General features: G+C 37.4%; 4 protein-coding genes across 7 annotated transcripts; 3 read left to right on the top strand and 1 right to left on the bottom strand.

Annotated features, from left to right (window-relative positions):
• The first annotated feature begins 28,327 nt into the window (after window positions 1-28,327).
• LOC114534417 lies at window positions 28,328-29,585 on the top strand. The gene has a single exon (XM_028555862.1). It carries the CDS (start codon window positions 28,592-28,594, stop codon window positions 29,360-29,362), a length of 771 nt encoding a protein of 256 aa, XP_028411663.1. The 5' UTR covers window positions 28,328-28,591; the 3' UTR covers window positions 29,363-29,585.
• A 12,238-nt stretch (window positions 29,586-41,823) lies between these two features.
• LOC114534407 lies at window positions 41,824-58,100 on the bottom strand. Of its 4 annotated transcripts, XM_028555845.1 has the most exons (4): window positions 58,013-58,100; window positions 56,926-57,062; window positions 55,744-56,264; window positions 41,824-42,882 (listed from the first exon to the last, which is right to left on the bottom strand). In XM_028555845.1, the coding sequence occupies exons 3-4, from the start codon at window positions 56,260-56,262 to the stop codon at window positions 42,217-42,219; spliced, it is 1,185 nt and encodes a 394-aa protein (XP_028411646.1). In that variant the 5' UTR covers window positions 56,263-56,264; window positions 56,926-57,062; window positions 58,013-58,100; the 3' UTR covers window positions 41,824-42,216. The 4 variants fall into 4 exon arrangements, 3 of the variants coding, with proteins under 3 accessions (XP_028411646.1, XP_028411647.1, XP_028411648.1); XM_028555846.1 differs by lacking the exon at window positions 56,926-57,062 and having other exon boundaries at window positions 58,013-58,090; XM_028555847.1 differs by lacking the exons at window positions 56,926-57,062; window positions 58,013-58,100 and having other exon boundaries at window positions 55,744-56,529.
• LOC114534408 lies at window positions 45,382-46,719 on the top strand. Its single transcript, XM_028555848.1, has 2 exons — window positions 45,382-45,959; window positions 46,252-46,719. Exons 1-2 carry the CDS (start codon window positions 45,525-45,527, stop codon window positions 46,609-46,611), a joined length of 795 nt encoding a protein of 264 aa, XP_028411649.1. The 5' UTR covers window positions 45,382-45,524; the 3' UTR covers window positions 46,612-46,719.
• On the top strand, window positions 46,840-49,234 carry LOC114534406. Its single transcript, XM_028555844.1, has 2 exons — window positions 46,840-47,722; window positions 48,173-49,234. The coding sequence occupies exons 1-2, from the start codon at window positions 46,913-46,915 to the stop codon at window positions 49,178-49,180; spliced, it is 1,818 nt and encodes a 605-aa protein (XP_028411645.1). The 5' UTR covers window positions 46,840-46,912; the 3' UTR covers window positions 49,181-49,234.
• Window positions 58,101-72,089: the final 13,989 nt, after the last annotated feature.

The raw sequence follows: 72,089 nt of genomic DNA, 5'->3' as shown, positions 1-72,089 counted from the left end.
AGTAAATTTTTTGGCATTAGACAGAGTGAATGAACATGGCATCAGAGGGAGTAAAAGAAATTTTGCATTGAGTTAATCTGGGGCCGATTGGACACAAATGAGTTAATCTGGGGCCGGTTGGAGGCAAATGAGTTAATCTGGGGCCGGTGGTTTGTACAGCGTTAAGCTTAAACGGTAGATAAGTTCTAAATGGAAAACAAAATTATCTATTATTAAAACTTATCCACCGTTTAAGCTAAACGCCTTTCGAACAACCGTGTGTAACAATGTGGTGTGAAACAACATATGTATATACTGTATGAATATTTAATATTTTCATAGGTTAAAAATGTTTATAAAGTATTAAACAGCAATTCTTTTGATGAATTTCGGTATATAATATTGTAGTTATATTTCATTAAATCAAATAGTAGTGTTATAATACATTCTGTGTATGCTTTGTGTCTAATTGATGCAGTACATTCATACCAATGAACTATTAGTAGCATTAATGTTTGCTGTCCACATGTGTAGACATTTGTGAAATATAGTTTAGTGTTTAATTGATACTTAACCTTTACATTCATTCTTTTACATATTGTAGGTATTACCAATACTTATTTAGGACTATGAGACCATATCTTCCAGAGCCTACCCTTGATAGGCAGTGTCCTCTTTGTACACAGTATTACAAATTTCTAATTGTGCAGACACAGTATTGCCGCCCAAGATGCTGAAAATCACGATGCCATTAATGATTTAGTAAGGAAAAGAAGACAGTGAGTCTTACTCATATGCTCATATGATACTCATATGCACGATTATTATTCAGAAAAATCATTTTACCAACATTAAGAACATTAAAGACCATTGAATTGATGGAGCAAAAACATCACATCATAAGAAGGTGGAAAGTTGGCAATGTTAAGTACAATACAGCTGTGCGATTTCTTGAAGAAGATAGAAAGAACCGCGGATTGTTATTACTTTAGTAATGCATGGGTTTAGTTTTTCATACATTTGCTATTTAGTTTAGGACAACTATATTTCGACAACCCTAATGATCCTCGAATAACCTTTGTTACTTGGTCAAGACTATTAAATTGTTGCCTGTAAAATATATCCCACATTTTGTTTCTTCAAACTTTACATCGCGTTGTGACGTAAGCAAAATCGTCATTGTTTCACATAGAGCTTGCGCTGCAGCCGTTACAGAGTGGATAAAGCTGCTTTGGACATTGCAGGCACTGTAGAGGTGTTATGAAACTTCTGATGTTGGGACGAAAGTTGTCTTTTTGTCGTCTTTCATACCATATCTAACGAAACTGCAATTTAACTGGTTATATATTGTTCATTTTCCTGTTCAGTTAATGGTTGCACGACTGTAACATTATCAACCCCTCAGCATTTCTTCATGTAAGATGCTAACTTGGTTGGCAAATTGATCAGAACAATGTTAAAGTTGCATGAATCATTGTTGGGGAACATGGTCAATATATCTGGAAACATCTTGGAGGCAAACAAACTCACAAGCGTATCTTGGTTGGAGTTGATTTCCATGCTTCTATAGTAATGCTTAATCTGCTTTATGAATGCATTGTTACAGCAAAAAACAGAGGGGAATTCCTTAAGTTGTTCCTCAATCTTTTCACCATTCCAGCCCTCTGAAATAACATGATCGACAATTTCTTTCAACAATCGATTTAGATTATCTTTCGACAGCGAATTTTCAAATGACAGTTTTTGTTGGGCACATGGCAATTTCTATTTCCTTTGGTCTTTTACGGCATTCTGGGCACAAAAATTCTTTCTTTCCACTTATCTCATGCAGGGAGTCCAGTAGTGTAGTCTCAAGTTCATCAATATTGGTCTTCATCAAATAATGCTATGGCCAATTCCACACTTTTTGCCCTACATTCATTGTCCTTTCCCATAAAAATAGCATTTACGCCATGCTTGGGGCGGATTGTATAAACTTTTTAACTACATTTTGCATAGTTAACTCAGACATGACACAGCCCTCTCCCTCCATTGGCTATTGGCAAACTGATTGACAACATGGCGGATAGTGATGTTCAAGATCGTTCTGATGTTTGTGTCAATAATCTCAAGTGTCTAGATTTTAACAATTTAAAGGAGTACATAGCGACCAAACGTGTTACCAATTATGGAAAAAGAGTAAAATGGCACAACAATTAAGACAAATTGCAAGAATTTATCAAATCTGTTTTTTAAAGCTCAATGAATTTACAGAGAAATTTATCAATGACCGACTGCATCCGATCTGCAGAATGAAATGATATGTATATCTATATCAATGTTAAGAATTGATCTCAAAGAAATTGAGATATTTCATTCATACCAAAATGGTTCAATTGGCATAAACAACAGCACTGAACTTAGCAAATCACCTGCCATTAGTCGCTGTCATCTGTATAACTACAATACACTGAAGCCAAATGACCAAATTTCTATGGAACAAAGCAACAGCAAAAATAATGAAAGACGATCATCAGGCAAGCCCTACGGTACTGAACACCAGTGGAAAAATCCAAAAAGTTGGGTTTTTTCGTAAGAGAGTGTTACACAAACACACCAAAATGTGGAGAAATTACTTAAATGTAGTCTCAGTCAAAACCAGCTCCCTATCTCTGCCTTAAGAGACTTTGGTTTGGCTGCTCGTCCCTGTGCGATACAGGAAATTCCTGTTAGAATTATTTGCTGCAATAATCTGAGAATCAGAAAAACAGTCCATGCTTATAATAACTTAATTCCACTACAGGCTAGTGAGAAATCAATTAAACAACATGGATGTCCTCACAATTTCCGAATTGTGATTAAATTTGTGATTAAACAGGGTGGGGCTATCTTACGCTGTGAAACTTGCTTTATGCTCCATCGCGATACAGCAAAGCAATTAACACCTGCACGAGCAGCAAAAAAGCTAGCTTAAGACTGCAAAAGTATTTGCACTGGAAAGTACATTGAACCTGCTCTTATGGCCGATCTTTTGTGGCGAAAGCTAAAAAGTCGAATTCTGCAGCATATGGTTTGCGCTTCAGATAGGCGAACCCATTTCAAGGCCTTGAGAATGGTAGTAGAAGTTAAGAAATTGAGGAAAATCCAATGTGATGTGGCGCAAACACTAATAAAGTGTGCATTTACAGCAGTGAAGTCTAAGTCGGCTGCCATCCATTATGAGAACCAGGTAGCGTTTGCATTTTCTGTGGGCGCTCAAGTTGGGAGCACCGGTCATCCCAGAAAGATGTTTTCTGACCTTCTCAAGTGCATGCTATCTGTAATCAACGAAAAAAAAGTAAGATAATGACTACCAGCCTACCAAGTACTGGCATGCCACCCCATTACTACATGACGTTGGACAAGGCAACAGTGAATAAAAGAACCAATCAAGCGATAATAATCTGCCCAATGGTTGAAGGAAAAAGGATACCGATTGCCGTAGCAGCACCAGAAGTTTACACGCCCGATGCTAACGGGGGAGTGTGACGGGAGGATCTTTAGAAGATTCTGGAATACAAGCGCTGAATCTTTTGAGAAGTAGCTATGGAGCACAGGTGCAAAGTTTTATGGTAGGTAAGTAGACTATTTACTGTACGATTTTCTGTTCATATATCTCACAAATAATATGTTTATTTTCTTAGGTGTGTCAGCAGATGTTTCAGGAGTTGATGTCTCAGGGAAAGCCAAAGGAAGCAAGATTTGTTGGCAAGGTAGTTTGGGATCCTTCTCACTGGTTTAATCTTGCTGTGAGTGATGTTAAAGAAGAAAAAATAGGGTCATCAAACGACTTTTTTGGTGTGTTCATTGGAAAGACCAACTTATTTGCCAATACACTAAACAGGGGGAAAGGTAATATAAAGAAATGATGAAGAACATATAGAAACAACAAAACCAATGTGGCAATTTGTTTTCTTACATTGTATAAAATGATCCTATATAATCTATTATCTCTTTGGAAGGAGAATTTTGGAGTCAACAGCCAAAGAACATGGAGTAAACGCCAATTTTGCATCCACTTATTCACAGACTCGTTTTGCGAGCTCAGCTTATGTCCAGTGGATAGGATTAGTTAAGTCTTACAAATTACTTGTTGCAGCTCTCGATAATGCTAATGATCAGATGAGCAACGAAAACAATCCACTACAGTATAAGGTTAAAGGCCAGGTGAGCCTGAAGTCTTTTTTAATACTTTTTTGCATACATTTGGACTGTGTATTACTTATTAACTTTTTTAACATAATTGCTGTGACTGTGTGTAACTTTTTCTAGTAATTTCTTCACAGGATTTCGTTACTGATCTTCCGCTGATGGTAGATGTGTTCGAACCCATTCCAAGACTGATGACAAATTTGAGATAATTATCAGTTCCTGTGTGAAAAACTGGCAAGTGGAGCCGAGAAGTTATCACATGGTTAAAAAAGGCTGCAAAACAGTGCACCCGAAATGGCAATTTTGACTTCTTCCCACTAATGACGGAACATGGACCGGTAAGGGTTAGAGAGAAGGTGTCATACGCATTTTACTTCCTGGGAATATGTTTTAAGTGAAATATATTAGGATCAGATCGCCAAATAGTTTTTTGTCTAGTTAAAATTTTGTTGAAGGTATAACTGCTTTACAATTTTTGTAGATGATAGTTGGCTTAGATCCAGAAGATGAAGATGAAAGTGCTCGCCAAAAGTTCAAAGATATTGAGCTATGTACTGGTTGGAAAATTGTTAAACAGAATGAGGTGGAGGAGAATAGGCCTGGTCAAAAATGCACAAGAAAATAAGTCATCGTTGACATGGAGGAGCAAACAGTGGATGAGTCCTTCTGTGATGTAAAAACATTTGCCAGTGACCTAGCTTGAGCTATAGAAGACCGCCTGGAAGCCACTGATTCTTTGTCATTGCAATGTTTGGATATTGACGAAATATTTAAACTTCTTTGCGGAAAACATTTGGCAGATGGTCAAATTACAAGAGGGAAATTTGGAAGAGTATGGGCTGGAAGAATTCCATGAATTTTTCAGGGAAGTTTGCAAATTAGAGCATATACAGATGCTAGAAGATGAGAGATTAGATGAAAGATTGCATGGCAGGGTTTTCAGATCGTTTAAAAGTGCATTACGTAAACTTGTATGGGATGAAGAACTAAAGGTTACTTTGATCAGCTGCTTTAATATTGTCAAAGAGAAGGATGTGGGAAATAACAAAGCTGTTATATCGTTGCATGGTGGTGGTTCTCTGTTGCAGATTGATTACGTCCCACCACCAGAGCATGTTTTTCACACCCACTGCGTATTCATAGTCCACTTAACAGGAAAAGAACCTATAAAGGTTCAGCTACAACAGGAAGAAGTAATTAGAGCTTTATACTGTAATGAAGTTCTCTATACTGATCCTGTGGTTGGACAAATTGCTATGACATCTTTAGATGTAGCATTAGCTATGGGAGGTCCAGAAGCTATCGCCGAAAGTTTTTATAGTGTTATGGACACACAACGGCAGTATGGTGGGCAGCATCATAGTACACTAGAAGACCGAACGCTACTTGACTGGGCAACTTCAAATGTGATCCAGTCAGAAGATATGATACAGCATGTGTTAGGCTCATCCGTAATGTACAATTAGTTAATTAATCTATGACGTAGTTTTGAACTGACAACTGACAGGTTGAAGTACTGTTGAGATATCATATATCATGGGAGTCTGTAGTATTATTGTTGTAGTTTTGAAGTCAGATATATACAGGGGAAAAGGGTGTATAATCACCAGTATTAATAAAGAGTTTCGGAGTACAACGTGTAGTTTTGGAGTATATACATATATCAGGACCTGTACCAACGAGGCTAACACATGCAGCTAAACTTTATCTAGATGGGAAAAAGGAAGAACACCTTACTCATCATAGAGTTGGACAACTTCAAAAGTCCAGCAATAACTCTTATAAGGGCAGCAAAGTATTGACTCGGTTTTCCAATGAGCAAGCGCGCTATCCGTTTCTTCAGTGAAGATATTGAGAAAGGATAACCAAGTAAAGACATCAGGAAGACAGGAAATAGTATAACTGTATAAGTACCTAACTTTAAGGTTACTATAGTCATGTGTCTCGTGTTAAAATGTAAAAATGCATACATATTATGGTTAATATTTTTAAGTGTTAGTGTTACTGGTAAACTCTGGCTGCAGACATTACCTTTTTGTAGTAACTAGTAACCCTATAAATATGTTAAAAAAATAGGTAGTTTTGATTTTTGCAGTGACGTCATCGACTGTTTGGCGACTCTCATATCGCCGCATTGGCTTACACAATTATTTTAACCCAAACTAAATTGGCGTACATTTTTACGGCCATAAATTGTGTCCGGTGTACAAAAAGTGAACTTTCCAAACTATGGTTGGTTAAATCTACAATGCCAAAAAAACAAATCAATGATAATCTGTGTAGTTTACTGTCCACCTGTCACTCCTGAACTGTCTTGAATATTTGCTCAAGCCAAATTATACCCCGGCTCTGATGTTGAATAAACAGATTTTGGTGCTCAATGATTTGAACTGCAACATGCTACAAAATAGCCAAGAACAGAGAGCGCTAACAAATTTTCTACAGAATTAAATCTTACACAGATCATTAAAACTCCAACTTGAATCACTTGGACTTCCCAAGGAAATAAAAGAACTCATGAAGTCTCTGGACCTACACCTCCAACGTTTTCAATTGACATGTGATGAAGGTTAATTGCTTTCGCAGATTCCATGCAAAAGCCCCAGAGCAACCTGTACCTCGTCTGCTCCCACATGATCGAACAGAAGGCAGTCGCCCATTCCAAACCATAGGAATAGACTTCGGGGGACCACTAAGGTACAAGAAAGGGAACAAGACCAAAGGGAAAGCGTACATCAAGCTGTACGCTTGCAATTTGACAAGGGCGATCTATGTCGAGTTATTGGCCAGCCTATGGACCGAAGAGTTCATAAGAAGTCTGAAAGGATTCATCGCCAGAAAAGGGAGACCAGAAAAAAGCTATTCAGACAACGGCAAAACCTTTGTCGCGGCAGCAAAGTGGTTGAACCTGGTGCAAAGGGACGAAAAGCTCCAAAACGTTTTTGCTATCAAGGAAATACGTTGGCAGTTTAACCTTAGTCGAGTGCCGTGGTGGGGTGGCCAGTTTGAACGCTTGATTGGGCTTGTCAAACAGGCACTACAGAAAACAATTGGCGGTGGATGTTTGCGATGGAATGAAATGCAGGAAGTACTTCTAGATGTAGAAGTCGCCCTAAACAGTTAACCACTGAGCTACGTCGAGGAAGACCATCAAATGCCAACCCTGACACCAAACGCTATGATGTTCGTTGGCTCTAAAACCTTGCCAGAGTTAGAGGCCCATCATTTCGAAAAACTTGATCTACGGAAAAGAGCAAGATTTTTATTGAGATGCAAAGATGCTGTTTGGCGACGATGGACATCAGAATACCTACGGGACTTACGGGAAGGACATAACCAGGCTCAAGGGACTAAAACGTTGAACCTGAAGATCGGGGACATCGTGATCATCAAATTGGACAAGAAGTATCGAGCGAAGTGGAAATTAGGAATTGTTGACGAACTTTTCAAGGGACACGACGATGTAGTGAGGGCAGTAAAACTTTGAGCTGGGAACAATTTCCTAGAAAGACCACCTACACATATGTACCCCTTGGAACTATCATGCGACCGAAAGCGAAGGTAACTAAACAATCACTGAACCCAGATGCTGCAATATTCAGACCCAAGAGAGATGCTGCAGTGGCAGCATGACAACACATTCAAGATCTCATAAACTCTCAGAGTTAGGCATGGTGGACATCCGTTGGTCAACCATAAAATCATATGGACAATTTGTCTTCTTTAATACATATATCTCGACTAGCGAGCTATATGGGGGGAGGGTGTCGAAGACTTGCAATTATTAGGATAGAACTACACTAGGAATATATAACCAAACGAATATATATAGCATATGTATAACAGAAAATATTTTAGTATAATCATAGAGTTAGTTAAAACCACCGAATATGTGCATGGTATAAACATAAATGCAGCGTAATAGTCTGGAGCTTTCAAACTGCGGCGTAAGCATAAACTTACGTCAATTAACAACCACAACATTAGGGCGCAGCGATAGCAGAACATGAATTTCATGATGAATTAACATAATTTGCGCGCGGATATTTTCATGCAACTGCAATGACTTCTCACTAATTTACTACAAATATAGCCGGTGTATGTTAGAGCTGTTAGAACTGAGCTGTTAGAATCGAGCATTAGAACCAAGAACCAATGAACCATTAAATGCCACAGCAGAAGAGAGAAGCTAAATCAACTTAAGGTGTAACACGATACAGAGCAACATATCTAATGTGAACGTGACCTGTGAACTTTTTATTAAATCTTTTAAAGTCAACGTGATTTGTGAGTTGTTGGGCGAGACAAAGAGGGAGGCAATTCCCCAACAAAGTAATTGCTGTGGAGCGAGCGAGCCTGAAGCGAGCGAGCATAGCAGCAGTCTAATTGGCGCAGTAGGCAGTGAAAAGCAAATTTTTAGGGTTGCGTTGCATTGTGGTTGTGTGCAGTGACGCAGTTGTATCAGGCCTGTTTGTATGCGGAGTTGTGCACAAATTAATCTCATGTTTCAGTGATATGGATTAAATACCAATATGGATTAAAAGTCAAACGTCTAAGTCTGGTAGTCGAAGAGGTACCAGATTTAACATACATTCTGTTCTTCATTCGCCTTTGTTTTCATTTATTATAAGGTTGACAGTTACTTGTCGTTTTGCCTGATTTCTACTGTAATTTGTTTTGCATCACAATATAAATATTCGCGCATTGATGTCTAGATTTTTCGTTTAGCATATCGTACGACGCGTAATATACAGTATTGACTATCAAATCGTATTTAAAGTATATTGTTGATTGTTTGGACTTATTTTGACTCAGTGTTGATAATCCAAGTTTATTTATTCATCTTTGTCATTGCGCCTTGTGTTTCATCGTCATAGTGTGCCTGGGCAGTCTGCCGTATTCGAATTTCATTTATTTGAACTATTAAACTGTTTGTATTCTCGGTTTCATTTGCACTACGGGTACTGTGCTTAATTCAGTGTGAGGTTTACTAGGGGTAAAAAAAGCTCAGGAAAAGCTGCAATTTAGTGTTTAAAATTAAAAATCCAAGTGTTATGTTTTACATATTCGTCATTGCGGCTCGTGTTTCGTTGTCGCTTGCCGCATGTAAATACAGTAAATGAGTAGCAATTCTTTGAAGGAACTGATTATATCTTCGATTTCATTTGCACCTCTGCGCTTGATAGTATTTCCTATTTTATCTTATTGTTAGACCAGTTTAGTTTGATAATCCAAGTTTATTTTTACATCTTTGTCATTGAGCCTCCTGTTTCATCATCATAGTAGGTCCGGGCAATCTGCCATATTTGAAAATACCGCAAACGAGTATAGCAATTCTTTGAACTAGTCGCGACGTGATCCTGTGACACATATTTCACAAATTTCAACGTTTTTGTAATATTTCTTTAACAATTGTACAGTTTTGCCAATCCTGTTCTTATATGATATTTGGTTCAATTTGTTTTTAATGCCCACAACAATCCCTACCTTGCAGGTAACCTAGTTTAAAATTTAAATGAGTACTGTGTATATGTCATCGACCATATAAATAATTAATAGCTTTTAAGTGACATACATATGATTGGCAAGGAATTAGGTATAAATTGTAGTATAAATATGAGACGGAGAGATGGGGAGAGTGTTGTGGTTGTATATGAGACGAGTACGGCAATAGGGTATAAATAAATAAAGTCTGGTTTAGTACCGCTGTTGTTTTTCAAATGTATATACTAAAACTGTATATATTTATATCAACTTGAGAGACCACAAGTTTATGATGAAATTTATATATTTAAAATACAGATTATTATTGTTCAATATGGTGAAAGACGGAAAGTAGTAGAGATTTCTGACTTCGAGACCCTTCAACAGCTGAATGAAAATGTGATTAGTCAATTTGGTCAATTAAAATGTCAAAAAATGTTTTTACAAAAATTTGAAAAAAGACTGGAACGAGTATATTGACATTGATGAGATTAAAGATATTGAAAACAAAAACAAGTTACGCCTGGTTATTATTAATAAGCCATTGGAAAAAAGAGAAGGCGAAAATACTGTTTAGGTATATTTTTAGTTTTGTATATGTCTTTTGCACATTATTTCACTTAGGGCCTGTTCATATGAGCCGGGCCAGCCCGCTTTAGCCGGGTAGCCCGCTTTTGCCGGGCCAAACTGTTTTCGCATTCATATGAGGCGGGCTGGCCCGGCGGAAATAGTGTAATTAATTTCCGTGCGTAATTGTGTTCTATTTCGCGGGAATATTTAAAATGTGTTGTTGATGTTTCAAAGGTGGAATTTTTTCACTAATTTTTCAAATGCAAATGGTTCTTTTGACTTGGAAAATACATGTCAAGTATCGGAACGATGCAATTATGGCTTTTTTTATGAGAAGGCGTTCTCTTATTTATCGTAAGTTAAAATATGTAAGGCAAAGAAGATTGTTCAGAAAGAAGAGAAGATTCTGGGTTCAGGCTGGAAGGATGGAAGAATGGTGGCAGAATATGATAGGTGGAACCGCTCCGGAGGAAGCGTGGAAAAAAATTTTTTCGACTTCCTAGAGAAGGGTTCATGGAATTGACAGAAGAGCTTCGTCCGTTTATTTCACCAAATTCTTTATCGCCAAATTATCGTGCATTGTCCACTGAGAAAAAACTGGCAGTGACTTTATATTATCTCAAAGATACTGGTTCCCTTGCAATGACGGCCAATACTTTCGGCATTGCAATAAATACAGCTTCTGTTGTCATCGAAGAAGTATGCAAGGCAATTTCTGAAAACCTTGGACCGAAATACATTTACATGCCTCGCAATTGTGACGAAATGAGAAAAAAAGTATCCGAATTCGAAGCCAAATTTGGAATGATTCAAGCCATGGGCTGCATAGATGGGACACATATACCCATTAAAAAGCCACACAAAAACTTGCAAGATTATTTTTGTTATAAGCAATTTTATTCATTAAATGTACAAGCCATTTGCGATTACAGAGGGCAATTCATGGACATAGAATGTGTATGGCCCGGAAGTGTGCACGACGCCAAGGTGTTTGCTAATTCCTCTGTTAATCATAGGCTGCAAGGTAACAAACTCCCAAGAACCTTTCAATCAGTAGTTCCTGGCTGCAACCTTGTACCAAACTACCTCATAGGGGACCCTGCATATCCTTTAACACCTTTTTGCATGAAAGAGTATGAAAGCTGCAAAAGCAATGAACAGGTTGTTTTCAACCAAATGCTAAGGTCAGCAAGAAACCCAGTTGAGTGCGCCTTTGGGCGTCTGAAGGCTCGTCTGAAGGCACAAATCCTAACAAGGACAATGGACTTATCACTGAACATAATACCTACTGTTGTTTATGCATGTTTTACACTGCATAATTTTTGTGAGAAGCACAACACATATGTTGACCCAGATCAGGTACAAACACAATATGATTTAATGCAAGCAAATGAGGAAGAACATAGGAACTTACCTGACCCAATTTTTTCTACCAACACTGATGAAGGTGACACTATTCGCAAAGTGTTGACATCCTATATCTATACCTGCCTTCCAGATCACTTAACATAGTGTGGTTGATCACTTGAGAAAATGGATATGTACAGTATGAAAACTGAGACAATGTTAATGGTGTCTGTTAATGTTTTTTGTTACAAAGTAGTAATTTGATATTTTATAAGTAAGATATAAAATATTATAACATTTGCATTTTGTTATAATTGTACAAACAATGCCAAACAACAACTCAACAATCAACAAGGCCATTATTGCATAATTATGCTGCACACGCAAATGGTGTATGAAACAGTTACATCATCATTAAGGAGAAAGTGTCAAATATGGATTTTCTCCAGAGAAGTGTCCACATGATGTGGACAACAACAATATGTGATGCTTCCCTAGGCTATAATAAAACTTTATAAATAACATAATTACGTTATCATGTTAATAGTCAACTTTAACAAAGTTTAAAACAAATAATAAATATCAAAAAATATGTCACAACTCATATCCAGCTTTTAGTCATTCAAAGAAACAAAATTGTTTTCATCCATATTATAATACCTTTGCCCTTGTGAACTTGTGGCTGCAGATCCTGACAAACCAAAAGGTTCACCTCCTGCATATGCAGCATTTGTTACATAATTAGGTAAAATGCCTTGGTGAAAAATGTTTTGGTTGACAGGAAGTTGTTGCTGCGGTAAACGGTTTGCTAAAGTAGCATGTGCAAGCATTTCTAATGATCGACTAAGTCCAGCTCCAGCCTCACTCACTGATTTGCACATGCACTCCATGGCTTTCAAAAAGCACTCATTAGATTCCTTCATTGCAGCTGTGAAATTATTATGAGCCTCTCTATCTTCTTTCGCTTCATTGATCAAAATTTTATCCCGCTCTGCGGCTGATAAGTTCTTCTCTAAATGTTTGCGTTTGTTATCCACAAGTATCGGGACGGAATTTTCTGTAGACTTTCGTTTTTGCGCTTGACTACCACTACACCCTACATCATCAAAATCCTCATCCTCACTCAATTCATCTTGCTGCCTGTTGTTTTGATTATTCAGCATTTCTGAGCTTGTTCCAAATGACAGTGGCTCAGTGTTGGCGGATGCACCCCATATAGTAATCAGCTTTTCGTAGAACTCGAAGACTATTTTACCACATCCACTGCGGGTGCCCTACACTACAGCTTTTGAGAAACTCTGTCGTATTTCTTTGACTTTCTCAACAATACGATTATATCCCTTGGCGATGCACGATTTCACACGAGCCCCCTCTTTATTCATGCGTGCCCTTTCTTCGTCGCTAATCTCCTCAAGCTCATCATCTAAGAGAGGCACCTTTTGGCTTACAGGTCAGAAGAAAGATTCATCTTCATCTGCGTATAACTTTGCCATTTCTTTCCTTAAATGTTTATATTGTGCCGATTTATCAGCATCAAAATCTAAAGATTTATATTCCATAACGGTTTTGTATGATGACAAACAATTGATTAAGTTTTCAATCATTTCTGGCGACCAGCGAAAATATTTCTTTCCTTCATGTTTAGCCGCCATTTTGGAATTAACTCGAGAACAATGAGCATGCGCAGTCTTAGCACTTCCAGCCCGGATGAGCCGGGCTGGCCCGCTTGATGTTTTCATATGAGCCCGTTAAAGGCGAGATCTCGCTTCGTTCAGGCGGGATCTCGCCAAAGCCGGGCTGGCCCGGTTCCATGTGAATGCAATTTTACAAATAAAGTAAAATAATACGCGAGGCGAGATCCCGCCACTGCCGAGCTAGCCCGGCTAAAGCGGGCTGGTCCGGCTCATATGAACAGGCCCTTAGGCATCAGGAGCACAAAACAATGTAATCTAAATTCAACTAGCATGTAACAAGTCAAGGAAGCATCTGGAAGGCAACTCTTATAAGGGGGTGTCAGATCAGTGCAATATCGGTCTTTACAAGCATAGCTAGAATGACACATAGGCCATAGCATTTTGGACTATTACACACACACCCTGTGGATGGGTTTTTCTGAGGCATCATAGATAGGAATAAAAATAATCAAAGTTTGATAATTTTATAATTTAGGAAAATGTTGCAAAAACATCAGACCAATTATCAAAAAAAGCAGGTACGTACTGCATGCACTGATGCACATGTCTTGTTTATTTTTCCTGTATAAATACTCAACTTTAATACACTCATTACTTGGATGTTTTGTAGAGACAGCAAATGTAAAAGAAGCACTTGGGAGAGGAAAAACTCTAGTTATTGAAGGAGGTCAAATAAGCATTGGACCTGAATTAAAAATATGTAGTTATACCACTATTGTACAACTTGTTCAAGCAATGAAGCAATAATCAGGTGGAATCAGCTCTTAGATGTTTACAATTTTGCTTTAATCACATATTTGTTAACCATGTATTGGCCCTTGAAGTCTTTAAACTTTGTATTTAATGCCATAAAGTTAAGATTGTATTCAATATGGTCTGTTTGGTTTTACAGATGCTTTTGATTTTTATTTTAAACTTCCACTAGCTTATGACTTAAGAAAAAACAAACTCCAAAAAACAACATCTTGTTTTTTCATCTTTTTTTATGACTTAATAGCAGTACATTTTTGGACCAGGAACTGGTCCCCACACGCGGCTAATCTTCTTGTTGTTGTTGTTGTTGTTGTTAGGGGGTGACGCTCTTTAAAAAAGCCTAAGGCTCCGTCAATTCGCATCAGATCGCAATAAAACTTCGCACAACTATTCTTAGCGATATTCCCCATCGATTGACGGAGTTATAATTTTGATTTTTTTATTTTAAAGAAATTTAGAAGCAACTCAAAATTGTAGCGTAGTAATGCGTATAGATTATATTCAATATTAGTATGCATAACTGAAGCAAGTTCGAATGGCTAAGGCTCCATCATTTCGCACCAGATCGTGATAAAACTTCACACAACTATCTTAAAGGTTATTCTCTATCGACTTACGGAGTTAAATTGTTTGTGCTTGTATTCTGCAGAAGATTTGCAAGCCATGTCAGATTGTAGCGGGAGGCAAATTTTGATATTATTAATATTCATATCCTATGAGTTCAAGCTAGAAGGTCGTGTATTTTCGTTGTTTTGTACACAATATATATTCATGACTATAGGACCATTGCGTTAAATGCGTTTCTCTCTAGGCCATTTCTTATTTTTTATTTATTTGTTTAGGGTTTGCCCAGCATACATATACATAAAAAACGACTATAATGACAGTGGCACGGTGCACGCAACGCTAGCTTCTCGCCAGCTACAGCGGCATAGATTAGGACATAGATGTGCAACTCGGCATATTTTAAATGTCTTTGAAAAGGCAGATGAAAACTGTAGAAAAGCGATAATTTTAACATAACCGCAAGATTGCCTAGGTTCATAGATATTTGAAATTTCATCCTGGAGAGAAAGATTGAATCTATACTTAACCAGTTCCTGGTCCAATAGTACGATCGTACTTGTTTAAGCAAAGTTTGGCATTGGTCACTATAAGCTAGCAATGTGGTATAGAAAAATGTCTGTATTTTTCCACAGGAATCAATTTTGAATGCATCAACATTCATTGGATAAAGCGAAAATATTTAGTAAAAATTAATGCTTCCATTTAACCAGCTATCAACATGCTGTAAATGATGCTGCAGGCAAAATAGCTCTTCAAGACCCTTGTATTCTTGCGCATAGAGGTACAGTGTAATCCACCTACTAATGAACTTTCAAAATCAAATATGATTGCATGAATTTGAGTAATTATAAGTGCTTATATTTAGTACTTACAATCCACCCCACTTAAAGAATGAGCATATTTCAGTCAGAGAAAGATATCAGTGATTACAGTCCGACATCAGTTGATGATGCAAGAGTAAAAAATTTCTGAAAGGACCCTCCTGTAGCACATTCATAAATACAGAAGGGGAACAATTGACAAAAATCTTTTTAGAAGAACAAAAGAGAAAATTGTCCCAGCATGATAAACTAAATAATTATTATGTTTCAAGAGTTGAAAGATTGACATTATATCAATTTGTGACAATTATGAGTTTTGTTTGCAACAATCAACATAAAAAACCTTGTGAAAAAGGATGCAAGGGACTAGCCAAGGTGGGCATGAAGATTTTAGAGGATGGTTTTATGTTGTTAAAAGATGCGTTTCTTCTTTCCAGCCCCAGCGTAACATACTCTGTGTTGCATGCTCGCAGAAAGCTGCTTCGTATACCATTGGCAGCTATCAGGGTCGGCGAGATACATGCTGGCACTTTCCAGTACTATTTAGTTGAGAAAGGAACCGTTAAATATACAACATTCCAAGGCTTTGCATGCAAGTTTTTACAGAATAGTAAAAAGGCCGCAGGGAACAATTTTTCGAAGGATGATTTCAAAAAACTATTACAAGTCGCTGAGACAGATTCTGAGCGAGGCTAAAAGGCTAAAATTTGTAGCAGTTAAGGCTGGTGGACTCTCTTCCACCCGCACAGAGCGTCTATATCGCTTCCGAATGAAAAACCATAGGCAAAGCAAAGTCTTTGAACTTCAAAGTTTGAAGCAATGGAACATGCTCAGATGATAAAAGAGTCCATAGAAAACATTGCTAAATTAATGACAAAGCTTTGCTGAACTCATTGGGTTTTGATGTCACAGAAAATGAGGTGTCGAGCAGCAGACCCATTGAAGAAAAGAAACTATTGGTGAGGTTGTTGAAGAACCTGACGGCAAACATTTTATAGCGCTTGACGATGTATCCAAGGAATACAACCTGCTTAAAGTCTTGAAAGATAATGATTGCAATTGGTACCAGTTTGTGATGGTTCTTAGAGATACACTGAATGACATGGTGGAAGAAAGGCTTAACCAGGTACTTCAGCGTTTTGGAGATATACTACCTTCATTGTCTTCGGAAGAACTTTCTAAACAAGAAAAGATAATCACAGAAAAATATCCTCAAGCATACAATGCAGTAAATAAAAAACACGAGAGAGAAAAGGATGCAGAAGAAGCGATTATAGTTAGCTCTGACTCTGACGATAGCGAGGCAGAGGTTTTAGCAACAGAAGCAACAGAAGGTGTGCCTTAAAGTCTAACAAGTGAAGGAGGTGCGATACTATTAAGAAAAAGGGCAGCAATATGGAGAAAAGCAAAGAGAACAAGTAAGGAAGAATTGCATCTCAAAGATATCTGAGAATGCATCGGAGCAAAAGGCTGTCCAGAATCATTTCCGAGTGCAAAGGCATTGGAGAAGAAATTGAGGAGTATGTTCGCAGTTGTGGCGTTGGAGCAGATGCCTGGCGACGTACCGGAGTCCTAACTTTTGATGGTAATTGCAAAGTTAAAAACAAGGCCACATTCAAAGGAATTAAAAAAATTTTTGGAAGATAAATACAAGCAAAGCTTCTCATACTGCTCAGTTGTTCAACTTTGCATTGCCCAAAATAAGCGACGAAGATCTGCAATGCGGTGTAAAGGTGTCGCCCGTTTTGTTTCAAAACGCGCTCGAAAAGGTTTTAATTTGCAGTACAATCCTGACAGTCATTGGAGTTTGGCACTGTATTCTGGCTTAAACATGGTTCAGCTAAAAGATGGCTCTAACATAATGAATCTTGAAAGAGACACAATGAACACTCATAGACTACACAAGACCTTGTCTATGAAAGGGAATGGGCCATTTACCACTCACACAGATTATGTCACCAAACATCTTTCAACACTCCAGACATCCTCATATAATTTTCCGGAAACTGAAACGACAGGGGAAATCTGTGCCACCACTTCAAGAAATAGCAGAGCTAGTTATCGCAATAGAGTTGAATTGCAGAATGGATGCCTAGCGTTAGCTTATGCCAATTTGTTTATACCGTTCACCCTAAATGGCAACTGCAGTGATGGTTCTGGACAAATAAACAGGGATATTCTTGAAAAAAAAGACTCGGCCATAGATGTGTATATCAACAGAGTTAATGGAGCACCATGTGCATCAACTAGCATTCACCTTTACAAAGGACCTAACAGCAAGACATACCAAGAAGAAAACGACCTTTTTAAAGTGTTCATAAAAGGAAACAAAGTAGCAAAGGAGCAACTCAGGAAAAAGAACACGGAATTTTTCAAATTTCAGAGAGTATGGACAATTCGTAATATGCATTTGGCAAAGAATAACCCAATAAAATATGTATTTGTTCTTTAGTGCTGTTATAAAACTGAATGTGTTCACCCAGTTTGCCTGAAAGGTCGTCCGAAGGAAGAGAGTACTTGGTTTGAAAATGGCCCACCTATTTCTTTTATCCCAATTCCCACACTAGACCCAAACTATCCTTTTGGGGGACAAAATTGCAAAGAGTACAAAGGCAAATGTTTTGGTCATTACATGAAATCAGGTGACCTCTGGGAATATATATGTTCTCTAAAGGAGGGGAAACACAGCAGCAGAACCTCCTTCTAATGTTATTCAAGAAAAACGAAAAGGAAAAACAAAATCAATGACAAACAAAAAGAAGACTGCAATAGAGATTAAAGAAAACAAGTCTAATGAAGATAGTGTTTGTAAGGACTGTCAAAAGCGTGAGCCACCTCAAGCCTATATGGAGGACATTGGGAATATTGAATGGATCCAGTGTGATTGTTGTAACTCATGGTATCACATTGTCTGCTTAGTCTTAGTTTTGCCATTGTCCGAAATGTGGATTTGTTATTGTTATTATGAATTATTATTGTTATTATGAAAAGTTGTGCTAAGGTGTCATAGTGTCATTTGTAACTTAACCCCTTGATATTACTTCATTAAAGGTTTTTTAAGGCTTTTTAATTACATATAGGCTATATTCAACAAGTCACTCTTTATTTTGCCTGACATGCTCCAGGAGCAATGTTTCATATATACTACAACATTACTGTTATAATTAGGAAGTTAGGTGTATACCACAGTGTATCTATCAACTGTTTGCCAAAAGACTGAAGACTTATAAAAAGTAACAACCAACTGCCCAAAGTTAAAAAATCATAACAGCTTAGAAGCTTAGAAGTTCATCAGACTGTGTTTTTTGTTACATATTATGCAATCAATTTGTGATCATTTATAAAATTTGCAAATAATTGCAGCAATAGTATTGTATAAATGTTGTAAAAACATCACATGTACAATGATCTGTTAAGAACTGTACAAAATCTCGAATAATTGACTGAAATCGTATCATGGCATATGCTATGCAAATTAATATGGCAACCTAAATATCATGTTTTTCATATTGATATTTTGTTCATGGACAAGCTTGAAGGACAATAAATGCCTAAACATTCGCACACACTATCAACGCCTAACCATTCAACTTCTTATCACAAGGTAATTCGTTAAAAAATGTCGAGACTCACCACATGGTCATAGACATAGGGTATAATCTATAGGCCGGCTATTGAATTCAACTACTTAATATCGGTCCTACTAATAAGTAATAACCGAGAACAAACGACAACAAGTTAAAAAATACTGACAGAAAGCTTATAAACATCGATAACGAGGTAATAGACGCTAATATTGCGTTTCTTCGACTTTATTTTTACAATAAAAGTAATAATTTTACCAAATACGAATTTCGGGCCCGTCTTGTTGGCGTTTTTATGCTTCCACATGCCATGACGAAAGCCAGTGCTTCCACACTGAAAATTTATATCTTTTAAAGTTGACAAATATGTTCTTTGAAGTTTTGCATGGTGTTATTAAATAAAGTTGTTAATTGTTTGTGGTTTACACCATGCAATTTATTAGATTTCTAAGCTTTCGGCCCGTGAGCTCGGGCCATCATCAGAGAAAAGTTTAATTACAAACAAACTATGTGCGCAAGCACATCACGCAACAAAGTCACGCAATTATAAACGGTTAAATTAAGAAAAGATAAAGGCACAGAGTACTACACAGAGGTGGGACCACTGAGCTATATAATAATTCCTGGAGGACCGGCTCCTGGCCAGAAAGTGAAGCAAAAAACATGGCGGATTTTGAGTTTTGCTGACGCCACATGGTCCCCTTTGCCCATGGTAATTACCACTGACATACCGCGATACAAAGTCAAAAACGTGTCCGGTTTTTATCCCACCCTCCTGGTTTTTATGAAAATATTTTTGGTTTTCGGTATTGTTTTCGGCATATATTTTCTCCGCATTTCATCTAAAAAGTCTCTTTTTCACTGTTCAACAAGTTGAATGGAGAAGTGTTTTCTTGCTCTACTTATGTTGCTGTGAATGGCCTAATTCACCTATCGGGATATTAAATTTTACTTCAGGTAAGCCAGTTTTCATAACATTTTCGTTTTTCGCCTTTGGTATAGACAACTACCAAAGCGTCTGTTGCAGTAATTCCTTTGAAATTAATGTTAAAAACGGCATATATGCTTCCGCTTTTTTGATCAATGGTACATGACTTAGTTACGCTATGAAAAACTATATTTTATGAAAAAAGATGAATAACTGACCTTTTGAGTTTTGGTTATGTTGTTTTTTTTAATAGAACTCTTATAGGATTTGAAAATGTCAGGCACTGGAGCTTTCACTCATATTTAATGCCAATTCATGAGTATTTTCATTCAAACAATTAAGATAAATCAATATTCAATCCTCCCAGTGAATCTACTAACTAGTCTCTCTATTGATCGTTAGTCTATTTTAGATGAATTTAAAACATTAAACATGATGACTGTGTGAGTGCTGATACAAAATATTTCACAGTTAGATTTCAACAGTGGTTGTTAAAAGTCTAGTATGTTATCTTGTTTGCCTTGTCAAATGCCATGTCAATAATCATGGCTTAATAGACTTCTTGGCATCTTGCACCTTGTTGATCAAGCTACAAGCTTGATTCAAGCTTGTTAATTTGCAATGATTTCTACTCCTCTCTGGTTCTGTTCTCTGGGTGTACTCTATTGAGTACAGTTAAACTTGGTCTGATCTCTCTTTTTTAGGATAAAGATGTTATGGAATTTGGAAATAACTTTTTGCAAATTATTGGAACATTAAACTGTTAATTTTACCATGTTGACTTTGTTAGTTACAGTTACAATAGTTATTTAAATGGAAAATAAATGTATACAGTCATGCATTGACTGAGCAATTTGTTTTCAATTTGCAGCAACTTTTATAATTTTCTGGATCTTGAAGTATGATCTTGAAGTACTATTACTAATCAGCATCTTGCACGAGGTTTGGCCTTTGTTTCCTTGAGTTATGCATGGGCTGATATGCATAAGCATGATGTTCTAAAGAAAACATCACATAACCACATATTTTCTGCCGGTAACCTTTAGTCGCCGATTGATATCCGAAAGATAATCGAAATTTCCGACAAGACTCGAAAAATATTCAAGTATTTTAAAAATTTTACACAGAAAACATTTATGAATAATGAAAATAAATAAATAAAATAACCTGTCAGCTAATCGTATAAAAATCTTTGTCCACAATTTTTTTTACGTTTTAATAATTATTATTTCTGGTATTGGCAAAACAGCGTCAACGACTTGTATATAACTGAAATAAACGCCTTATTGCAAGCCTTTGTAGCTGAAAAAAAAATCGAAAAATACAAAACAACAAGGTTTCACGGCAAAAACAAAAATATTCATACAAAATCAGGGGGGAAATACTGTTGTTTAGATAAACCAGGGGGGAGCAACTCTCGTAGCGGGCTCATATTTGAGCCTGGTCAGTGGTAATTACCATGGGCAAAGGGGACCATGTGGCGTCAGCAAAGCTTCTACTCATGCGCAGAAGGGCGAAGTCCGCCATGTTTTTTGCTTCACTTTTTGAGAAAAAAACATTAGGAGCCGGTCCTCCAGGAATTATTATATAGCTCAGTGGGTGGGACTCGCGGCAAATCTTGTCCCCCTGCTTTTAATGCGCATGCGCTGGGCTCTGGCAAGTGTTTTTGCACTTTTTAATAAGGAAAATTCGATTTTTTAGCAGAAAAAATGCAATTTTAAAGCCATGGGTCTTTTGCTCTTCGTTTTTTTGACAAATCTTATTTATCCATCCGACATTGCTCCTTTTGGATTAAAAATGACTGCGATAATACGAATTAAAACGGGAAATACAACTACGAGGAGTGCGATTTTCACACGAAGCTTCTAGAACTGCCAGGTAAAAATTGAAGGTTTGGTATTTCATGTAATAAATGTATAGGTCTATATGACTACAGTAGGAGGCAAAAGTTTGAGTCCAATGACTGTATTTCATTGTTTTAGCAGCATATATTAATATTCTACAGAAAACCTTACCGATAAGTGAACTACAAAAAAGTAAATGAGTAAACAGAAAAATACATGCTGTACAACAACTATGAGATGTTATGATATTCATTTTACGTATGTTAATCTGCAAAAATGCATTACATATCAATGCTTAGTATCCCTCTTTTTTCCTCTTAAAATGACGTTTATTCTTGCTGGCATAGACTCCATAGGCTTTTTAATGTCGCACGTCCAATACCTTGCCAGCATTCGTTGACCAGCTGCCTCAAGTCATCCTGGCTGGCGGGTCTATGCCTCGCTCTTTTCCAGTTAAAACGGTCCTACAAGTGCTCCTTAGGTTTTAGATCTGGAATTTGAGGTGACAAGCCATGAGAACGAGATCACCAAAACGAGTTTGCTTCTAAAAGATTTGTGGCACATAGAAGATGTGCATGTGCTTAGGGGATTGTCATGTAGTTAGACGCGCGATCATCTTTGTACCAGATGAAATTCCATGTCCTTGAAGAATTGGATGATACTTTTCTTTAATTAGGATCCTATTATATCTTTCAATATTGCCAAATCGAGCATGACCGAAGCAGATAAAAGTGTGCTTGAGTAGGATTAGTTTCTTCGAACCTCTCCAAGGTTAGTTGGATACCACCTTTTTAAATTCTCCCTTTTTCTGCGATCATACGAGGAAAGAATCCTTCAATACTTAATGCAACTATTTGTCCTTGTGCACCATCACTTTGCCCTTTTTCCCAGCCATCTTGGGCAGTGTAAAGGAATAAGAACTTTATTTTGTTATAATTTAGATCATTAGGACCAAAACAGTGTGCAATTAATATGGTTTAAAGTACTGAAAGACTAGCACGCATGTCTTAACTCGAATACACTGCCAGGATTTAATACTGGAATTCTATAACGACTGGACTCAAACTTTTGCCTCCTACTGTATATTTCGCCAACATACAGTCATACTTTTTTCTAGATGGCAAAACAATCTCTCAAAGTTAACTTTGAGCAGATGACATATCAAGACATTGAGTTCTACTGTTCAACAGTTCAAGATAGCAAGTTAGATGGCTATTAAAAAATGTTTTACAACGTATACGCAGTTTACTGATATTTGTGAACCCTATGTTGTTTCCTATGCGTATTATTATTTCACTTTGGACTCTTCGGACCCTCTTGGGCCGGTACCAATGGAAATTCTAGAATTGAATTATCTAGCAGCAGCAGCAGCAAGGTTAGACAATGGTTCTAGAATTATAGCTTGCATATCAGTATAAGAAATTTATGTTATTCATATATAGGTAAGCTTTTATAACACCCACCAAATTATTTAGGCTTGGTCTAAATTCATTCATGTAATTAATCTCAACAAAAAGCCTGGTTCTTGAATCTATCCATGCAATGCACATTCTATAACATTAAAACTCCATGTAAAAGGGAAGGTTAGGACACATTCATCATCATATTATAGTTTCAGAGCACAAAATATTTATATTTTTCATTAAATATTCACATCTAAAAATTGGAAAATAGCTTTCAATCTTCTCATAGAAACCACACAGAATTGCATAATTAATTTTAGATTAGATTGGAAATTGATTTGCATGTCCTTCATGAATATTACAATCATGTATGAACCGAAATTAATATCTGTTAGCATTTACCATTTGTGTGTGAAGTTGGATTTATACTCATGTAAAAAGTATTGTATAATCATATAGGTAAAAGTTTTATTTGCTTATTCTAAATCCTTTGAATTCAAGTTCAAGCTAAGATTCGAATAAAAAACATGTAGTTTTTGCTAGTTTTATGGCAAAATAAATTATTTTCAAAGAAATTTTTTCGTGTGTTTTGAATTGTAGAAATAACACATCAATCATGCTTGTTTTCAGATCAGCTCAGATGTTTTCTGGATGGAAAAATAACTGCCTAATTTATAATCGGCGACGATGTTGGCAATCAACTTGATATTTATAAAGAAAATCATTCGCGCTTGTATTTCTTACTTCTTTAACCTAACGCATATATTTTTTACAAAAAAACAACCATTTACCGTTTGTTTTTAAAATTTAGGCGCAAAAATGCAGATCGATAGAGCCAGCTTTTAAATATATACATTTTTTGTCTTTCGAACGCCTTTTTCCCTTACTTTAGAGTCAAAATACACTTGCCAGAGCAATTTGCGTGGCGCGTGGAATTGCGTAAGCAGGGGGACAGCAACATCAAAGGATTCCGCCGCGAGTTCCATAACTGTATGTCATTAAACTGTTATAAAGGTTCTATCAGTATGGTTCTACTCTAATAGAAAACTAAGCATGCGAAAACTAGAACAAACAAGACCATGGTCTCCCTTCCTGTGGAATAGTTTTATGTTTGAATATTCCAATTGATTCCCTAGTTATACGAGGAAATAGTTCACAGGGGCTAGAAGGGATACGTCTTCCCAATTAAATTTGTGGTCGTTTTCCCATGAGAGTTTAGCTATAGCTGATCTTTCCAAATTTTTTCTTGAACAACAACTCGAATGTTCCTTTTTGAAACCGGACGTAATTTTAAAGTCAGACAAAAAGAACATTCCAGTTGTTGTTCAATTCTTCCGCCCAATTAGATAAAACGAATAACCCTGGAGTATATTTTGATCAAACGGGTACATCACCAACTTCGAATCCCGTAGTATCAGTTGATCACACGGGTACCATACATACAGCAAATCCCGTTGTGTCAGATGACCAAGCAAAAGAGGCTCAGAGACGGTGATTGACGTAGAAACCTATACACAAGGAACGAAGCGTGCTCGTTCAATTGTGGTTGCCGAGGGTACCACTGACACAATTACTCTGGACATAGATTCGACTGAGAATGATATACTATCACCAAATTCTCATTGGGAAGCCAGTGAAGAACTTGCTACCTTTCTGGCAACAACAACAAGCAAAGCTTTGAGCAAATTTGACCAAAGAAGTCTGGTCAAGGCATTCCCACGACCTGATGTTAATGCCATTTACACACCATCCATGGACGAATAGCTCAAACCATTAGCCCAGGGTATCACGATACCAGACAAACCATTAAGAAAGATGCAGGACCATATTTTGGATGTTTTTGGTCCTTTGTCCACAATCTACGACAATCTTCTAGCTATATGGACGAGTCCTGTAGTAGTGAGGGGGTAATTGAGTTGGACAAGGAAAGTATCCAAGGCTTTCTAAACTGCATTAAACATGCAATGCTTCGAACAAGTGATGCTTTCGCTCTCATCTCTGTGAGTCGCAGAGAGCTGGTCCTGAAGAAGATGAAGCATTTAATCGCCCTCTTGCCCTGGAGACCTTTCTCTTAGAGGCTACCGAGATCTAAGTTTGAGAGCTGTTAAAATTCCCAGGCCTCCTGACCTCCTCTATTCAAGCTTTATTCCCTGGCCCTCTCCACTACAGACATCTTCAGAGGAATCTTAGGAATCGCCACCAAAAAGTAACTGTTCTTTGGCAAAACCTCGTATCCACTCTCTGTATTTTCTGGCGTGCCGCAGTAATTTTCCCTTTCGTAAACGGTCGTTGCCAACATGAACATCATATCCCCTTGTTTCCCTAAGTATCCACTCCAAAGACACAGTCACAATTTTTCGAAGAAATGGCGGCAGAAAAGAAATCAATAAAAAAGCCAAGTGGCTGGAATATTTTCTATCAAGAAGTTGCGGTTAGCCATAGATAGTTGATTTTATTCCTACATTGTAGATCAATGTAAAGTTATGCGTCAGCCAGCGAAATCATGCATAAATGATAAGGTCATTTAAATAACAAACGAACATACTTGGTATTAATATTATTAGCATATGGAGTGAGAGTATAAACCACCACAGTACCACACTCACTTTATAGTCTTCAATTGGTCTGTTAGAAAGACTTTGGGTACATAACCAAGTCGTTTCTAGCAATGATGTTGTCCTTAACTTTGGACTACTATCAAATATGATACTTTAGCAATTAATGTAAGAAATATGTAGTTTCATAAAAATATACCTATATGTTTTACAACAGCCAGGTATTATGGACAAGCTCAGCGAGGACTCTGATATTGGAAAGGTTTGCACAGTAGCCTCAAAGATCTGGAGAGAGATTGGGAGTGAGAGAAGAAAAGTAAGTGATGAAAAGGTTTTCGCTTGCAAAACCAAGACAACGTTTCAGATATTTAATAATATTAACCCAATATATACTGCTTTTATATACACTGCTTAAATACTGACAGAGATTTCTCCACTTAAATATTTCACCTAATTCTGGTGGGTTTTTCTTTAAGTATGGCAGTTACCAAAGGATAAAAAAATCCAATGTATATAAAATGTACCTCAATCACACATTAATCACACAATATTATTTTATCATTTAAAGGATTGGACTCATTGGAGGCTGGAAGCCCAGAAGAAACGTGAGGATTTAGATATGGGCTCATTGGAGGAAAAACAAAACTGTCCTAATTGCAGCTATCCTTATTGTGAAGACTGTGGTCAGTCATTCCAAAACCTGCATTTACTTAACAGCCATATAAGTTTGGTGCATACACAAGCATACAAGTGTGATGATTGTGACAAGTGTTTTGCTAACAAGCGCAATCTAAAGAGGCATCAAGTAGTGCATGCAGGTATAAAGGTGGAGTGTGAAATATGTCACTCAGGATTCAGCGCAAAAGGCAGCATGCAAAGACACAAGAAACAGCAACATCACTGGCACTGACTGCACAGTAGTTGTACTTGTATTTACATTTTTAATTTATATTCCCATTCCAACATTTTTTTTCTTAACCAGGACATGCAATTAAGTCTTCAGGCAATTGCAAATGTTATTAGTTAAAACAATAAACATTTATCTAGGGTCAGTTGTATTAAAATCCTTGTATTAAACTAAATTTTTACCTATCCATTTTGCAGTTAAATTCAGCAGTGTTCTGCAGAGTTCTGTTATTTTTAACATAGCAGGCTTGTGTCTGAAAGCATAGGCATACAAGTTTGGGGAACAAATATTTAAATCTTGAAGTTGATCAATGATAAGTTGGAAAGTTTGCACTCATGACTTCTCTAAAACTTCAAACTAACTATGATTAGATTACCCACTATTTAACTCTAGCAAATTTTCTATGCAACCAGCTCCAGGTGGTTTGCATTTTAAGACAAAGTTCTGAGCAGGTCAGTTGAATGTTTTGACTGTGTTAATTTGTCTTTGACTTCATAACATGTGAACCAGATTTTCTGGCCACATTAACAGTTTTTCCTGACAGATTCTGCAAACTTGTGATCTCGTTTTGCTTTCTTGGGTGGCAATGTAAGTGTTGAAATATGTACTAGCTGGTCGACCTTTTTTAGTAACTGCTTGATGGCTCCCATTTGAATGTCTCTTCTTTCTATTTGGTTGGACTCTAATCTTTTTACCATTCTTCCCCTTTCTGAGCTCAACTGAACCAAAGTTAAAAAGAGCTGATGTCAAATTGCCATGCATTGAACAGGCAAGCTTCTTTACTCTGTGTGCAAACTGCAACAGACCCCTTTCTAGATTTTTATTCTTTGAACTTTTTAACTTAGCACAGATCAAATTGCGTGCTTCTGTGACAGCTTCTGTTGCATTGTCATATTGGTCTTCTGTAGTTTCACAAGCATTGCCTGGACAAGCATTGGTTTCACAATTTTGTGGTTCTGGAATGTTGCAATCTGTTATGGATGATGTAATTCGGTAGATTTGATTATTCTTATCCAGTAACCATCTCCATGCTTGTTGGAGAATATGGAAAATACAAAGCAATAAATTTGCAGATGGCCACACAGCTTTCAGGGAATTTCTCTCTTCTTGACAATTGTCTGTTAGTATAATGTTTGGGCCAACTATTGGGCCATTGCCATGGAATGCATAGCGTGGAAGACAGTTCTTTAGCATAGTGAACCCTTTATTTAAGGTGCTCTCCTTCTCATCACTTGTTATAAGAAGGCCACATGGCAGTGCCCCTGCAATACTATGAGTAGGTACACATCAAAAACACTTTTAAATTGTGTGCTTCGGTGTTAGAGGTAGCATCAATGAAAATAAGTTCTGCTGCTTGTTCGATATCTTTGTGGACACGTTTCATAAGCGGGGTGACAACTGTAACCATAAGCGGAATGTCATCACCAGCATAGAGTTGGTAATTTATTGTTGCCTCTGGGTTAGCTTGTGTGTATTCAGAAACCTTTTCTGCAAGCTTAGTGAACATACCTTCCTCATAACCTCCGAACTTTTCCTTTGTGAACTTGCTATATAAATGATTAAAATCCTGTCTTCTAGGTGTAATTGAACGATCTGCTTTCTTTTTGTGGAATGTCAGTTGTTAATGAACATTAATACACACGTACTCAAGAGAAGTTCAAGGCCATATTTAATTGGACACACACGCAGCAACCATTCCATTTCATGAACTAAAGCCCTGGGCAAACTAGGAAACATTGTTTCGGAAACATTTATGTTTCGCAATGTTTCCTCATATGTTTCCCTGTTTGCCCACCCTGGGAAACATTGTTGCGGAAGCAAAATTTGCTTCCGAGGAAGCAAAAATGTTTCCTATCAAATTCAGAAACATTTCATGCTTCCCAAGTGTGATTTTTGTTGCGGAAACATTGTTTCCATGTTTGCCCATATGTTTCCGCACTTTTTACCAATTAGAGCATGCGCATAACACAAAAAATGGCTGAAAAATGGCTGAAAGTACAATAGCAGTTGTTGTAGACGAACAAAGCAATAAAAAAAGGGTTAAAAGCGAACGAGTGTGGAAAGACACCGAAACAGAGAAACTGATAAGTTTGTACGAAGCAAGAAACTGTCTATGGGATGTTGGTAATGCAAATTACTCGAACAGAGACGAAAAAGAAAAGGCTTATGCTGAAATTGACAACGAGTTAAAGGAATTTGGCATCGACAGAGAAGAATACAAGTACAAATGGAAGATAATAAGAGGCCAGTTCATGAGAGAAAAAGAAGCTGAAAGGAAAAGGAAATCTGGACAAGGAGCAGACGAAGTTTATGTTTCAAAATGGAAGTGGTTTCAATCCCTGAAATTTTTGGATTCAGTTAAAGAAAATATCAGCCCTACAAAAGGTTTCGATTCCATGCAGAAAGAAGATGGCTCCAAACCACTGCCAAAGAAACAGAAACAAAAGCTAAAGGAAGACAACGAAGTAAAGAAAATGGTTCTGTTAGACAAGGCTGTCAGTTACCTAGGTGCAGAACAGAAACAACTCTCCTTCACTGAAGAAGAGCATTTTGGCATGTTAGTTGCTAAAACATTAACACGTCTCAACCCAAGGCAAAAGATTTTAGCAAAGAAAAGAATCAATGACGTTTTGTTTGACATTGAATTTCATGCACAAGGAGCAGAGGTGTCTTTGACTGACCAGTTTGCTCATTCCGAGTTCAATTTGTTTGATCAACAACATCAGTATTCAAGATCAGGCGTTAATTTTCACTAATGAAGAGGACATACTTAATTGTTTAATTGTTGATGTGAAACTGTTTATTGAAAATAGTGTACACAACATATATGTTAATAAACTAATTAACACTAATAACAGGTTTTTCGAGAAACAATTATATTATTCAAATGGAATTATTTAATTACAGTATTCTGTACATTGCATTTCAAATTATTTATAAATTTATTTAAATTACAAATAAATTGTTTATATTTCAACATGCATGCAATGTTATTTACAAATGGAATTGTATAAACACAAAATATTAATTACATCATCACAGGGGTGGATCCAGCACTAGTGCACTAATTTGCATTACAAAACAAAGTGATTATTTTGAGCAGTTTTCTTGTGTCATGCAAATTAGTGCACTAGTGCTGGATCCACCCCTGCATCATCATATCCATATCAAACCCATATGCCTACACAATTTCAGGCACATCTTTCCCACTGCCAACTGACAGCTCCTTCAACATAAAAATAGTCCTGAAACTCCTCTCGCACTTTCTTTGCACTTTGTGAGAATTTGGTGCTAGGATTCTTTCTGAGAGGCAGAAAGTTTGTGATTTCTGTAGGATCTGTGGATTCATCCAGAGCTGGTGTTATATAGCTCTCCTTCTCATTACTACAATTTAACAGCCAATTGTGCAAAGTGACTGCCGCCATAACTACAATTTCAACTTTGTCTGGCATGAGTGCAATTGGTGTCCTGAAAACTCTCCACCTGTTGGCTAGTATACCAAACACATTCTCTACAACTCGCCGAGCCCTTGAAAACCGGTAGTTACAAACACGCTTTGGTTATCCAGGTTTTGTTGTGGGTAAGGTTTCATAAGGTATGTTTCAAAGCAAATGCATCATCTGCAATGATAACATAAGGGCAGTTCACTGTCCTGTTAGGGAGAGGTTCAGGAGGTGGGAGCTGCACAGTCCCATTTTCCAATGCTTTTCCTAATTCACTGTCGTTCCATACACCCCATCTGCAACACGTCCATTAGCACCAACATTACACCATATAATTTCATAGTTTGGGCCAGCTAAGACCATGAGGACGATTGAATTGGTTCCTTTGTAGTTGTAATAAAAGGATCCAGAACCACACGCCTGCATGACGACATGTTTGCCATCTAAGGCGCCAACACAATGGGGAAAGTTCCATTTCGTGCTGAATTGCTCCTCTATCTGCCTCCATTCATCTTCGGACTTAGGAAAGGCCAGAGACGAGCCACTTAACTCGTTGTAAATTGCATCACAAACTTCAAAAACTATGTACGATATCGCTCTTCTGCTGATGCGAAACTGGTATTCTAGTGACCGAAAACTTTCTCCGGTTGACAGAAATCTCAGGGTCAGTGCCACTCTTTCTGAAACGGGTATGGCAACTCTCATTTTGGTTGATTTCTTCGCGATTTTAGGGGCAATAATATCGACCAAAATTTGAAAACTTTTATAAGTCATTCTCATGAAATTGGTGAACGACGACGTATCTTCAGCAGCCAATTCTTTGAAAATGTTTTCATATGCTCCTTTGGCGTATCTTCTCCTTATCCACCGTCTATCTCGCCCTCTTCTTCTCTTCTTCTCTTCGTCGTCGTCCAACAATAGCTGTACTAAAATGCATAACGTTGCCTTTCTTCTCATATTCGCCATATTTGTTTGGGTTTTAAAAAAATAATTGCTTCATAGGACTGATTTCCTCTGAGCGCTATATATTGTTTCTCACTGATGTTTCCTAGTGTTTGCCCACCCTGAGAAACATTGAGAAACATTGGCGGGAAACAATGTTTCCGAAACAATGTTTCCTAGTTTGCCCAAGGCTTAAGTATCGTTTTTGCATACACAGCGTCATCGTTTATAGCTTTCTTGTGGAACTTACAAAAATTCCAGCTTCCGTAGTCCGGGCTGTGTACGCCAACAACGTAGAGTATACACACCACTTTTTGTTTTCAGGAAACGCAGGAAAGTGTACCACAAGGGAAGCTTTCCCCGGACGAGATGTCTTCAAAATGTCCGTTACAAAGAATTGAATTTCATCCTGCGTCTTAGTCATAGAATGAACGCTTGATACAGCCAAGGTTTGGCTGCGTTGAGCAGAAACAAGAGCGGAGCTCTGCCACAATAGGCTTCATTACTTTAGTAAATACTCTGAGCGCTGAGGAAAGTCCAAACGGCGAACAAGTAAACTCGAATAAGCGAGAATTCCATTCAAACCTGAGGAATTTTGTATGCTCATTATGAATATGAATTGTAAAATACGCATCTTTTAAGTCAATCTTGGTCATATACTGACCAACTGACAATAAATCTACCATATGATGTAGACTTTCCATTTTAAAATGATGATAAATAACAAACTCATTCAGTGGCTTTAAATTAATAACAGGGCGAAGCTCGCCACTCTTCTTGGGAATTACAAACAAGTTTGACAGAAATTGTCTTGGATGAAATGAAGCGTGTCGGATTGCTCCTTTGTCTAATAACTTTTGAATTTGAATTTCAATATCAATTGAACTTTTCTCAGCCAAGGAAAAACCTACTCTTCCAGGGATTTTTCGCTTAACGGGTTCAGTCGTGAACTCAATTTTATAACCATGCACGGCCTGTAAAATCCCATTGTCATCTGTTAAACACTTCCACACATCGTAAAATTGGCGTAAACGGCCGCCTACCTTAGGATGTATCTGATTCGTTACTGTTTGGTTGACGTCCCCAACTTTTTTGCTGCTACGGGCGAATGTGGCCTCCGAAAGGGAGGTTTCCGGCAGTTGTAGCGCTTGGAGTTTAAACGATCATGGCGACCATGATGTCGGATTGGACATCAAATCTGGCATCATTAGAAAGCTCTGAATGAACAGGAAGATCGTGTTCATCTGTATCAACGACCCCTTGAGGTTGTCTTTCCGTCATTGTAGTTTAGAAGTCGATGAGCCTGGTTTTATGCACGCGAAAAAAAGACGGTTGGGAAGGGCTCATTGTCGTTTACATAGGGCTCGATTTGTATAACAAAGAACTTTAAACTGTGATGGCCTGGTGAATAGTGGCGAAAAATACATAATGAATCCTGCAGTGCAGAGTATTATGAAAAGGAGAACAAAGCATGTGCGCAGGTAAAACTCTTGATGGACAACTGAGCGGCAGTTGCCACTCAGCTGCAGTCGCAAGATGGGAGGTGCTCACTCACAAATCTCGGCAAATCTAGCAATTGCTCTGTGGGAGTGGTGCCTCGAGAATCAACTGACAGTATCAACTCAACAGCTCCCCGATTCCATTCATCATTATCCCCGATTCCATTCATCATTATCCCCGATTCCAGCGACTGGAAACTGAATCTTTATATGTTTCAGGCAATAGTAAGGGATTTGAAGCCCACTGTAAATAGACCTTTCTCATCTCGGCTGACATCTCGACTTCCTCAAATGTCAGCTGGAAACCAGATCCTCTCGCTATCCAAACAGATGCAATCTCAATGAATTCGGAAAAATCGGGGTTATGCATTTCCCCCATATGCCTGTCTGAGCCCTGAGGCAAATACCAATGCAGAACGTCGACCACTTAGTTTTAATAGCTCCGGCTCGGCAAACACAGCCATGGTATCCACTAGCTGTTCAGTTGTTCATTGACTTCATAGAACTTCTAACGAAGGACAATCATTCGCACCCACTAACCAATCTCCAACGAGTTCGAGTACGAGTAAAGTACGAGAGTACGAGTTAACAGGAGACCATTATACAATACTTCGACATATTATGAAAATATTAACGTTTTTATGACCCAGGTTGTTGCAAAAATGGATGAACATCTCCCAAAGCGCTCCGTCAAAAGTCATCCAATGGATAATCCGTGTATAACGTCTGATATAAAGAACCAAGAGACTGTGCCGTCGCGATCGCCGTTTATTTTACTCTATGAAAGATTCTCGAAATTGTAATTCAAGTAAATGGTGGAATAATATCAAACGTTTAGCTGGACTTTGAAAGAGACAACCAGTAACCAAATCTTGTGTGAAAGTTAGAAGAAATCTATCATGCCAAATTTTCAAAATCAAAAAGTATCTTTTCTAAAAAATGCACATGTTAGATTGTTTGAAATATCGCTATTTTTCTCTGGGTACATGTATCTATTTGTATGCAGATTTTCAGGGTACCTTACCGAACTCGTTTCTGAGATATGTAAGCCCACATTCCGCGCGGTCAACGTTTTGCGACCTCTGCAAGATCAATGAAATGACATGCGCATACATGTATCCGGTGGATTAATTATTCTGTAGATGGTACTCGGGAAGGGAAGGATTTGGGACTACATGGTAGCTCAGTTGGCAGAGCATCGGACTAGTATACCGAAGGCCGTGGGTTCAAATCCTGCCGTGGTCAAGTAGAATTTTCTGCTTGCCATGGCAGGCTGCCACTCGGTGTCATATCTTACTAAAATCCTTCCCATATATATATATATATATATATATATATATATATATATATATATATATATATATATATATATATATATATATATATATATATATATGTGTGTGTGTTTTCTCGTGTCGCGTAAAATATACACCGGGTAGATAGATTATATAATTTTGTTTACAATGACCGCTTTGCATGAACAATGTCTCACCATTTATCTATTCTGTATATGGCACATTCGGATGCAAATTGCTGTACTGTCATCATCACCAACAAAAGTACTAGCTAAATAAAGTTCACAAGCCACATCAGCTTCCATGGCTTTTGATGAACCAGAATGGTTCTTTCTGCAGTCATATCCTGCAATACTTGCACCGTGTTGAATATGCTAGAACCTTTCCAGTCTCTGGTCCCATAGCCAGGCCTTTTCTGTAAGCGAGTTGTGACCTTTTCCCCTCTTTTGCCAGCCCATGTCATAAGATACAGGTATTCCAACTAGTCCATTATGATCTGGCATGTTCCAGCTGATATAGCAGTATCCCTCTCAATTTCCATGTTTTTATTGGAGCTTTCTTGGGTGATATGAACTGCTTTACCTACTTCTCGTTTCCGTGCCTTGAATGTAGAATTGTTCATGGTTGGGATGTTCAAAGTCGAAAGGACATTGTTCAAATACGTATTACCTACACCAGTATGAAGGCAACCTAGTGCTGCTTGGGTATTTTTATTATACGATGGTTTTCCACGTTTGCCTGATTGATGGGTTTGTGAAGCTTCAAGATAGTTGATGGTACCACAGATATAACACTTGATATCAAACACACTTCCAAGGCCATAATAGTTCTCCTAAACAATGTTGTTAAGTGACAATGGTCCTATAATAGTTTTAAAAAAAATTGTTTATGAAAATAGGCCTCCAAAAAACATTACAGCTGTGGCATTGTTTTTCTGATATGTGTTCACAAATTACTTGCAACTTCATATATTTGATGATTTCTGCCCACTTCCAAGGAAGTTGTTATTAAAACTGATCAAACAGTGAATTGGTACAGTATTTTAGGGACACTGCCATTGCTATGACTGTAATAAATTGGTGTCAATTTGTGCAAATTTAAAATGATTTCAACAACAAACCTTTAAGGCAGTGGCTGCAGTCCGAAAGGCTTTTTGTGGGTAGCCGCCGCGCATGTGCAGCGAACCACTATGTTGTTGAAAAAGTGTCTGTGGGTATACACTGCGTCCAAAAATTATATGCAAATATATTTTTTTAAAATAACATTAGCAAGTTTAGGCCTATGGAAATGAAATTTGGTATACAATATTGAAACGTTAGTTCTTTCTGTCTAGTGAAATGTTTTCCTTTTTTGAATATTACCGAAAGAAAAATCGCCTTTTTTACAAATTGAGGTATCATCAAATGTCCATTATTTATATGTAACTATATTCCACCCTTGAAAATTTTAAATTGTTGAGCCATGAACAAAATAAAAAGTGAGAAAATGTGAGAAAACAATGTTTTATTAACGTTTTTGGTAAATACGCAACAATTTCGCTCATTCTCTTCATAAGAGATGGCGATTTCACAGCTAATACTTAATATAAGCACCATGATTAGCCACAACAGCAATTAGCCTTCGATCCATTGAAGAAGTAAGTTTTAAAACCTCATCAGCTGAGATATCCTTTGCTGTGGCTTGGACGGCATTCCAAAGTTCTTGTTTTGAATTGAACTTATTATATGCTGATAAAAAATTAAAGTCACTTGAAAATATTGTCAACCTTGAACTCTCTAATTTGTGCACGTGGCTAAACGCAAACAAATTATCATTGAATATTAAGAAATCTAACTTTGTTATCTTCCACCCATACCAAAAACGGCTTGAATATGAAGTACATTTGAAAATATTTGATGTTCAATCTAATACCTATATCCCTTTAGAACGCAAAAGTTATGTCAAATATCTAGGCGTACTCATTGATAGCAACCTCTCATGGAAATATCACATTAGCCACATTGCTTCAAAAATAAGTAAAATGATTGGTATTATCGCTAAATTGAGACATTTTGTACCTACAAGTACTTTACATAACATTTACAGATCCCTTATCTTACCGCATATATCATATGGCATTGTGGTATGGGGTCAAGCCGCAAAAACTCATCTTAACAAAATTCTTAAACTTCAAAAACATGCTCTCCGGTTAATACATTTTGAGCAGTATGCATCTCATGCAATTCCATTATTTGTCTCTGCTTATGCACCGCCCGTTAATATGCTGTACTTCATGTCTGTGTCTACTTTGATGTTTGATGTGGCAAATAACTTTACACCGTCTAACATTTCCAATTTGTTTGTTTCTTCTAACCAAGTGCACAAATATAGTACTAGGTTTTCTTTAAGAGGCAATTATTATGTCGAATATTCAAATTCTGCCCAACAAATTAAGTCATTTTCAAGAGCTGGAGTTAGGATATGGAATAGTATTCCTATTAGTATGTCAAAGCTATCAAAAAATAACTTTTCATTATTTGCAAGTTCATTTTTTGTCCTTTATGTTTTGATTTTTATTTGTAAATGTTTTCATTACTGCCTGCCTAGATTAGCTTTAGCTATCCGCAGACAGTAATTATTTTTGTAAAACTTGGTTTTGAAAATTAATAAAATGTTATGTTAAATGTTATGAACTGCTTTCCAGCCGCGTAAACCTTGCGCTTGATAATGCTCCACATATTCTCGATCGGATTAAGATCAGGGGAGTATGGAGGCCATTCCATGATTGTAGCGTTTTTGACCAAAGATTTCTTCAAGAAATCCAATGTTAGACGTGCTGCATGTGACGGTGCATTATCTTGCATGAATATCATTCTCCTCCTGAATGAAAAACTTTTCTTTTTATACCAAGGCAGAAGAAACTCTTTTAAAAAAGCAGTATACGTGTCTGCAGTGATTTCACCCCTTCTTTAACTTTAAAAGGACCAACTATTTCATTACGGATGATACCTGCCCAGAACATAATTCCACCACCACCTTGCTGACGTCGTAATCTTTGAGGAGCAGTTGACTGTGCATCATACCATCCTCTACTCCAACCATCCGGACCATCGAGGGTTGCCCTGCATTCATCGGTGAATAATACGTTCTCAAAATTCACTTTCATGTTATTTTCTGCCCACTTTATTCTCTTTTGACGATGGACGCTCTTCAAAGGAGGTCTAGTCACAGGTTTTCCACATTTGCTTATGCGCTTCAGGATGAGACATCTTGTACTTTTGGGTGTATGTGATAAACCAACCGCCTCAAAAATTTCTTTGCTAGTTTGGAGAGGGTTGCGGCGAATCTCTCTTTTTAAACGCTTGACCATTCGGGGGCTTACAACTGAGCTCCTCCGAGATTTACCTTTGTCTGACCTTCCATTAAAAGATTCTGGGTTTGCAACAAATTTTTTTATCGTTCGATGGTCACGACTAAGTTTTTTCGCTATTTGGAGGGTTGTTTGTTTCGCATGAAGGCCCTGAATTATTGCTGCTTTTTCATTGTCAGTCAAAGTGACTTTTCTGCCCATGTTGCATAAAAATATTGGACAATCCCTGAATGTTAAAAGTTGAAAATTGCTATCATTTGTTTACTAGTGCGCAGAACTGCACGACATTTCAGATGTGCGCAGATGTCAGTGTTGCCATTTTGCACACAAAATTCTGTAAATTTCTTCTCAATACTGCCCTAGATATTTTAGAAAAATATATTTGCATATAATTTTTAGACGCAATGTATGTCTGTTAATCTTCGGCAATCGTCGGATAAAGGGAAGGTGACGAACATACTGTTCGCGCGTTCGTCGATACTTCCGGAATATTTCGTCTGTTTTTTGTGAATGTTTAGACAGTTCAGTCAGAATTTCATTCGAAGGGCTGCTTTGAGTTTTGGCAAATTTGTATAAAAATTCAAGTCAAAGTCCACGTTGCATTATTCGTGTCAATATTTGTCATTTCAATCATTCATTTGTCCACTGTGGTCGAGCAATTTTGATGACAATCAGATTATACGAGCGTACAAATCTTTAATACTGCATGGATTGTTTGTAAGTTTCATTGACAATATCTTATCACTGTGGTAATCAGTCAGACAATCAGTCAACATTGAATGCCACCATTCATTATTGATATAAACGTGTATTGCTGAGTAGAAGTTACCAGGAAGGTATGTCCTAGGAGCTGGATTTTCCTCCACATCATTTGTAGTAATGGCACATAGACATTGTGATAGCACAGAATACCTAACAGAAGTAGAAGTCTATACTATTTTTTCGTAAGTGTGATTCGTCACTTAGCAAGTGCATTTTTTGAGGCTGTCACCCCCCTACCAATGTCTAAAATCAGGGCATTTTTAGTACTGGCAGGGGGTGACTACCTCAAAAAAATGCACTTGCTAAGTGACGAATCATGACGAATCACACTTACGAAAAAAGTGCAGGAGTTCTACTTCTGTTAGGTATTCTGTGGTGATAGTGTATAATTTGAAAATACCATAAGCACAATTCACTGTTCGTTTGACCCGTAATCAATTGGTTCTTAAGGTATGGCAAACAAAAACCTTGCCATTGTGCAGGTATTGAAATCTGACATTTACATTCTGCGGGTATTGGAAATAAATCTTACCATTGGGCAGGTATTGAAATTGAACCAGCCATTGTGCAGGTATAAATAAAACAACAGCCATTTCTGCTGAAAAGTCGGAAAATTTCCGAAGATTGCTTCATGAGAGAGCAACCAATAGGATTGACTCGGGATTTCTCCGAAGGTGACGTAATGTAGGGTAAATTGTATCCCGCCTATCGACAAAAAAATTTCGACAATATATTTTCAAAAACTTTATTTCAAATGAACAAATTTCCGTATTTCCCAATACATTTTGAAGCTAAAAACTATGTCGAAATTTAGAAAATAAATCCAAATTCATTTATATTTATCAATTTTGCAGTATTTTGTGGTAGTTTTTCAGTTTTAATCGAAGTTTGACATGTATGTATGTGATATATTATTGATAATTGGTGATAAAGTTGCCAACCTTAGGATAAATTAATTTAGTATACACCCGACTATCGTCTATTACAAATCCTACATTCTGATTGGCTACTCAACCATCGTCTATTCGTGATAGTGCACGTTTGGGAAAAATTCGCTCGCGCGACCGTATAAAATTGCATTAATTAAATTATTTTTCGGTGTAATTTTGCGGTGTATCGATTATTTCCTCGAAATTAATATATCTATGTACAGGGTGTATACTAAAACAATTAGACAACTCGCCTTCGTTGCCTATGAGCGGATAGTCAACTCAGGCTTCGCCTTCGTTGACTATTCGCTCATAGACAACTCGGACTCGTTGTCTAATTGTTAAATATGCTAATCACTGAGTAGCGTGTACGCGCGCGGACCACGAGTGTTGGGCTACCTATGGTTCATCACTTCAGGCACAGAGGAGAGATGGACAGAGAGTCGACTCGCGGCTCCACGCGTCCCCACTTTTCTACTCGCACGCGCTAGTAAGCGTTTACACCCGATTCCCTTCTGGTAAGCTCCGAGCACATTTTTAATAAGGAAAAATGGAATTTTTGCCAGAAAAATGCAATTTAAAAAAATTTAAACGCTTTGGCTGAAATGTTCCAAACGTTTTTTGTAGTGTAAGGTAAGAGCTAAAATATATTTTCTTTAGAAAGCTCAGGGATAATATGCTTGGTGAAAATTTGATCAAAAAAGTTTGAAAAATGACTGAAAAAATATGTAATCGAACGGCAACTCTGCTTGAGAAGTAAAGATACATAATTATGAATGTTTTCAGTGAATGTTTGTATCATCAAATGGTACTAATTATTAAGAAACTGATATCCTCTGCGAGTTAAAGTTATATAACGCCTAAAACTCTGTTTTGTTTAGAAATGTTTTGCTATGTATTTTGTCGATATTTTAAAATTAAAACGCGAATTTAGAAGCATTCTTTGAAATTCGTCCTATATTGTTATCCCACAAATATGCAAACACTCTGCCTGCTAGTTGACAAACAATAAAAAAGCAGCTCTGACAACGTTTCACTTTGGCAAACACAATTTGACAATTCGGGTACAAATATGGCAGCCGACAAGGGTAATCAGAACTCACTTTATACAAAACAAGGATTTTAATATTGCTTTTAAAAACAGCACGATCATTTAAACCCAACAAAACAAACAACTCACCGTCCATCTCCAAAATTTTAGTCCAAGAATGAAGATAATCCGACCCAGTTAAAAAAATCAATTTTTCACCTATCGAACAGCGTTTTTTCTATACTTTTGTATTGAAATTTGGCCGAAAGAGCTAACCAGAAGAGAATCGGGTGGTTGAGTGGCGCGTGGAAATGACGTGAGAATGACGTGATATTAGGCAAAATTCGGGGACACTCGTTTCAACATTTTCCAGAGACTCTCTGTCCATCTCTCCTCTGTGCTTCAGGATTGGTTCACATCACAATTTTCTTGACCTTCCGCTTCGCGGTCGTGCGATTTTGTAATCACGCGTTTGATATCACACCAAATTGCACTCCACTCTGTGCAATTACCATTATAAATATGATATGTCAATGATACGCTTCCTGTCCCGCTGTAGAAATTCAAGATGCGCTGTTGTTTTGACAACCAAATTTGATGTTTATGGCAAGTTTCTCAGGTTGAAATTAGTAATGAAAACCTAAACTCAGAACTTCAATAGCAGAATAACCAGTGGCGTAGCCAGCCTGATGGTTTTGTCCCGCTATGTAAATTTCTAGTTATTATAATTATTGATGTCTTTAGAAATCTATTGTTTTCAGTCAGTGAACACTAAAATATTAGCATAGCGGGACAAATCGACAGGCTGGCTACACTACAGAGAATAACCCAACGTACAGGGTGTCTCAAAAAACCCGAAAACTATTGAAATCACTCATTGTTAAAATTTGAATGCCGTGTTCATGAGTTTTAGGCCTTGGGGCCTAAATTTGAAATTGTGAATATGATTAAATTTAAATTAGCCTTGTTATTGCTTCTAAAGAAAATAGTACAGCTGACCGCGGAACAACGAGTGTTTAATTATTGTGATAAATTATACACGTACCCAAAGTACAACGGAAGTTCGAAACGTTTTTCGACAAAGATCGACAAAGGACAAATTGTAAATGTTGTTTAATAAATACTTTTGCGTAGAAACAAATTTTAATGCATCATGCATAAAAATGCTTATGGCAAACATTTATACACTCGTGGGTCCCAACAGAGTGCTTAGGCATTCAAACTCTAACAATTACATTATTATGGGTGATTTCAATAGTTTTCGTTTTTTTTGAGACACCCTGTACTGGCTGTACAACAAAGAGGACAACTATTAATTAAGTCACAAGACTGGTCTCTTTCACGATTTTCGTGTAAAATTAAATCTGTAACCATGTTAAATAAGTTATAATTGAAATTGCATAAGAAAGCATATACTCCGAGTAAATCAATTATGATTTTTGGCACTTCACTCGACGTAGGCAATTTCTAGAGGTTTGAAAGGGTCTTAATTTCGAGTGGAATTGTACACACTTCAAATTAAAGCCAGGATGGAAAAATGAGTCAACTATCTGTCCTCCGGCAGGAATCGATCCCAAGCTTTTGCGATGCCGGTGCAATGCTCCTGCCACAGAGCTACAGAGGTAGCTGACAAGAGCAAGCGTGATTAATGTGCATATGATGCATGGTAATGCCGGGAATATAGGTGAGGGTAAAGTGGAGTGGATAATTCGAGTGGAATTACACACACTTTAAATTCAAGCCAGCCCTCATACCATCAGCTATTCCCGGCATTACCATGATGTATACACATTAACCACGCTTGCTCTTGTCAGCTACCTCTGTAGCTCAGTGGCAAGAGCATTGCACCGGCATCGCAAAAGCATGGTTCGATTCCTGCCGGAGGACCCATAGTTGACTCATTTTTCCATCAACCGTCCCTGGCTTGAATTTAAAGTGTGTATAATTCTGTAAACTGTTGGGTTTTTAACACTGAAAGACATATTGAGGCCATCAATTTTATTCTGTTCAAAAATTTCCATAAGACATTTAAAATCAGACAAAAGGATTTAAAAGCTACCGCTATACCAAAATGATTTATTTAAGCCATATTTCTGTTGAATATGTGTCAAATTTAAAGCCAGAACTGAATAAAGGCACAAGTATGTGATAAACATGCAGGTTATCACATGATTGGCTCAGTTATATAAGCTTTATCGCCTTCAGGACAATATTACAGTTGTTTCTTGTTCGCTGCGCTCGCTCCTGATTTGTAATATTGTCCCTCGGGCGATAAAACTGATATCACCTCACCTACCATGTGATAACCTAATTACTTATATAACGTAATCAGAGCGCATTTTTGTACTTGTCTGTGGTTTATTATTGGCAGAGTTTAGCATACAGAGAATCGACCGTTTCTTCACTATCACAAAACACTGAAAAGCCCGCATGACATTTCTCGCCTTCATCAACAGCCGCCATAATTATAATCCTGCTGCTGAGATTTTTCTCGTTGATAAAATTCGCTTTCTTAACCAATTCCTCACTTGTGATATCGAATGTTACAAATACTTCGTATCGGGACTTTGTCAGTCCCAATTTTGCCATGGTTGATGCAAGGATGAGGTACGCTGTATTTCCGTTTATACGAGGATTCAGGTCCACCAAATATTCTCCCTTGGGACTTGTAATTATCTCGATACCCGCCATTCCGAAGAAGCCTTTGTTATGTAGGTATTTCGCTACAGGCACCACAAATTTATCATACACTCTCTCCCTATACTTGTCCTGCATGTCCCAGTCAATTGATCCGCCATGCCATCTGAAATCTTTACTCTCAACGCATTGAACTCCGATGTATATGATGTTTCCGGATTTTGTGACGTAGAAGCCACAGTCGACAGAGCTTTGTACTTCTTGAATATATTCAGACACGACGTAGCAAGCATCGGAGCCAAATCTTTCCATGATCCATTTCAACTTCTCCCGAAATTCTTCACGGTTTTGCACCACATAGTTGCCATAACCACTGAGGCTTTGGTCAATCTATTTATGATGAGAAACGATTTAGCCATGGTCAATAAATAATTCAATATTTTAAATGAACAAGACCAACATACTTTTGGCGGCCCTTGGATTTGTTTCGTTCAAACATTATGATAATATTAGCTTAGAATTGGTGCAGAATCAAAAGCGTGACCTGTAGCTACAATCTTGATTTCACAGTAAAATTACACGACGAAAATTATTAGGAAGTGCAATTATACCACTTTGGCAAATTATAGTTAGTAATGATGGAGTTGATGAAGTTACAGTACATACGGTAAGTTCTGATCTAAACCTATACATGTATTATAGCCAGTGGAATTGACAAATATTAAACCGAAATCTATTGCTAAAGCTCACAATGAATATTAATTGACAACGATTGGTACCACACTGGCTAAATCTTTCTCAGCAATACAAAGTAGATTTCGAGCCACTTTAGTTCTAATCAGGCGCATAACTTGAACATAACGATTACTGGGGGGGGGGAGTGAATATTCATATATCCAGTTCTGCCCGAAGAAATTATTTTGTTAGTGCATCTGCTTATAATAGAAATCCGTCGGGAGGAACTGAATAATTATATTAATATTCACCCCGCTAATTATCGTTCTAGTTACGCTCCTGGTTCCAGTAACTGGACAGCCCCGTGTGGATGAGTTTAACTTTCAACCAGTTAAAGAGGAGAAAGTGTTTACAACATCTAAGAAAGCAATATACCGGCCAAGATAAAATTAGCGCACGCCTTCTTAAAGATGCCTGTATAACTTACGGCATATACTGTAACTTCGGAACAAACTTCGCAACCGATAAGACGTCTCAAGAACTCGTCAGCTATGTGAATACACTTGGAAGCAAGTTAAAAATTCTTCATTCCGTCAATGGAGGTGAATATTGCTTGTAAGTTTTCAACGATTACCTTGAAGAAAACGCACGTAGTTATTTGGTGATTTGTAGTTTCAATAACGCAAAGAATATGTTGGTAAAAGCAATAAGTTAACAGTTCATTGTTTTTCGTTTAAGCTGGCACCCTACAATTTTAGGAATATAGAAAACTCGTGATTTAGATCTTAAATTTTCGCATGAGATTTATGCTAAAGGAAAGAAATTTTCTAGATATATTGACCAACATTCTAACAGGTAGAAAAGTATGACGTCATTGCCGTTGTTATGGTGATTCAATATGACCGACATTTTACATATTTACGCATTTTACTGAAAAACAAGTTCGGTTACCTCCATTTTTTATTTTAAAAAACGTTTCCTTACAAGGAAATGGAAGATTTGAAAAAATTAAAAAACTCTGTGAAGCCGAAATTTTTAAAATTAAATTATTTTTTGTTATAAAATTTTTTAGTCTTACAAAATTTTTAAAATTTGTTCAGATTTCCCATTTCCTTGTAGGAAAACGTTTTATAAAATAAAAAATGGGGGTAACCGATCTTTTTTGTAAAAAAAAATGTGTAAAATGTCGGCCATATTGAATTGCTATTATTACTATAACAACGGCGATGACGTTATACTTATGGACGATTTCTGGCTGTTAGAATGTTGGTCAATATATCTAGGAAATTTCTTTTCCTTTAATAATAAATCTCCTGCGAAAATTTTAAATCTAAATCACGAGTTTTCAATATTCCTAAAATTGTAGGGAGCCACCTTAAACTATCTTAAAATGGGGCCAAAAACTTGCCTAAAGTAAATTTAAAAGGCACATATGTCGAGAACCAAAACGGCGACACTGTTCAGCAAAAAATACAAAGCACGCAGTTTTTTATGATAATTTAACTTTTTTCTGAACTGATTTTGAACTGACGTGTGCCGAACTGACGTTTTGTTTCACGTAGATATTCCTTCTCGCAATCACCACATGGTATAGAGTATACTGCATGAGTTTTCTGTCTACGCGATCCTTGGGTTTCGTGAAAATATGTCCGAATGCATGTCTGAAAAGGTTTTTAGGCAACTTTTATACCACAATTATTCAGGATCCTCCTGATTGGTTCTGCAACTTCCTGAATGTATGTGACTACGGCAAAATCTGTTTTTGAGGAATCATCCTCTGAGGAATTGCATTTAATTGCGACCGGGGGTTTTAGACTATCATTTAAAACGTTTTGTGGATAATTGCATTCTCTCTCAGTACATTGAGGACATAACAGGGCCAACGAGCGTGATTATGAGTCTTTGCGCCCTAAATAGGGATGACATGATATTTGGCAAAAGAATATTTACATCTGATTGATAGATGACGTCATTTTGAGAGTATATAAGGATCTGAGTTTCAACATCAGTTCACCAATGATGCAGACACTAGACCGCAACCTCGTACCCAGGGTCTTTACTCGTGGTGGGGAGTAAAGACCCTGGTCGGGGCTGGTCACGTGAACCCCCAGATTTTGGGGGTAAATTATAAATTCAATTAGGGAAGGGTAGGAGAGGAGCGCGTTTGTCTCCTTCGAAAATTTTAATATTCTAGTTGTGATGAATCTGTGCGAAATATGTAAATTCCATCGCTACTTCACAGATAAATATACGCGAATATTTACAAAAAAAAACATTGAAACATAATATATCCTGTCAGGAGCACGAGGAGTATCAAATTACACTCAACAGCGTTTCATTTTCATTCAATCGAGTCGATGGCTAGCAAAGGCACGCCGAAAAAACACTACGCAAAAGGAGAATTTTCTGTAATTTCACGCTGCAGACTTTGGAATTGTGTTGCCAACCCAAAACACAGCAAGAGTCTGTTTCTAAAGAAGAACCAGGCGATTTTACTCAACGCTGAGGAAATTTTTGGTGACAAGTTGCCACAGGAAAGCGATCACCCTGCTCACATTTGTGCGCCTTGTGAGAGAAGGCTAAACAATGCCATTCAGTTTAAAAAAATAATAGCAGCGACTCAAAAAACCATAGCTGAAAATCTACGCACGAAACGTTGTGCGAATATATCACCTATGATATCACCGAATGTTGTACGGCCCACAAAAGTGCTAGCTGCTGGAAGTTCACGTCGACGAAGCATCGATTTTAATGTGACATCTGATGATACTCAAAGTTCATCCCGAATACTAGTATGTACTCTTTTGTGCATCATACTTTTTAATTCCTGTCCTTCGTTACTTTATTTAAATGCTCAAATATTGAGTCATTGAATATTTTGCGCCATCAACTGAATTGGCGCATAATTTCATTTAAATATGATGAATGGCTTCATTCATGCGTATACAAAACATTGATCCTATACTCCTAGTTTGTTGAAATTGTTACTAATCATTAATCATGGTTTTGCTTTTACTTCTATAATATTACAAAGTCTTCACTAACATTACTCAATTAAAACCTTTACTGCATTTCATGTTTAAGGATTCCCTGGCGTTGGTAGATGCATCCTCATCTGTTCTTAATCAGGCGAACAAAGAACTCATTGAGGTTGCAAGAAGATGCAATCCATCAGTCCTGAGGCAGAGATCATTTGATGGCTTGAGTTCCGAAACATGGATGTCAGAACTGATAAGTGAGATGACAACAAGGTGTCCAATGTCTCATCAAATTCTTTCCGGGCTGTTGGAAACTACCATTGATCCAGAGAAGAGGAATCCTGCTTTGTGCTTAATTTATGGTATCATAATGTTCTTAAGATGTCATGAATTAAGCAAAATACAGAGAATTAATTCAGTTTTGCTCATTCAAGGACAAGCGTCTGCTAATGTAAGTTATTCTTAATGTAACAGTTTTGTGCTTATATCTCTAGGTTAACTGATAGTACAATACAGTATGCTGTCATGCAGTTGATGAACAGAATTTTTACAATTGTTATTTTACCCTAAGTGATTAAATATCATTTTACCCTGAATACAAGGCATTATACAATTTAACAGACCTTGCAATATTCAAAAAAAATGTGAGAACTTGCATAGAGTAGAAGTCGTTACATAGTAATTAGATTCAAATTGTATATTGATTTCTATTTTGTTATTAGGTGATTGCTCAATTGAATAAATATGGTTTCTGTCTTGAGCCGAAAATGAAATACAACATCCTGAATGAAATTGGCAATCATTTTCTTGATCATGCTGCAGAATTGGTGAAGTCTGGTTGCAAGTTTGTTTACGTTCTGGATAACATTGATTGGGAAGAAAAAGCCCATGATATGAGACAGGATGTACAAAACCGAAGTGTGCATGCAGTTGCTACGAGCATCGTGTTTAACAGAGTTCCAGAAAAAGATTTACCAGACTCTGGTCCACAGAAGAACCTCCGTACCTGTAATGTCGATGAGCTAGTGGCTGTCAGTGATGAAGAAATGAAAGAAATCCGTGCCCGCTACCGTGCAATCATTGCAAAGCTTTTGTTTGAACATTTTACATCCTTTGAAATGTTTAAACAGCACACCCCTCAAGCAACTGAGTGTACATATGCCAACGAAATGTCAATGCGGTCTGATATCGTCACCATGCCTATTTTAATGAAGGATGAAAAGAAGTATGCTGAATGTGTTGATGTTTTGGATCAACTAGAGCAATGGACTTATGAGATATATTCAGCTGCTGGTCTATGTTCTCCTGATTCTAAATCCTCCGAGATCACAGCCCATCCCCCTGTGATCACAGCCCATTCCAGACCAGATCAACCTGGCTCACATGCACCACCTGTTGCAACTGAGAGTGATCCATTGCATGGTGTGAAAATACCATGCTATGGAGATCAACTCACTCGTGTCAGATTTGCTGGTGCAAAAGATCTACGTGCTGGGTGCCATTCTCCAAAGCAAAGGCTGGATCATCTGTACCCATTCTGTATAGTTGACTGGCATACAAAAAGAAGCTATTTGAAGGTATTGTCTTATCACATATTTGTACAGATGAAGTTTATATCTATATGTGCTGTATGCCCAATATATTGTATTTTCCTCATCCAACAAAAATCAATTGTACAATTGTATTTAGTATATAGATTTCTAAAATGACATTTTAACTTTGCCTAGCGACATGCAAAGTAGCCAGTTTTAAAAAACCTTTGAATTGAGTATATTTTATGATCCCCATTTTTTTTCTAGCTTCCCCTCAAAGTTATCCCTTGATAGAATTCAAATAGGCTTCTTGTATCAATCTCACATTCCACTCATAGTAATGTGTGTTGTTGTATGAGAGCCATGAGAATTTGAGCAATGTTTTAGGATTGTTATTTGAAACTGTGCGTATACTAGCGTTGTTCCTATACAACTGAGCTTCTGAAAACCTGTTCTGATTGTATGTTTGAAACTGACATTGTTTTTTTCATTCAGACTGTATTTAAGCATCTATACAAGAATTCTGGAAGAGAAAAGGGTACTCTACGGTTCTTCAGGGAAAAATTGAACAGGAGGAATGTTACTCTGGATGTGAAACACTATGAAGACTGTGAGCAGCTGTTTTTCAGTGTTGGTAAGTGCTTTGTTATTGAAGCCCTTTTGGAATTCTTCCAAATGCTTGATACAAAGCACAAACCAACTGCAAACAGTCCTCATAGTGTTTATGTCCTAACTGAAGAATACCAGAAAACATATCTCATCAACTCTCTGGACAAATTTCTTGATGAGTATGTTTTTAATGAAGAAGAAGATGAAGACTGTGAAACAGTTGATGGCATTTGGTGTTACAGCATTAACATACTCAAGTCATTCCTGCTACTTGCGGACATAAATGATGCAGTTGCCTCAGGTAATGGGGAGTACTTGTCTGTTCTGAGGAAACAGCTTTTAAAGCATTTCTTCTCTACACCAGGATTTAACGAGTTTGCAATTGAAATGTTTATTAACATTTTACAATGCCAAGTTCTTTTGTCCGAAACTGAAGCTCACCTTTGTAAATGGGCTGCCACTGTGAATTGGAAAGGTGGTGCGAAAAAGAACATTGAAATTGACTTATTTCAAGAAAACCGAAATGCTGAGATGAAGAAACTGATCAAGTCTATGGGAGCTAACAAAACAGAAAAGGCGATTGGCAGAGCGAGCAAGGCATCAGGAGGGGTGACAAAGATTGTTGAAGCATATGAGGGTCAGGTGAAAATGCACAAGAAATCTTCGGCGCATTCCCACAAGTTATCAACTGAGGATGAAAAGTTGATTGCTAAGGACTTACGTGACTTGCGGCCTTTCAGGAAGGAAGATGGAAGGATGTTTAAAACATTTCCTGATATTCCACACAACCCTACACACAATTTTAACAAAGAAAAATTTAAAGAATGGACAATGAGACATAAAAACAATATATTGGTGCATTACCCTGATGATTCAGAAGAACCAGATGAATAATTTAACTTCTTTAAAACAATAACTGGGAAATGGTGTTAAATATTGTTTTTTGTCCTATACTGATAAGTAAAATCAATATTGTACCCTGGGCTTTCATTCCTACAGCATAAAGTTGATTAAAATAATTACTAAGGGTTAAAGGTCTGGGGCCGGTTGTTCGAAAGGCGTTTAGCTTAAACGGTGGATAAGTTCAAAATGAAAAAGAAAATGATCTCTTTACTGGACAAGTGAGGTGGAATATTTTGATGTAAATAGCTTAATTTTTAATGAATATACATATTTAATTCATAAAATGCAGGTTCAGTCATTCACAAGATATATAAGAGTACTTTTAAATTTTGGCTTATCCACCGTTTAAGCTAAACACCTTTCGAACAACCGGCCCCTGAGTGGGTTGTGAATAATTTTCCCTTGTAATCAAAACCCTTTAACCCTTAACAATTATTTTAATCAACTTTATGCTGTAGGAATGAAAGCCCAGGGTACAATATTGATTTTACTTCTCAGTATAGGACAAAAAACAATATTTAACACAATATTATCTGGAGATGAAATAAGGGACACATTGCCAGACAGTTCATGAGTTAATGTATATATGTATATATAGCACCATACACATGCATCTAAATTAATATACTGCACTTATTGTATCTTGCACATGTTTAATTCTATGCTAGTGAACTTATGTATTTTTAAAGAAATTTTGCATGTGGCACAAAGATTGAAAATTTAGTAATAAATAATAGGGATGATTGCTTCATGTAACATAAAGAAATATATTTTGTGATTACTAAGGCCTTTTTCTATGTTGAATTTCAGTCATGTTAAATGCAAATTAGGACAATTATAGATTAAGACCATAAATCTTAACAAGCTTCATTATTTATTGTTTGTATTGCACTCAGTGGTGCACATTGAACATTTACACTGTTCCTTACATACAATTACAGCAAAGCCAAAGGTGTTTTACAGAATTTTCAACATCCAAATCTACTGATTTGAGTAGCAATCTTCTTAGACATAAATTCTCACTTGAACAGTACTCTCTCATATCATCTTGTATTGCCAATACCTCGATTGTTATAGTATAACACAGCTGATGAAAGCTTGCTATCTCTCCCTGCACGGTCAGTTTCCTGGAAGTAAGTTTCACACTACATGGTGGTCCGACGTGTATCACCTGCCGTATATTTGGATTGTCCACACCCATGCCAATTGTTACAGTAGCTATTAATACAATCCTGAACCCGAGCAAAGCTGTTTTAAGATTTCATCTCTGCAGCTTGTGGAGCATGAAACTGTGCATAAAGTCGGTTTGTTGGAATAGCAGCAGGGCCAGGAGGGAAGTATTGATGATCACCAAGGACATACTCGAATAGCTTATATCAGTTCTATGCAAATCCACACAACCTCAGCAGACATACACAATTGTAAGTTGGTACTTTTCATCCAACGGTGCTTTGGAAATTGGCATCAGAATGGATTTAATAGCATCAGCATCTTGTCCAAGTCTAAATACTTGCCGCAGAAATACCTCGCAATCGAACGTGGTCGAGCAGCTTTGACTTCGCAAAAAACAGCACTGGTTGCAGATGGAAAATCAAAGACTTCCCAAAGCCCGTCGGCAAAACACACATCACAACTTTTTGCAAATAAATATTTTCCAGGGGCCGGTTGTTCGAAAGATGGATAACTTATCCAACGGATAAGTCCTATCCAACGGATAAATCTGCTATCCAGTGGATAGTTATCCATTGGATAAAAACGCGTTGCACGAAGCGTGGATAGTGAAGTGGATAGCTATCCAATAGATAAGTTAAAATTTACCAGAAGAAAACAGGATTATCCTGAAATTTCGTACCACAACGTCAGCTGTTGCTAAGCATTTACAACATTGAATTCATAATCATTACGAATTCTCGAGTATAGTTACTGAATGGAAAAGACTTAAACAAGTGATTTGCTCGAACTTTGCACTTCACATCATAGTGATTTTATTAATTAAACACATTGCAATTTTATTCCTTGACCTTGCAACGCTTTGCCTTTCGGTTCCATAGCAAATTTAGGAACACTATTTTAATGTTCGTGAATGAAATTACTTAGATATTAGCAAGTTTCCTTGGAATAGGTTGAATCTTTCTTTGCATATTCGCGTTTATAAACTGATTAGAAGCGTATAGTAAATTTACCGCCTGTTATAAATGCGAGGATCTCCAAAAAATTGCCGCTCGGAACGGAATGTGTAGGCAACGTGAAACGCTGCTGCGACAAATTGCACTTCGAAAACATTTCTAATAGTGAATACAATCATGATGCGTATCAGTTTGTTGGAACACAGTAACAGGAATATGGCATTTTTGTCCTATTTTATATAAATGTTTACAGTGTTACCTTGTATCTTTGAATTTATCCACTGGATAGTGGATTTAAACCACCTCCGGACCTTGGATAAATTTATTCGGTAGATAGCGATTTTTATCCGCTGGATAAAGTTATCCAAGCTTCGTGCAACGCAAATCACACGCTGGATAAAACTTATCCGTTGGATAGCGACTTATCCGTTGGATAGCGACTTATTCACCTTTCGAACAACCGGCCCCTGGCAAAGAACTTGCTTTGGTTTTAATATAACTTATTTGTACATAAAGCTATTTAAAATAGCAAATTCTAAACAAGTTTTAAGGTTATGTAGTCCAGCAAGTCAGCATCGATAACGCTCTCGTGCTTGTTTATGAAGTGGTTGCCTGCGAACAGGCTAACGAAGTGTAACACGATACTCTCCCCTCGCCCCCTAAGGAGTTCAATTTAGCCTCGGTCACGTGACCAGCCCCGACCAGGGCAGTGAGCTCCACATATATCTGGAGTAAGAACTTAAGACTTCCGTGAGGCCAAAAAGTGAAGCCAAAGATGGCGGATATTGAGGCGCTATAGTACGTCAGTTTCAGTCTTCCTATGTGTGCGCGGTCAACTAAATTCGTATTTTTTAACTTTATTTTTTCATATTTTTGAGTAAAAAATGAGGGGAATTTCAATGAAAAGTATAATATTAATGCTTTGTATTGAGATACTTTTATATTTCAATTAAATTAACAAAGAAATAAGCGATATCTTACAAGGAAAGCTAAGGAGTGGCGGATTGTTGATGTTTTCGGCTTTTCGCAAATCACAACATTTTCTCACAGAATATGCTTCCCAAAAAAACATAAATAAAACTTTTCTCAGTTTAATTTCTCTATATAAGGCTTTCATCCATGTAAAAAATTAATAGAAAAGAAAATTATGCTGAAAAACGTACGAGTTTGAAGTAATACTAATATATGATTATGAAATTTATAAACAAGACTCATAATGCACGTATAAAAGAGACCTTAAAAAGAGCCCTATGCTAGGAAAACTGGCCAAAAAATAAAGGACAACTAGTGTTAAAGCGTTTCGAAACCAAAAACGAACAAAAAACTCAAAACATAAGGTAGAAATATATATAAATAACTCAAAATTAAACAAATCTGAAATGCGTAGTTGAATTTATGACGAAAAATGCATATTTACTCACACGTACAGTCGGAAAATGCGGCACCCAGATCGGGTAGATGCAGAGAAACAAATTCTCAGTAAAATGAATCAATTTTTTTCCATTCTTGTGCTCTCAAAATGATGAAAAACACGAAAATCTGAGGGTTTCGGGAACGTCACTCCCGGTCAAAAACAATAAGAAATATTTGGCCGCGCGAGTTAGGAAGACTGAAACTGACGTACTATAGCGCCTCAATATCCGCCATCTTTGGCTTCACTTTTTGCACCCAAAGTTCTTACTCCAGATATATGTGGAGCTCACTGGACCAGGGTCTTTACCACTGAGCTATATAATAATTCCTGGAGGACCGGCTCGTCATTTTTGGTCATTTTTCAGTAACTTCGCCGCCATCTTTTTGAAGCCACCAACATGGCGGATTTCGCCCTTCTGCGCAACCGCAGAAGCTTTGCTGACGCCACTTGGTTCCTTTTGACCATGGTATTTACCACTGACCAGGCTCAATTCTGAGCCCGCTACAGCAGTATTCTCCCCCCTGGTTTTTATATTTTTTTTTGCCGTGAAATCTTTTTTGTTTTTGAAATGTTTTTCGGTTGTTTTTTTTATATTTTTCGCACTGACATACAATAAAGTTTTATTTTAAGATGAATACAAGTCATACACGCTATTTTTTAGCCAGCGCGGAAACAAATATATTAAAATATGGAAAAATGTGGACAAACTAAAGATTTTAATACTGACACGAACTGACAGGTTTCTTATTTCATTTTCGTAATAATATTTTTGTTATTTATACATTCCAATATGAGAGTTTACAAATGTTTGAATGTTTTGGCACTATCCTCGCATATTTTGAAGACAACTAGGAATTTATGGGCAACAATTTGACTTTTCTAAATCCTGAACTGATGAATTGCAGGAAGTATGTAATCAGTATTCAGTATGTGATGTTGTCTTCAAGACTTTATATCTATGCACAATACAAAATCCAAAGAAACAGAGGCCAAAGCTCAGGCAAAGTGCTGGGCAGCTGACTAATACTTAGTGCAGCAATATAGTTTCAACCAAGAATCATATTTGCATAATATACTTTTCATTCAAGTCATCAACTTGTACCCTAATAAACCTTAATAACAGGCTTTAAAAGTTTTCAGCATTCTCTAATTGCATCCCTGGACCCTTGGTTATAGTAAAGAATAACATTTATCCCTCCATAGGCTCCACTGATTAGCCTAATGAATATAACCCTCTTGGAGGTTGATACCATAAACAGAAAATTGCAAAAGTTGCTGCAGATTAAAGACACACTGCTCAGTCAATGCATGTTTATATTTATTTCATTAATTAATAAATTTGACAAATGGTATAAAAACACCAGACAACAACAAAATCAGATAACATGGAAATGAAGAATAACAATGCACAGTCATAAAATGCATGAACTTCATCCTGAAAAATAAAAATGATTTATTCACAAGGTGCAAGAAGCTAAAAAATAAATTAAGAGCTGTGATAATTGATCATTTCACTTTGGATTTGACAAGGTAAACAAGATAATATATTAACTAGGCTTTAACAGGGCTCACTATCAGAGGTTGGAATTTTACACTGTTTACAGCAACTTATTATTTTGTATCAGCACCCTCAGATCATGTTAATTGATGTTGGGTGGGATCTATAGAAGAGTGACTATAGTAGACTCACTGGGTCTGGGGGGAATGGTTTACCTATTAACATTGATGTTTGCTATCATGAAAACAACATAGACCAAACTCAAAAGATTGACACTGCCAGGAATTTTAACTTTCCCCCGACACAAGTTAAGAAAAAATGATAAAATTTGGGTATATAAAAATGATAAAATTTGGGTATATATTGCATTGATAGCACTGTAATGTACCAAAGGCTGTTTGTACCACACGTTTTGATGGATTTATTGTCTCAGAGGCTTTGGTAATCGGTTTATACTATAGTCCAAACTCGAAGGCCAAAAACGAAATTGTTTATAGTAAAAAAAGTTGAAAAACGGCTTACCTGGATTTTATAAAATAAGGGCAAAATGAGAAAATTCACTCTACCGATAAGTGAATTAAGCCATTCACAACGTCAGACGCAGAGCACGAAGCTACGTGTCCTTTCCATTTGTTGAACAGGGAAAAAGAGAAACGCTTTTATCCATTTTATATGAAAAACAAAAAAATATATACGGAAAGCTGAAAATATTTTCGTAAAAATCGGGAGGGTGATGGACACAGTTTTTCACCTTGTATCGCGGTATGTCAGTGGTAACTACCATGAGCAAAAGGAACCAAGTGGCGTCAGCAAAGCTCAAAATCCGCCATCTTAGTGGCTTCACTTTTTTGACAGGAGCCGGTCCTCCAGGAATTATTATATAGCTCAGTGGTCTTTACTCCCCACCACGAGTAAAGACCCTGGGTACGAGGTTGACTAGACCGGAGTGTCGAAACGTTGCGTCGTGAAAGTTAGTCTTTGTGTGGTGATTACTTTCATTTATCTAAACAAGAGTAGCGATAATTGCGATGATTTAAAAGCCATATTTCTACTGATTACGCGTACGTCATTTGAAGCGAGAACTTACTTAAAAAAGAGACAAATATGTGATAAACAGGTTATCGACGAAACGTGATTGGCTCGGTTATAAGAGTTTTATCCCCCTTTCTCCATATATATTCTTTATCATTTATAGACCTAGAGTGAGGGGGATTCGGCGAAATATTGCCCGAAGTGATGATATTTCTCTTTTCTAAATAGTAAGTGGTATTTCAAAGTTCAAACACTCAATTCTTGCAGGTGGTATAGTATTGATTCCGAGTACACGCAAGTAGCGAGTCAGAAAAACTGTTAATTAAATATATAGCTCCCTTGAATTCGTAACATATCGAAGTTTAAGTTTAATGAAAAATCGTTGGGTACCAAACTCTTTACTATTTCTAGCTATCACGTTCTCCAATAGTTTTATAGGAGATTGATCATTCTCAAAACAAGTAAAACATTTCTAATTCCTTACCTTGATCATACATGGAAATTCAACATTAGTTTCGTTGAAATACTTAGGATGCGGCGCACCAGTTTCAGGGATTGCAGATTTTTTCAGGATATCATAGTGCATATCCGGATCGACTGCGTGCTTCTGCTTCGAAATGGCTTCAAGTGGAAACAGCGTGATGACGATATTGTCATCTTGTAGCCCCTCATCGATTGTCTTGATCACAGGCTCAACAAAAAGATAACACCATTTCCTCCAGTGAACTAAGAGGAATTCGCTTGGTAATTCATGCACTAAGATGGGCAGCTCGTTACCAGCGACACAGCAGTTACGGAGAGGAATCAGAAATTCTTTCGAAATATCCGATGATTCAGGCATATAAAAAATACGGTATGTTCCATTATTTACAAAACGAAATGCATCGTTAAAGGAATTTGGGAAAATCGGGAGAAAATTAGCGCGAGGAAGATCTTGGTGGAATAAATTTCCAAGAGTTAAAGTTTTTTCTATGCTGTTATTCTCTGTTTCATTATTCGCCATTGCTAAAAATTTCCAAACGTGGTTGGTTAATAATTCCGGAATATTATATTGGTTGCGAGGCCGGTGGTTTGAAAGGCGTTTATCTCAACCAGTGGATAAGCAAAAGTTTGTACTTGGCAATTGAAAACCATTCAAATTGAAATATTTCAGCTCAAAAGAAAAATTCGTAATTTTGTTTTCCATCTTGAACTTGTTTGCCTACAATCACGTTCAAAAATTATGGGACTTTTCAGATTTTCCATCAATTTTGAAATGCATCGCGGCCCCCCTTCCCCCATAGTCAATGTTGAAAAAATTATGTCAATTTTTCCAGTGGCGTAGCCAGCCTGATGATTTTGTCCCGCTATGTAAATTTCGAGTTATTATAGTTATTCATTTCCTTAGAAATTTATTGTTTTCACAGTCAATGAACACCAAAATATTAGCATATATAGCGGGACAAATCGTCAGGCTGGCTACGTTACTGAATTTTTCCCTACGGTACATTGTAGAGTACCTTCAAATGTTGTGTGAATTTTCTAAGCCGGTCATATTAAGGGGTTTTTAATGAATATAAAATATTTATAACCAGACATTATTCTCTGAACATGCATTAGCCAGAATTTTTTTTATTCTGCCAAATATGTGTGTACAGACTGCTGTAATTCTGCGATGGTCTGTTACCATGTAAGATATCCAGGATATAATCGTCTAATTTTGATGTGATTATTCTTCCTTGCAATGCCTTTGGGGAACCTCAATATGTTTTTCGGTGTCCCTTGGCGATAAAACTGATATCACCTCAACCATCATGTGATAACCTATACATACAGGGTTAATTCCTTTGTAAACAATTGCATACAATGACATAGCTACACACTGTTTACCAGCATTCATATCAAATATCAAATCATTACCCTGATAATAATCATGTACTGTACAGGATGAATCAACTATATCATTTATAGTCCCAGGGCCTTGATTTTCCTTTTATGTCAATAGACAGTCTTAGCACATACACAATTATGACACAGTTGACAGTAGATCATTAGAACATACCACATGCACAATTCACTGTTACATAGTTATTGTAGTTGACTAGTTATGAAAGTCGGCAAACTTAAAAGAGTTGGTATGTAAAACAATCATAGTATTTGATACCTAAGCTTGCCATTAAGGCTGCACAGTGTGTTGTGATAGTCCGCACAACACAATACCTGTCTAATATTTAGCAGGTGTCTTATTTCAATGTATGTCCACACAATTAGTGGAACCAATCTATTAATAGCAAACTTGAGGACATCAGTTAAAATAAATAACTTTTATATAAACTTTGACTGAAAATACCATACAAACTGTTTTTAATTAATAAAATTGTGAGTTAGAATTGATCAATTCCTAATATTGACTGATTTGATTCCTTTGTAAACAATTGAATACAATGACATAGGTATACACACTGTTTATATAAAATATTAAATCATTAGGTACCCTGATAAAAATTAGCATGTACTGTTCAAGCTGAATCAACTATATCATTTACAGTCCAACGACTAGTGTGAGCTACAATGGCTCCAGTTTATTTGATTGTGATACATGCACCTTCGACAAGTTGAGCACCTGACAAAAAGTCAGTGCAGGGCCTGGGCCCTCGGATATGATATGTACCCTCGGCTTGAATAATTCGATTGTAATCATAATTCCACAGTAAAAAAACGAGCAATTAAAATAAAAAATGTCACAAAAAAGACACCAACTTTAAGGTACTCACCTTCGCTTTAAAATTTGACAAATATATAGCTCAGTCCTTTGAACCGTTATATGCTTCGAACTATATTTATCAATTATCTTGGCAAAACAACTTACGACGTTTTCCGGAAGAAGGTTCGAACATACCGTTCGTCATCTTTCGTATATCCGACGTTTGCCGAAGTTGTCGTAATCACTGAGTGGTCGTAATCCGGCTATCTTTAAAAGGGGGAACGGGGAATGGGGGAATGGGGGAATCGGGGAATCGGGGAATGGGGGAATCGGGGAATGGGGGAATCGGGGAATGGAAGAATCGGGGAAACTGAAAATGAGATAAAGGGAAAATGCGATTCATTGAGATAAAAAACGCGATAAAGGGTCGGAATAGCCTGAAAAGCGGCTCTCAGAGGGGATAAAAAGCCGTTTGAATAAAGCTCAATCTTCTTGTAAACTAGAATTGAACTGGCGAACTTTGATTTGAGTAGACATTGATGGCGTTTACACACTGCAAGATAGTTCTTTGCACAGTTAAATTGTACCATGTGGCCTTTTGTAACACCATCAATAGGGTGGTTCCAAGCCTAGGCTACATAGCCTTTAATACGACTTGTTTGCTTTCCCGTTCCATGGCTTATTCTTAATTAATGTTTCAAGAACTGAAGGTCTTCCAAATATTTAGAATAAATTTGAAAGCTTCCGATTGGCTAAAGGTGTTTGCATGCATGATTGACATAAAATAGAGCACACGTTTTCCTAGCCAAAATGGCAGGAAGCTTTAAAATACAACAGCTTAGCAAAAAGAAAGAAAAAAATAAAATTGACGGCCTTGCAGTCTTGATTGGAAGTGTAAGAAGCTTGGAAGCGGGACGTTTGGCGTTGTATATCTCGGCAAATATAACAATCGCCGGGAAGTTGTTGTAAAAGAAGTTAGAGACTCGTCGTACGATGCTCGTCGTATTTAATATTTGTCGTATTTAATAATAATAATGAAATATCACATTTTTATATCGCGATTTCCCCATTCCCCGATTCCTCGATTCCCCGATTCCCCGATTCCCCCATTCCCCGATTCCCCGATTCCCCCATTCCCCGATTCCCCGATTCCCCCATTCCCCGATTCCCCGATTCCCTGATTCCCCCATTCCCCGTTCCCCCTTTTAAAGATAGCCGTCGTAATCCAGTGATGGCGAGCAAGTCCAGCTATCTTTAAAAGGAGGAGCGGGGAATCGGGGAATGGGGGAATCGGGGAATCGGGAATCGGGGAATGGGGGAATAGGGGAATCGGGGAATGGGGGAATCGGGGAAAGGGGGAATCGGAGAATGAGGGGAATCGGGGAACAGGGGAATCAAGGAATGGGGGAATCGGGTAATGGAGGAACTCGGGAGCGGGGAAACTGGGGAATGGAGGAACTGGGGAGTGGGAGGAATGGGGAACAGAGGAATGGAGGAACTGCGGAGTGGGAGAAATAGGTAACGGGGGAATGGAAAGCAAGGGGATAGAGGAACTGGGAAGTAGGGGAGCAGGCGAAATGGGGAGCGGTGTCAAGCGAAATTTATGACCATTGCGAAATACATGACCACGCGTGACGAGTCACGAATTTCGCGGCTTACTCGAGCGAAAAACATGACGTTGCGAAATCTATGATTTCGGCGGCCGAGTGCGACTTAGTTGGTTTTGGCTAATTTTGATCAATATTTTAGTAAGTTTCGGAATAAGTGTAAAGCAAAGATTTACTAGGACAGATAAAACATCATTGAAGGCTATTTAAATCGCTAAAATACTATAGATTATCGAATTTGAAAAAGTATAAACGGCATGTTTTATACGATATTAACCCAGTCCAAGGTTCACAAATCACAATCGTGTCAAGAACTTGACTTTGACTTGTCAATTTCTAGCAAGACCTTACACAAGATCCTGCCAAGATCTTTCTAAAACCTTATTAAATCATGCAAGATTTGTCAAGATTTTACCATGATCATGCGGAATACTCTATAAAAACTTAACCACTTCTTTGCCAAATTGACTCTAGTACCCCACCACTCTGGTACTCATCTACTTGTATATAATTACCCAATGAGTACCAGAATGGTATTTATTTCATGATATGGGTACTACAGTGAGGTACTAATGTCATGCAGTTGGGAAATTAAGTGGTTGAGTAATAGAGTGGTTAGATTATTTGTTTGGCTAGGATATCACAATAATGAATGTAAGGATTCAGATAGCAATTGCAATATAGTTGGTATCATACTACCACAAAAATTCAAGTATAATGGTACATTGCTTCATTTAATTTCTGACAAGATAATTTTAACAGTTCTACCAAAATTATTTACATCATTGGAATTTATGTCTTATTTACATATTTTTACATCTGCACCTTGCATCACTTCACCGTAGCTGCACATTAGCAATAAAATTTTCCTGAGAGTGCTGTTGCGAAGTCCACACTTCTGCAACTGGCGTAAAAGAATTGATAGCACCGGTCACACCCAAGCCAGTCTTGCCATCATCTTTCTTGCAAATTTTGCACACACCTGTATTTCTCCCAACAGCACTGCAACAAAAATTCCAAACAGTAGTTAGTAGACATGTGTGTAAGTTTTCAGATTCACTATTGAATGTGTACATAAAGGGTAAATATATAAGCTAAATGAATAATAAGAGCTATAAAACAAGTAAAATAAAAGCCTAATAAATAATAAGAGCTATAAAACAAGTAACAATAATAAAATTTATAAGATCATATCACATATTATTATGATGCGATGCCTCAATCCGAAGTTATTAAATAATAATAATAATACCTTCATATTTAAAGTTTCTCGAGAATCGAGACAGCGTGTGTATATTTTTTCCTTGCGACTTTGTCAAGAGTGGCAAAATGAGTAGGTTCCTGGCATCCTGATTTTAGGAAGTGCAGCACTTCTTCCACTTAAGCCTAAGACATTCAAATTATAGTGTTAATACATGGCCAAAACAACGACAAATTAATAAATATCAATAACAATAATATCTTGGTTATGATCAGTATGATCACAATAATTTCATCATTACACTAAAACAACAGTCCGAATATCGGTTTCAGATCGAAGTCATCGAACATTTGAATTCGAACTAAACAGAGTTTGCACGACAATGACATACCTTATATTTACAGATTACCGAGTCAGGTTTCTTCGCTTTAACGCCAGAACAGCAAGCTGATTCAGTTGTTGAATTTGCAGCCATTTAGGAAACAAAAAAACTTCGAAAAATCTTCCTTTGAGACAAGTCAGAGAATACGTGTTGAACAGTATAACAAGTTGCGAAATTTATGAACAGAATGCAATTTATGGGCGCATTTGCGCATGCCCAGAACTGCGACACTCATATATTTCGCAAGTCATAAATTTCGCGTGACAGCGGGAGAAGAGGCAACAGGCAACCGGCGGAACATGAGAATGGGGGAACGGAGAAACAAGAGAATGGTGGAACCTGGGATGGGGAGTGGAGAGAAACGAGAATTCATCTGTGGCTCTGTTCCCCAGTTCTCAGGGGCGCCGGAATATGGATAATAACGGGGGCAGATATTCATATATTCGTGTTCTGCATTATTAACTTCTTTTGAAATCGATTGTTTTTACGATCTGCGAACACGAATATATGAATATCTGCCCCCGTTATTATCGATATTCCGGCGCCCCTGCCAGTTCTCCTGCTACCCAGCCAACATGCATGCTACCCAGCTCCCCCATTCCCCTGTTCTCCTACTCCCAAGTTCCTCCAAAGTAACACACAAAAGTAACAAAACTGGAAATACTACAATTTCATTTGGATCTGATCACAATTATACATGTGTACAATGTATTATATAGATATTACCCAAGTGAAAAATCAAAATATACATCCCTTTCAGTAAAATTTAGAACTATAAATAGCATAATGATATTGTTGTGTGGCTTTTAAAATCATGTGGAGACAATAAGCTAGTGTGTTCATTTAGTTGGCATGCAAATTTTCAATTGAATAGTGATATCTATTCAAAATATAGTGAAAAATGCAACAGAAAATATGTTATATGGGAATAACTTTGCTCAAGAAACTAGCTGTTCTGTGTATATAATTTTCATTTTGCTTCCTAATACGTTTTATACAATACATTATACACATGTATGATTGTGTAAGATCCAAATAAATAATATAAATTGTAGTATTTACAGTTTTGTTACCTTTGTGTGTTACTTTGGAAGAACTGGGGAGTAGGAGAACAGGAAAATGGGGGAGCTTGGTAGCAGGAGAACTGGAGAACAGAGCCACAGAAGAATTCTCCTTTTCTCCCCACTCCCCATCCCTTGTTCCCCCATTCTCTTATTCCTCTGTTCTCCTGTTTCTATCCATCGCTCCCCATCTACCCTGCTCCCCAGTTCCTCCATCCCCCTGCCCTGCATTCCCCCGTTACCCAGTTTTCCCACTCCCCTGTTCCTCCATTCCTCTCATTCCCATTCCTTCCACTCCCCAGTTCCTCCATTCCTCAGTTCTTCTGCTCCTGTGTTCCTCCATTAATTAACCGATTCCCCCATTCCCCGATTCCCCCATTCCCTGATTCCTGCATTCCCCGATTTCCCGATTCTCTGATTCCCCGATTCCCCGATTCCCCCATTCCCCGATTCCCCCATTCCCCGATTCCCTGATTCCCCCATTCCCCGATTCCCCCATTCCCCGATTCCACAATTCCCCTTTCCCCGATTCCCCCATTCCCCGATTCCCCCTTTTAAAGATAGCTAGCAATTCCTCCAGGAATTATTATATAGCTCAGTGGTGAGCCACCTGATTCTGCGAGTTTTTTGCGATTTACCGTTGCTCTCAGATAAAGGAATATTGTTTTCCTAAGACTGAACTCTTCAAACTGGGCCATGGTATGAATTTCTCATTACAATTCTGAGGGAAGTTAATTGCTAAAATTTAAAGACAAAATTGAATATTTGTCACTTAGCTGCGAAAAGCACGTAAGTCGCGCGACTGACTAGACTTACCCTAGATCCGCCCCTATCTAGGGATCGCCGTTTAGAACTTCTGCTTCAGAAGGAAAAAAGTGGCTTTAAAGACTTGTTGACTATATCACTGCAAAAAATCCAGTGTTAACAGCATTCAAATTAATGTGTAAAGCGATGACACATTATACTGAGTAAACTCAAGTAAAAACACTCATGAAGAGAAGTCATGTTTGTTCATGTCAAAAACATCATAAATTTTATTGATCTTTAACTACTGAAAAATTGAGGATAAGTGGAGATGCCCAACGGTGTGTTCTCGAGAAAGAATATTTTTACGATAAGGAAGTGTATACCAGAGCATATTAGGTACCTTACACTGAGAAAGCTGACCAAAATCACGGTTCTAAACCGACGAAAATGAATGACGAAATATACGAAACACTTTTTAACAGAACGTTAAAGCCACGCCTTAGAAACGTCCACATACAATCGTCTAAACTGACGCGAGAGTCGCCGAGAACTATTTTCATTTAATTGTCTACCACGTCCGTAGTATATTTTGTTGCAGTCGTCCTTCGTTTCACTTGCGTCTTCTACAACACCTTCAGTCAATTCAAATCGCATTTTAGGCCTATAGTTCAGACTTGGAATCATTTGTATTGTTTTCCAACAGACAAAGGATTTTGCGCACCAGTGACCTCAGACTAAAGACTGGTTCACACTTGTCGTATAAGAATCTGGGATTCCCTTTGTCTTTGGTCACTGGTACGTAAATTTCTTTTTCTATCCGAAAATAATACACTGCATGGGTCCCCAATTCTTAGGACCGGGTGTGAATCAGGCCTTAATCATGGTATTTCTCCTAAACAGGCAGCCTGTTGAGCGTTATCATTCAAAAATTATTCACCAAAGCACTTGAGTTCTTAAAGAAATGTAGCGATGATAATATGAAGACATTCGGAGCTACGGTATTTCCCGAACTTAATGTTGTGGACAGTCCGACAGCTGTTGAAGGCTCTACCTTTAATTTCTGTGTGACTGAAGTCTCTACCTTTAATTTCCCAGGAAGATTGACATGCGAGTCTTATATCATGACAGTATGCGATGGAAGACATCCATTCCAAGCTAGATGTAAAATCACCGTTCAAATGACTTTATCGTATTAATATTTACGTAAAAACGTACCCTATAGTGATGGCTTTCTTCTTTTTTTGTCTATAGGCCCGTTTGCACTTTTGCTGCGATTTTATGCGCGATTTTCCTCTTTTGATATATGTGAACGAGTTATAGATCACGAATGCTCTGATGTGTACGAGCTCCTATTGAAATATCAGTAACTAATTCAATCGTTCACATCTATCAAAAGAAGAAAATCGCAGCAAAAATTGCAAGTGTAAACGGGCCTTTAATCTTCCAGTTATGATCCTATGAACATAATTTTCCGTCTTCCGAAAAGTTTATACACAGCAGCATATTCATTAACAAGACGCCGTTCTGGCGTTAACTCCGGCGCATGTGCCAGTCTTCAATATACAGGGTGTCCCAAAAAAAAGTCCCCGCTATTGAAATGAAGCTTTTGTTGGAATTTGAATGCATGATCAACGCAGTAGTGTGTAAATAGCATATTTATTAGGTTGAGGCATTCAAATAAAGCGTCTTGCTTTCAATTGGGTTTATCATAATATTAAGGCAATCAGATTCGAACAAAGGCTTGATTTCAATAGAGGGGACATTTTTTTGGGACACCCTGTAGAGCTTCTGAACATAAACAATACAGTTCGCGTATTGTTTCGCATACATATTCGCATTTAGATGCCTTGCGAACCTAAATGTTCGATCGCGAAATTCAGAAGCACATCGCAGTATAGAAGTTCAATTGTTCAAAAATGTAAATAAACCGCATGATACATTCGCTTCGTCTTACACTTTGCCTTTGGAATTTGCACTTATATAGTTGTATTAAATCTTCGATCCTGTGCAAACTACGCGACGTGTCAACGCGCCCATACACGACCACATCATCTTGTTAAACGGCGAAATAGCAGCGATATTATTAAAATAGGATCGGGTCTACATGTATTAAATATATTCTTACCCCAATTCAATCTAAACCTAATCGAACAGCATGAAAAGAACGGTTTATTTGTTCCTCTTGGAGGAATTCCCCTATCATGCGAGCGAAATCGAATCGCGCATTGGAAAATTGGCCAAAGCTGTTTACCACAACTCTTGGGAGATAAGACTGGGACTTAGATATTACCATTTGCGTTCAAGCTTGCGGCGTGCGATTTTAAAACGTACGTTTCACGTTTCAAAACGTACGTTTGCCGTTTCAAAACGTACGTTTTGTCACGCCCCCTTTTACGTTTGGGTTATTTGTAAATACGGTTTTAAAATACTGAATGCAGCTATTTGAAAAAAGAAAATTGCGTCTATATAGGTACTTTTATATATATACTTCTCTCACAGAATAAGGTTCCATTTGTAATTCTAATAAAACGCTTCCACAAACGTTACAAATGCAATAAACCTATTTTTGGATATTAGCTAAGTTCGTTTGAACTTCAAAAACATGTCAATTTCATTGTCTAAACATGACAGGGGGCGTAACAAAACGTACGTTTTGAAACGGCAAACGTACGTTTTGAAACGTGAAACGTACGTTTTAAAATCGCACGCCGCAAGCTTGAACGCAAATGGTAATAAATACGGTCACATACACATTTTAAATACTAGTATATTTCGCGCCATTACAGACTTGCGACGACGAAAAAAAACAAAAAAACAAAAAACAAAAACAAAAACAAAAACAAAAAAAAACCGGGGCGAATTTTCAACTCCGTCGCTCACGCCGGAGTAATTACTTCGTTTCTAGGTCTTGTTAACTATATGTCACTCCAAAAAATCCAGAGCAATTAGCACTCAAATTCTTGGAAACAAGCTCAAAATGTACTCTGTGACTCTGAGTTACTCAAATAAATAAGTATGTAGAAATTACTCAAATGCCAATTCATATTGACAATTAGGAAATCATCGAGAGTTGGGAAGCCCTTTTCCGTGGGGGGCCTGCAAAGAATTCGCAAGATCTCGTGGGGGCCACTGAGTTGGTCAACCAATTCCGGGCATCCAACCAAAGAGGGTCTATGCAATATGCAACCCGCAGTCGAGGACTGGCTCTACGAATCCAATATCCAAATCCACGGTTCTCATACCCAAATCAGCGATTCCAGAATCACTTCCCCAAATCCAACTAGTGGCGAACTCACGTCCCATTGATTTACCCCAAGGTATGTTTTTAGATTCTATTCAATATCAGGTAACGCAAAAATTCCCTCAAACAGGGTGCTTTATCCACTTTTTGCCTATGTGGGCAAGAGGACCTATCCATAGAATTTTAACCAAAATTTTCACCTCTAACCCTAACCCAAGAGAGTGTGTTAGACTAGGAGGTGCAGAAGCTGTTAGCAAAAGAAGCAGTTCACCCGGTAATGGGTCAGTCTCCTACAATCAATGGATTTATAAGTGCTATGTTTGTAGTCCCCTAAAAAGATGAGGGAAATCCCTCAGTTATAAATCTGAAACCATTAAATCAGTATGCATGTTATGTAAGAGCATTTCAAAATAGAGGGAATACATATGTTACGAGAACTGGCACAAGACATTTCAGAGGAAACTAGACAAATTCTGCTTGCGGCATGGAGAAGAAATACCACCAGTGCCTATGCCTCAGCCTGGAATAAGCGGGTTAGCTGGTGAGCTCCGCGGAAAATCAATCCCGGGTCAGTGTCTTTAAATATGATCTTGGAAATTCTCAAAGATCAGTTTAAGGAGGGGGTATAGGACCTTTATGTCTAAAGAACAGTTTTGTTGGCAGTTTTACCCGAATCGAATAAAATCGGGGCTCATCCGTTACTATCTAAATTGCTTGAAGGTATCTTTCATTTGAGACCTTCTTAACCGAAGTATTCTCATACTTGGAGGTTACTTGTTCTTACAGCCCAGACAGATCTTGGGATGTTGTTAAGAATTAAAGACCTACGGTTTAGAACTTTTTATCCGGGGGGTGTATCCTTTAACTAACCGGGATTGTCAAAGACATCTAAACCAGGAGATCGAATCCCTAAAATCTAGCTTTCATGCGAAATTTGACACTAAGAAAGATTTGTGTCAAGTTTGACATGTTTAAAATGTTATGAAAATCGTCGTACATTTCTCCTCATAAATCTGTTACATTATCGACCTTGGCCGGATGGATTAAAAATTTGTTGCAGTTGGCAGGGATAAACACAGATATTTTCCACTCTAGGAGCTTCTACTTATGAAGCGTTGAGTCAGGGAGTCTCGGTTTCTGAAATCTTACAGATGATGACAAATTGGTCTGAAGAGAATACTTTCTCGACGTAAGCGATTCGTCACTGCTCATCGCTTGCTGCGCATGCTCAGCAAGTGACTAGAGGCAATCACCTCCCCCCATCCGAAAAAATATTTCAGAATGGAGCCGAACTGAGTAGACCTTTTCAGTAATTACGTCACAAGACTTTAACGTCAGAACGTTTTAAATTTATAACCAACCTTTAACGAAATGGATTTCAAGTTTTTCTCTGACGAGGCACGTTCAAAGATGCAAAACATCCTTTTTCAACACATGCATAAAAGAGATTTTTTATTTTGACCAATAAATGCGGAAATAAGCCATAACACGAAAACGAGGCGGAGGGGCCAAGACCACGAGCCTCATTCTGGCGTATGTCGTATTATGTCGTATTTCCATACTTATTTCTCAAAATGAAAAATTCTTTTCATGCATGTGTTGTAGAAGGATGTTTTGCATCTTTGCACGTGGCTTGTGAGAGTAAAACTTGAAATCCATTTCTTAAGGTGTTTGAAATTTAAAGCGATAATGTTGTGACGTAGTTAGCAAAAGGTCCATAGAAATGAAAAACTGCACAGTATGTTCACGTAAAGCGGAATATATGTACATTTATTGATTTGTACACCGAATGTCATTCAATGTAAAGATATTCACGCACTTTTTCACGTATTTAAATGAAATATGTTTGAAAATGTACCATCGAACGGGGGTTAATTCCTATAGTTTATAATTGCCCGCTCCTACGACAATCGAAAAAACACTTGTACAATATTGAAAACGAGGTACTCTTTAACTCACTTTTCCAAAACGCGTATTCATGATGATGGATTCAGACACAAATTTAACCACACAGTTATGTATGAATTATAATATTTGGCTTTTCTTATCAAATAGACACATGTACACACTGCAATAGTCGAGAGAATCTGATGTTTTGTGATGCCTTACGTAAAGTTTCCAAGAACATCTGCAGTATTATGATGATTGATGAAAATTGCAATTACTAAGTCTGTAAGTCAATCAATCAATCATAGTTATTTTCCACAGCATGTCTCCATCGTTGTTATGTACGATCAGATTTCATTTCTTGTATATTTTTGCAATGTAAATTTTACGACAAAATCTGAAAATCCTCTGAAAGTGCGGCAGAGTTCTAAATAATTTGCAACCTTCCTCCGAAAGGATTCCATGTTTTATGATATTCTTACTCAAAGTTTCTAGGAACATCTGCAGCATTGCGATGATTGATGAAAATTACAATTATTCAGCCTGAAATTCAATCAGTCATAGTCACTCTCTATCATCATCGTTTCTTATACCTGCGATCAGATTACATTTTTCCATATTGAGTTTTCACAATGTCAACGACGACTTCAAAATCTTGCCTTCTTGCTTTGACTCATACGAAATTACTAGAAATTAAGATACACGACCCGCAGTCATCCTTGACTATCTTTATTTGTAATTTTCTCCACTTTGCCTGAAGATGTTTAAAGTTAAGATGAAACGTAAATGATCGTATATAATATGATTTGTCATCGACATAATTCATGGATATAATTTTTATTTTACAATTCAAATTATTCTGAAATTTCTTGTGGTTAGGACGCGTCGTCGACACGAGAACGTTGTCATAAGAAAGCTACAAATTGTTGCCCTCGATCTCTTGCTGTGGAAAAGTTAAATCGCAATATGTTATTCCTGACAGTTTAATGGAAGAGCGTCTCTGAAAAAACATTTAATTTCAACAAGCTGTTCGGAATAACATAATTATTGGGTTTAACGGATTATTTAGCGGAGTATAATCTAAGAAATGAACATAAAACCGCCATTTTCACAAAATTATCTCTTTTTTTTCGTTGCGGCAATGTCTTAGGGAGATTGTGGGTGGAAAAATTCCAACAACTTTTTATAGCAGTAAATTCCTAATTTATATTTATGAAGGTCATGGAATAATTCCAAATTTACTTATTTTGAAATATATCACACATCAGGTAGGGAGTACGGTTCCCCAAGCGAAGTCACGAAGAAAGTCAGAATTTCTCTACAATTTCTCGGAGGATGCTGAACGAAATCAGGTAATATTGAATAGATTTTGTTAATCGTCCTCAACATCTCTTGTCGCTCGATGAATTATCCTAGTTAAATTACATGTATGAATAGGCATTGAACATATAAATCCACGAGATGTTGACCGCAATTGGAAAGCAAATGTTTTCGTGGGTATAAACGTTTAAAAGATCGATGATGAGTTATTTCAGCAAGTCATACATGTGAAGCAATGCCATGCGGAAAATTCGAAAGATTACCTAAAAAAATTTCAATAACATTATTAATGTCTTTAGATCGTTGATCAGTTTCGTAGTGATAATGTTGAACATCGTACAGAATGAAGCTTTTTACAGGGTGACCTTGATTCAACACAAAATTCCTTATAACTGTAGTTTTCAAAATACATCAGAGACGACAATTGGAAATTGTCTGGCAAAGTGTCTGAAAAATTGCACATGTCAGGCGTTCCGGATGTGTGACGAAGATAAGACTTGTAGTTTGTGTTTGTCTCATAACGTGTCCCTCAAGATGGAAGACAACATGGAAGAATGTAGCTATTTCGCCTTCAAAAGAAATCAACAACTTGCTTGTGAGGTGTGGTTTCATTAATATATGTTTTGTATAACAGTAATTATCTATGATTGCAATATTTCAATCCACTGGAGAAGTATGTAGAGTGAGGGCAAAATTATAGCGCAAAAAATAGGACGCAAATTTCCAGAATTTTTTGGGTAACAATAGGTTTTCGTGCGAGATTATAATGCGTTTGAAATTCTTAATTTAGAACGGTGCACAGAAGGACTGCCTTCAAGACACAAACTGTTGTCTGACCTCACAACCTTGTCTCAACGCTGGAGTGTGTAAACCAAGTTATCCTTTTGACATCCTGCATTCGCCACGTTTCACATGTGACTGTGCCCCAGGCTATCACGGAAGGCGCTGTGACCAGCCAATCAAGTCATGCCGTGGATACGTTAGTAGTAGCTATGACCCACCAGTCTCGGGGCATTACACAATCGTGGATGACGAGAATCAACCCTTTCCAGTATTTTGCAATTTCGCTAAGTCAGCAGATAATATTACAGTATCTTGGACACTCATCCAGTCCTATAAATTTGGAAAAAAAAGTGGATTTCGGAAATCTTTTTTCAGGAACGATCCTAAAAATTCCGAAAACCCAAACTGGGAATTTTACCGCCTGTCGAAGGCTAGAATGCACTCCATACAGAACGACTCTTCAAAATGGCGAATGACTTGTCGATATGACGTTGATGGTCTCAACAGAACTGATTATATCGAAGGCTTAAAAACTCAAGTCGACATTATAACTTTTACTGGTGGTAAATGCATGAATGCTGAGTTCGTAAATGTTCGCGGAAACGAGTGCTCTACTAGCGGGGCGACAAATTGCAGTGCTTTTTTAATTCAAAGAAATGATAAACTTACGCTACCATTTCATCACGATTCCTTCAGAAGCCATAACGAAAATTGCAGTTATAATCCCTCCAGTATTCCATGCGGCGATGAGAAAGGAAAAGTTTACGGGGAGGATAACTTTGGTCGATATCAGAAAGGCTGCGTTAACCCAGCTCATCGTTGTTCTATGAGTGATTTGTCTACGACTCAGACCTGGCTTGGTACTTGAACTGAAATGGAACACAATGTGATGTCAGTTTACAATATAATATACATGCATCACATAATGAGTTGCCAAGTTTGGCAGCATGCTGGAACTGTGAAAACAGTTATAGCCTATATATAACAGCACTATTTAGTCGCATCATCCCTATTTTTACTTCGGAAAATTTATAATTTATTCTATTATAAATTTATAATTTACTGCACTAAAAATTATTTAATGGTTTCTGTGTTTGGATAGCCTGATCTAAACACGGGGGAATGTTGCAAGCGTTAAGAAAAGCGCGTGAAGACTGTAACCATAAAGTAATTGTTTTATAAAATAACAACAATATCAGTTTACTGAGTCTTTCAAGTTTTATTTCAATACGCGAATTAAATTCGCGCGTTTGGACGGCCTGATCCAAATGCGGGCTTCGACCAATCAGAACACGCGTTATATACATGTTATTTTATAATACATTATCATATATAGAACTGATATAAGTTAAAATAGTAAAATCATGCAAATGACGAGATATACTATATACTATACATAATATACTATATATACATAGATAATTTTATCATTATATAATATACTATTATTAAAGCCATTTAAAAGCTGCTGCAGTGAAATCGTCTCCTTATAGTTCATTTTTTTATCACATCTCGCGGTATCTCTGGTCCGGCACTTGCGAAGATTTAACAGCTACTCTGCGAACTCGAGTAGTATTTGATAGCCGACGAGGCACCAAGTTAGGATGACTAACATAATAGTCATATACGACGAGAGTGAGCAAAAAACTGGTTTATTTATAAAACTATATTCATCTTGGCAAAACAACTTACGAAGTTTTTCGGATGTAGTGTCGAACATACCGTTCGTCATCTTTCGTATATCCGACGATTGCCGAAGTTATCGTGACAATCTAGTGGTGGCGAGCAAGTCCTGCCCCCTGATTCTGCGAGTTTTTTGCGATTCACCCTTGCTCTCAGATAAAGGAATATTGTTTTCCTAAAAGAAAACTTTTCAAACTGGACCATGGTATGAATTTCTCATTACAATTATGAGGGA

The sequence above is a fragment of the Dendronephthya gigantea genome, unplaced genomic scaffold (genome assembly GCF_004324835.1).
Source record: "Dendronephthya gigantea isolate DGI-Jeju-01 unplaced genomic scaffold, DenGig_1.0 000100F, whole genome shotgun sequence".
In the NCBI taxonomy this organism is placed as follows: domain Eukaryota; kingdom Metazoa; phylum Cnidaria; class Anthozoa; order Malacalcyonacea; family Nephtheidae; genus Dendronephthya; species Dendronephthya gigantea.
This window is presented reverse-complemented; position numbering and strand designations above follow the sequence as displayed.

What these genes read in the sequence shown, in the direction of transcription:
- LOC114534417 (XM_028555862.1), top strand. Translation starts at nt 28,592, where the DNA reads ATGGCTGAAAGTACAATAGCAGTTGTTGTAGACGAACAAAGCAATAAA.
- LOC114534408 (XM_028555848.1), top strand. Translation starts at nt 45,525, where the DNA reads ATGGCTAGCAAAGGCACGCCGAAAAAACACTACGCAAAAGGAGAATTT. An exon ending in AAAGTTCATCCCGAATACTA is followed by an intron (nt 45,960 to 46,251) that starts GTATGTACTCTT and finishes TTCATGTTTAAG; the next exon opens with GATTCCCTGGCGTTGGTAGA.
- LOC114534406 (XM_028555844.1), top strand. Translation starts at nt 46,913, where the DNA reads ATGAAATACAACATCCTGAATGAAATTGGCAATCATTTTCTTGATCAT. An exon ending in CAAAAAGAAGCTATTTGAAG is followed by an intron (nt 47,723 to 48,172) that starts GTATTGTCTTAT and finishes TTTTTCATTCAG; the next exon opens with ACTGTATTTAAGCATCTATA.
- LOC114534407 (XM_028555845.1), bottom strand. Translation starts at nt 56,262, where the DNA reads ATGGCGAATAATGAAACAGAGAATAACAGCATAGAAAAAACTTTAACT. An exon ending in AATTTCCATGTATGATCAAG is followed by an intron (nt 42,883 to 55,743) that starts GTAAGGAATTAG and finishes CATCATAAATAG; the next exon opens with ATTGACCAAAGCCTCAGTGG.